This window comes from Prionailurus bengalensis, chromosome B3, assembly GCF_016509475.1.
Source record: "Prionailurus bengalensis isolate Pbe53 chromosome B3, Fcat_Pben_1.1_paternal_pri, whole genome shotgun sequence".
Taxonomy (NCBI): Eukaryota; Metazoa; Chordata; class Mammalia; order Carnivora; family Felidae; genus Prionailurus; species Prionailurus bengalensis.
Window position 1 is genome coordinate 147,039,794 of NC_057355.1, and position 67,874 is coordinate 147,107,667.

The 67,874-nt window shown below is 62.9% G+C and overlaps 3 protein-coding genes and 1 long non-coding RNA gene across 4 annotated transcripts; 2 read left to right on the forward strand and 2 right to left on the reverse strand.

The window, feature by feature from the left end:
• The first annotated feature begins 10,098 nt into the window (after nt 1–10,098).
• PLD4 (phospholipase D family member 4) lies at nt 10,099–18,389 on the forward strand. Its single transcript, XM_043557110.1, is given in 11 exon segments — nt 10,099–11,059; nt 12,630–12,823; nt 13,181–13,364; nt 13,505–13,625; nt 14,010–14,137; nt 14,702–14,786; nt 14,789–14,901; nt 15,426–15,565; nt 15,706–15,871; nt 15,960–16,056; nt 16,552–18,389. Coding segments are annotated over 11 exon segments (1,458 nt in total). The 5' UTR covers nt 10,099–11,032; the 3' UTR covers nt 16,755–18,389.
• Nucleotides 18,390–20,182: 1,793 nt separating this feature from the next.
• On the reverse strand, nt 20,183–51,995 carry AHNAK2 (AHNAK nucleoprotein 2). Its single transcript, XM_043557111.1, has 11 exons — nt 51,886–51,995; nt 39,329–39,387; nt 39,136–39,234; nt 38,392–38,502; nt 37,437–37,587; nt 36,979–37,163; nt 33,554–36,835; nt 29,900–33,511; nt 28,325–29,857; nt 25,175–28,282; nt 20,183–25,132 (listed from the first exon to the last, which is right to left on the reverse strand). The coding sequence occupies exons 1-11, from the start codon at nt 51,938–51,940 to the stop codon at nt 20,183–20,185; spliced, it is 17,145 nt and encodes a 5,714-aa protein (XP_043413046.1). The 5' UTR covers nt 51,941–51,995.
• Nucleotides 51,996–56,256: 4,261 nt separating this feature from the next.
• Nucleotides 56,257–57,695, reverse strand: LOC122469600. Its single transcript, XR_006293546.1, has 2 exons — nt 56,838–57,695; nt 56,257–56,613 (listed from the first exon to the last, which is right to left on the reverse strand). It is a non-coding gene; the product is annotated as an uncharacterized LOC122469600 (long non-coding RNA).
• A 118-nt stretch (nt 57,696–57,813) lies between these two features.
• Nucleotides 57,814–64,972, forward strand: CLBA1 (clathrin binding box of aftiphilin containing 1). Its single transcript, XM_043557113.1, has 5 exons — nt 57,814–58,599; nt 60,164–60,309; nt 61,872–62,001; nt 63,081–63,194; nt 64,170–64,972. The coding sequence occupies exons 1-5, from the start codon at nt 58,150–58,152 to the stop codon at nt 64,332–64,334; spliced, it is 1,005 nt and encodes a 334-aa protein (XP_043413048.1). The 5' UTR covers nt 57,814–58,149; the 3' UTR covers nt 64,335–64,972.
• The last annotated feature ends 2,902 nt before the right edge of the window (nt 64,973–67,874 follow it).

A 67,874-nucleotide genomic window follows, 5' to 3' on the forward strand; every position in this document is an offset into this window, starting at 1 on the left:
GCAGAGGGGCAGAGAGGGAGACGGAGAGAGAGAGAGTCCTAAGCAGGTTCCGCTCTGCCAGCGCAAAGCCTAACGTAGGGCTCGATCCCATGAACCGTGAGACCATGACCTGAGCAGAAATCAAGAGTCAGACACTTACCTGACTAAGCCCCCCAGGCGCCAGCCCCCAAGGGAAGTTTTTATTTTTTTTTTAATTTTTTTTTTCAACGTTTTTATTTATTTTTGGGACAGAGAGAGACAGAGCATGAACGGGGGAGGGGGAGAGAGAGAGGGAGACACAGAATCGGAAACAGGCTCCAGGCTCTGAGCCATCAGCCCAGAACCTGACGCGAGGCTCGAACTCACGGACTGCGAGATCGTGACCTGGCTGAAGTCGGACGCTTAACCGACTGCACCACCCAGGCGCCCTGGGAAGTTTTTCTTAAACTGGGCTAGCTCAGCTAAGAACACTTATTCATCCAAAGATCCCTCTAAGAGTGTGAAAAGGAAAGATATTACCTATAACTAGATTCAGCAAGTAATCCGTATCCAAAATACATGGGTCCTATAAGCAGAGAGAACAAGACAGACAACGCAATAAAAAATGGTCAAAAGAGCTGAGCGGGTGCTGTACGTGAGGAGCCCAGGGGGTCGGAGAACTGTGTGAAAAGAGGTGCCACCTCGTCTGTCATCAGAGAAGCGCAAGGTAAAGCCATGATGAGACAGCACAGCACGACCAGCAGAGCTGAAGCGAGGGTCCCTGTCAAGGCTGGGGAGAGTGGAACAGCTTGACAATCTTGGAAAAAACTCAGCACTAGTTACTAAAGCTACCCAATGCCTACCCATGACCCAGCAACTCTCCTGGGTCTACACCCAAGGGAAACAGTGCGGTGATCCCCAAAAGACATCATGAGAACGCCCACAGCAGCCTCACTCATAAGCAGCTAAAAGCGACCTCCATGGCCATCAGGAATGGAATGGATCAGTAACTTCTGGTATGTTCACGCACTGAATAGTACACTGCGGCGAAACGGAACCTCACACGTTGTGATGAATCTGCACACACAACCAAGACAAAGGAAGCCAGGTGCCAAATCTATGCGCTGTGTCGTTTTGAAAATAAGGAAAACTAAGCCATGGCCGTGGAAGGCAACACCAGTACTCTTGGAGGGAGGTATTGACCAAGGAGGGCTTGAGGTAACGTCCTCCGTCCTGATTTCTGTGGTGGTTACACAGGTGCATGTATACAAAAAAATGCATTGAGTCGCACACCTGAATATGCCCTCCACACGGGTACCGTATACTGCAATAAGGATTCAAAAAACTGATGATGGAAAGTGAATGTATTGACACAAAATTGCTCATAATATTTGCTTGTCATCTTTTTAGGGTCTGAGGGTCTGTTTCTGTGCTTTTTCATTTTCACCCCAAATAGTGGTGATTCACACCTTCTCTCTCTCTTGCTCAGTCTTGCTGGGGTCTACCCACTTTATTTTTCTTTCTGTAGAGCCAACTGCTTGGGTGGGTTCGTCAATTTTCTCTATGATACATTTGTTTTTTGTTGCATCAATTTTGCTCTTATTCTGTATTTTATGCTTATTGTTAGTTTTCCCCTCTCTTCCCTATTTTAAGCTTTCTTTCCTCCCCTTTTCCTTTCTTTCTTTATTTTTTTTCAACGTTTATTTATTTTGGGGACAGAGAGAGACAGAGCATGAACGGGGGATGGGCAGAGAGAGAGGGAGACACAGAATCGGAAACAGGCTCCAGGCTCTGAGCCATCAGCCCAGAGCCCGACGCGGGGCTCGAACTCACGGACCGCAAGATCGTGACCTGACTGAAGTCGGACGCTTAACCGACTGTGCCACCCAGGCGCCCCATCTTTCTCTATTTTGTGAGATGGATCATCATTGATTTTCAGCTTTCCTTCTTTTCCGATATATGGATTTCAGGCTACAAATTTCCTTCAAAAGACAACTTTAGCTGATTCCATGAAGTTGGATATATTGTATTTTCATTGTCATTTGGGTGAAACAATTTTTAGTGTTCATTAAGATTTCTTCCTTGGCCCGTGAGTTATTCAGATATGTGTTGCTAAATTATCAAACACTTGAGGATTTTCCATTATTCTTTTGTAATTGATTTCTAGCCTATTTCCACTGTGGTCTGAATATATATTTTGAATTATTTTGATAATTGGAAAGGTATAGAGTATGCTTTTTCATCCAGAATATGGACAGTTGTGATAAATGTTTCATGCGCCTTTGAAAAGAATATATATACTTCCATATATTTTCCGTCTTTTATCAGTTTGATCAGCTTTATTTTCAAATATATCCATTAATGTTTTGTCTGCTTATTTCACCAGTTGCTCCAAGGGCTGTGTTATAGTCTGCTGTTGTGATTGTGGATTTATCTATTTCTCCTTTCAGTGCCATCAGTATTTCTTTATGTGTTTTGAAGCTATGTTATTAGTTGCGTACAATTTAGTTGCTATATTCCTGGTTGATGAGCCCTTTTATCATCATGAAGTCTTCTTTATCCCGAGTTATTTTTCTTGCCTTAAAGTCTACTTGGTATGATATCCGTATATCTAGCTTTTCTCTGGTTGGTGTTATCATAACATCCTTTTTCATCCTTTTATTTAAACTTTTGTAGATTTTGTTTTACAAAACTCAGTCTGACAATATCTATTTTTTAGTTGGGGTGTTTTTAGTAGATTCCTGGCAATTACCAACATATTTAACTTTAAATCTGCTATATTATATCTATTATTCCATTTTTCTTCCCTTTTTGTGTTAGGATTAATCAAGTATTCTTTTCCTTGTCCTTCTCCTCCTCCTCCCTCTCCCTCCCTTCCTCCTCCTCCTCCTCTTCTTCTTCCCCATTTGCTTGTTTCCCCATTTGCTTGTTAGTAATACTTTCATTATACTCTTAGTAGGTACCCAAACAATTATAAAACCCATCTTTCACTTATTATGGTCTAATGTGGATTGTTCTTTTTACTGCTTCCTGGCAATTGCAAAATAATTCACAACTCTAAAATTCAATTATAAAGTTTCTCTTTCACTTAATAGGACCCAGTGTGAGTTTGCAGTTTTGCTACTTCCTAGACCACATACAGACCTTCCAGCTCTTTAAATCCGTCTGCCTCTCCCACCTACGTGCTGTTACGAGCAGGCATTTTAACTCCGCAAATATTATAAACCCTACAATGAATTGTCTTATTGATTTCTGCAGTCAACATGCCCTGAAGGTACTGACATATTTGCAGTCTTCTTTTCAGCCGGCATTTCCATGTTTCCACCTGGGGCCATTTTCCAATAGACCGTCACTGAGATTTTTGGTTTTGGTATACAGGTTTGCTGTGATGAAATCTCTCTACTTCTCGAGTGGGGAGTGTTTGGAAATGTTTTTATTTTGCCTTTTCCTTTCACTTGGCACATTGATATAATATTCCAAGTTGGCAGTTACCTTTTTCTGGCACTTAAAATACACCGTTCCGTCGTCTTCTGGATTTCCTTACTTGCGTGGAGAGGTCAAACGCATTACTGCTGCCTTTCTAGATGGTGTCTTCTTTTCTGGCTGTTTTAGGTTTTCTCTTCCGTTTTAGTTTTTCGGTGGTTTTCCTATAATCAGGAGCATCTCTGCGCTCCTCTGTGTTGAGGTGTGTGGCACTTCTTGAACTGGCCTTTCACCAGTTTGGGGAAAGCCTCAGCCGTCCCTCTTCAGATATAATTCTGCCCCAATTTCCCAATTCCCCTTGCTCGGACTCAGTTTATACATGCGTTAAACCAGTGTGCATGTCCTGTGTGTCTGTCATGCTCTTTCCCGCATTTTCTATGCATTTTTCCTCCTTGTGTTCATCTTTTATTGTGTCTACGTCACAGCTCGCTAGGCCTCCTGCACTTCTGTCCTGGCCGTGAACCCATACGTTGCACTTTTTACTGTGGTTATTTCATTTTTAATTCTAGAGTTTCTTTGATTTAAAAAGAACATCTCCTTTCTCCAAGTGAAAATTTCCATCTTGCCATTTGTTGTTCTGAACATATTAATCACAACTGTTGCCAAACTTGTTTGATAGCTCCAATACTTGACCCCTGCTTCTCCTCTTGGCTCGATGTGCTGCTGTCTGGGTGACTCTTTTTTTTAAGTTTATTTATTTAAACAAATTTTTTTTTAATGTTTTTAAATTTATTTCTGAAGGAGAGAGAGAGCATGAGAGGGGAAGGGGCAGACAGAGAGGGAGACACAGAACCCGAAGCAGGCTCCAGGCTCCGAGCTGTCAGCACAGAGCCCGACACGGGGCTTGAACCCACGAGCTGTGAGATCATGACCTGAGCCAAAGTCGGATGCCCAACAGACTGAACCACCCAGGCGCCCTTTAAGTTTCTTTATTTTAAGTAATCTCCACACCCAATGTGGGGCTCATACTCATGACCCTGAGGTTAAGAGTCACACATTCCTCTGACTGAGCCAGCCCGGTGTCCCTTGATGTCTGGTGACCCTTTTTTGTTTGTTTCTGAGAGAGAGAGAGAGAGAGAGAGAGAGAGAGAATGAGAATCCCAAGAAGGCTTCAAGCTCGACACCGAGCCAGATAGAGAATGAGAATCCCAAGAAGGCTTCAAGCTCGACACCGAGCCAGATATGGGGCTTGATCTCACGACCATGAGATTATGACCTGAGCTGAAATCAAGTCAGATACCTAACTGACTGAGCCAGAAACCCCCAGGGACTCTGAATTTAAAGTGACAGACATTGTGAACGGGGACAAAAAGAGATCCTGTGGATGAGGTTACACTTATCAGAGAGGATCACCCCAGAGAGGGACGGATCCCTTCAATCCACTCAGGGACTGAGCTGCTACCTCCTGTCTGCCCGTCCTTCCGGGGCTCTGCTCTCCTGGAGTCCCCGGGAGTCCCACCTGTGAGGCGCATGACGTCACCAGCGCCCTCCTCCTCTGAAGGTCGCCCTGAGCTCAACTCCGCGTCCCCGGAGCGGTAATGTTCCGGAGCCCCCCTGTGCTCGTGTCCCGTGCAGCACACGAGTCAGCAGGTGCCTCAGGAGGAAAACCGTCCCCGAGGGTCTGCTCCTCTTTCTCTGGAGGATCTGGACCCTCAGTCCTGGAGGCCCCAGCATTGCTGGACCGCGGTGTTTCCCCCCTGGCTTGGCGAGTCTGCCCGACGCATTCTGCCTTCCTACCCGGCTTCTCAGCCCCTCACGCTTTCTGCTTCCCCTCTGACGACCAGAACATCTAGAACCGTGAGCTGAACGTAAAATCGGAACCAGACGCAAAGCTGAGATTTTAAGAAAGAAAGGGAAACCCCGCGTACCAGGAGTCCAGGGGGAACTGGAAGCTGGACGGCCAGGGAGCGCCGCAGGGCCTCTGGGGGCAGCCGCGGGCCCAGAACCGCCCGTCGGGGCCGGGCACGCAGGCTCGGCAGACCAGGGCTTGTGCCCAGGAAGAGCAGCGGTGACATCAAGACCCCTGCTCCGAGCTGAGGGCCCCCAAGTCTGCACGCGCAGGGGAAGGGCCAGGAAATCTCTCCTGGGGCCTAGCGAGAGGCCAGGGAGGCGCATCGGCTCCGGGCTGTGGGCGGGAGGAAGAAAAGGCTGCGGCAAGAAACGGAAGCCCGAGAGAACGCGGAGCGGCCGGTCACAGAGCTGGAGACGCGACTCGGCTGGCGGGCGGGGTGGCGGCTGGAAACCGGCCCGATGCCACCGAGGAGGTGGAGGCGCGCGGCGCGGGCAGGGGGCTCGGCGCTCACAACGCGAGGGCGCAGACAGTGGGCGACGGCGGAGAACCTTCCAGAAATGACCACGGCACGCATCCTCCGGTTTCAGAGGCCCGAGCCCCACGGCGGACGGATGCGAAGCAACCTAACCGGGCCGCGCCGGGCCGCAGGACGGGAGGCCAAAGATGCAGGGACGGCCTTGGAAGCGACGCGGAGGGGAGGGGAGCCGACGCGCCGTGGGGGGCAGCAAAACGGAACCGCGTCTCCCTCCCGGGAGCCGGCCCTGCCCGCCCCCGACGCGGGTCTCCGGGCCTCCAGAACAGAGGCGATCGGTGCTGCCGTGGCAGCCGCCCGGCGCCCAGCAAACCGGTAAACGCGTTCCTTCTGCACACGCGGTGTCTGCGGACGGGGTGAGGAGAGAAGCCTGCCCTAGCGGCACCCTCGGACCATTCCGGAAGACCACAGACAAGGAGGGCTTTTGCCATGTTTGTTCGTTTTTGAGAGACAGAGCACGGGCAGGGGAGAGGCAGAGAGGGAGGGGGAGCCACGGAATCCGAAGCAGGCTCCAGGCTCCGAGCCGCCAGCACCGAGCCCGACGCGGGGCCCGAACCCACGAACCGTGAGATCGTGACCTGAGCCGAAGTCGGAGGCTCAATCGACTGAGCCCCCCAGGCGCCCCCGCTCTGTTACTCGTAGGACGCAGGTCTGAAATACAAGAACACGCACCAGCCTAAGGTAGAAGGGTATTTTTAAAAAGCCAGGCCAATACTAATCAGGACAGAGCTGGCATAGCTAAGTTAAAATCGGACAACATAGATTTTCAGACGGAATCCGTTATTCGGGAAAGTGCGAGCAGTGCGTGGTGACAGGTGGCCCAGTCGGGGACGTAGTCACCTGAAGTACAGCCTTCGCCGCGGGAAGCAACAGTCCACGTGGGAATCTCCGTGGCCCACGCCACAGACTGTTAAGAAATGATGTGTGATATTTGAACAGTGCGTCCACGAGCCCCACAAAGACGGATGTAGACCCCAGGCCCTCCCCAGCAGAGGCCGCGTTCTCAGCAGAGACAGCCACAGCACACGCGTGAGCACGAGGTTAAGGACCCAGTGCTGCCCGGGCCTTGTTTTCTGGCCCCAGCGCTAGGAGGCTGTGAATCAGCGACAGAAGGAGCTTCACATGACACTTGGGAATCTGAAACCAAATTTCCTTTTTTTTTTTTTTTTTTTAAGATTTTATTAAAAAATTTTTTTTAACGTTTATTTATTTTTGAGACAGAGAGAGACAGAGCATGAACAGGGGGAGGGTCAGAGAGAGGGAGACACAGAATCTGAAACAGGCTCCAGGCTCTGAGCTGTCAGCACAGAGCCCGACACGGGGCTCGAACTCACGGACTGCAAGATCGTGACCTGAGCCGAAGTCGGACGCTTAACCGACTGAGCCACCCAGGCGCCCCTAAGATTTTATTTTTAAATAATCTCTACACCCAGTGTGGGGCTTGAACTCACTACCCAGGGATCAAGGGTCGCACGCCGTGCCGACTGACCCAGCCAGGTGCCCCTAAACCAGATTTCCAGATCATTCATGAGTGACAGAAAAATAAAACACTCAGAGGTAAATATTGGTGGTGCCACATAGAGGATGGTGGGACGCAGCGAAAGCAGAATTCTGCAGAAAACGGATCCCTTAGGGGCGCCTGGGTGGCTCAGTCGGTTGAGCGTCTGACTTCGGCTCAGGTCGTGATCTCACGGGTCGTGTGTTCGAGCCCCACATCGGGCTCTGTGCCGACGGCTCAGAGCCTGGAACCTGCTTTGGATTCTGTGTCTCCCTGTCTCTCGGCCCCTCCCCTGCTCATGCTCTGTCTCTCTCTGTCTCTCAATAATAAATAAACGTTTCGGGGCGCCTGGGTGGCGCAGTCGGTTAAGCGTCCGACTTCAGCCAGGTCACGATCTCGCGGTCCGTGAGTTCGAGCCCCGCGTCAGGCTCTGGGGCGACGGCTCAGAGCCTGGAGCCTGTTTCCGATTCTGTGTCTCCCTCTCTCTCACCTTCCCCCGTTCATGCTCTGTCTCTCTGTGTCCCAAAAATAAATAAACGTTGAAAAAAAAAATTAAAAAATAAATAAATAAATAAATAAATAAACGTTAAAAAAATAAAAAAAAAAAAAGAAAACAGATCCCTTAAACAGTTGTAGCAGCAAAGAGAGCTGGGGGTTAAGGAGTCAAACATCCAGCTTAAGGCAGAAAAATAACCACAGAAATATGTACTATATGACAGGAGGCAGAAGGATGCATACAATGAAAGGTGAAATCATAATAGAAACAAAAAATATACAAGTGGATTTCTTGAAAAAATATTAATGAAATAGCCAGAATTCTGACACGATCTCCCAAGGGGGAGAAAAGGTAGGAGGCATAAAGGCCAGTGTGTGGAAGGAAAAGGGGGCGTCCCCGTGGGCGTGGGGGGCGGACGCGGCGAGGAGGGTGGTGTTACCCATACCCTTTGTCCCCACGACTCCTAAGAGCGAACAAAGAGACACGTTCCTAGAAAAATATCATTTGCCAAATGTGACTCTCAGAGAAACAGAAAGCCTGAACGGTCCTGTAACCACTAAAGAAACTGAACTAATGGTTGAGCACCTTCCCACAAAGAGGTGAAAAATCACGACAGGTTCCCAGGCTCCCCGCAAATGAAAAGGGGTATTTTAGCCTGTTTTTACAAACTTCGAAATGTAGGGAGAAGGGGAGAAGGGGGTGCGTACCGAATCCATTCCAGGACGCTGATATAATTTAAATACGAAAACCAGGCGACGCGGGACCAGAAAGAAGTGTGACGAGTGACGGTCGTGAGCGCGGATGGACGAGCTGAAGTCCGTTACCACCGCGGCCAGTCCGACCGCGCGCGATCGCCGTTCGTATGGGGCCCTCCCGAGAGACGGAGGGAAATTACACCCGAGAAACTCCCTGACCCGCTCCACTAACAGGTTCAGGGAGAGAAACCCGGGCGGTGTCAGCAGGTGCCTGCGGAGCGCGAGGCAGTCCCGGCGAAGGGGCGGGACTCGCCCACCAGCCCGGCCGCACGGAGCGGTGACGTGAGGATCGCTCCTTGGACATCGTGGTAAAGATGTGACAAGCCAAAGCTAATAAATAATCATAGTGACGCTGGTGGGAACCAGCATTTTCCACGTAAGGGGAGAGAGATACAAGGACACACACGGCTGGGGGAGAGAACCTGGCGGTGGACGGGGAGCCTCCGTCCTGGGGGAGCCGCGCGCCCCCACGTCCCCTGCAGCGCTCTTCACGACAGCACACGGCGGCAACACCCTGCGCGTCCACCGGCAGACAAATGCATAAAGGAGTCGTGGTGGGGGGGGCGCCTGAGGGGCTCTGTCGGCCGAGTGCCCGGCTCTTGGTTTCGGCTCAGGTCATGATCCCGCGGTTCGTGAGACCGAGCCCCGCGTCGGGCTCTGTGCTGACAGCACGGAGCCTGCCTGGGATTCTCTCTTTCTCTGCCCCTTCCCTGCTGGTTCTCTCCCTCTCTCTCTCTCTCTCTCTCTCTCTCTCAAAATAAATAAATAAACTTTAAAAAAAGATATGGTGTGCATTCACAGAGGCAACAGAATACCACTCAGCCATGAAAAAGAAGGAAATCCCACCCCCGGTGACCTTGGCTGGGCCTTGCGGGCATCCCGTGACCCGAGGGGAGTCAGGGAAAGACAAACACCGGAGGGTCGATCCCTTGGGTGGAGTCTGAGAACACCGGGCTCACAAAAACAGAGAACAGCCCCGGTTGCTGGGGGGTGGGGGTGGGGGGCCATGGGCCACGCTTACAGTCGCCAGGCAGATGGGTCCTGGGATGTGGCGGGCAGCACGGCGAGCACGGCCGCTAAGAGAGTGGGTGTCAGCTCTCGTCACAGCAAAGCACTGACCGCGTGCGGTGGGGGGTGACCCGACCCGCTGGTCACTTTGCAGCGTCTGGAAATATCAATCATGTTCACCCCGGAAGCTAATACAACGTCATGTGTCAGTTATAGTCTCAATAAGACGGGGGAGGGGACATGACAAAACTCAGAAACGAGAGAAGAAAGAAAGAGCCTTGTGATGTCACGGCCGAGCCGGAAAGCTCCTCCCAGAAGGGTCTGCGAAGCCGCCGCAGAGGGAGGGGCACCGAGGTCTGCTTGGGCCAAGCCACTGAGGAGCTGGACGTGTGGCCCCAGAGTGTCAGCCCCGGGCTGCTTGCTGGGAGCAGGGCCGAGCGTTTTCCTAGCACAGATTTCGCGTCCCTAGCGGGGGACCCGCGGCTGCAGCCCCCGCGGCCATCCCTGCCCCCTCCGGCTCGCAGGGGGGAGAAAAGGGGAGGGGAAGGGGCGCGGGAGGGTGGGTTTGGGATGGCGTCGGGAGGTGGGCTGGCAGGAGGCCGGGAGGGCAGGAGGGCGGAGCCCCCGAGAGGCTATCGGTGCCCTCAGGACGGAGCCTGCAGAGAGCCCCCGCCCCTCCCCCCTCGAGGACACAGCAGCCGAGCCAGGACACCCTCGCAAGGACACCCTACCTGCTGGCGCCTCGACCTTGTGCTCCCAGCCCCCAGAGCTGTGAGGAGCAGGTGTGTGCTGTTTACCAGCCCCCCCCCCCGCCCCCGGTCCTCACTGTCTTGTTATGGCAGCCTGAACAGACTAAGAGAAACCAGAACTATGACCCGTTAACATCAAGGAGTCGCTGCTCTTGTGAGGGGCGGCACTCGTGTGGCGATCCTGTGGGGAATCTATTCGTTTCAGTCTTGATACATAAGTGGAAGTGCCCTGTGGGACTTCTGGGATGTCCCTCATGCCCCTAGGACGCGGAGGTGATGGCTGAACTCCAGCAGCCTTTGTGGAGCCACGAGGCTGTGGTCACCGCTAGGGAGTGGGAGCTGAGAGCTAGAGGGACCTGGCTCCCAGTGGCCGTGGAGCCCACCCCGTCTCCCCGCCACCAGCCCCTAAACCTGGTTAGTGGGAGAGAGAAGGGGACAATCAGGCCTCCTCGGGTCTCTGTGGCCGGCAGCAAGCCTGACCGATACCCAAGCCTGTGACTAGAGAGTGCCTCCCCCGGGAGGGGCAGATTTTCTCTGGAGGTGAAAGTTTGCAGGCCCTCACCCCACCCCCCCCACCCCCGGCTGGCTCACCCAGCTCCAGATGTCTGCGGGGGGTGCAGAGGGAGGTACTCAGGACAAAGAGGAAGTGGCCAGAAGGGGAAGCAGCAGCTACAGAGAGGAGGCAGGTGGGCCGGGTGGAGGCCGCCGGAACCCGCCCGCCCTCACAGAGCTGGGGGCCCGCAGTCTGCCGCTGGAGCAGGATGAACGCCAAGGCAGGAGCCCCAGGGGTAAGTGCCAGCCGCGCCACGGCCAGGCGGGAGAGCCAGGCGGAGGGCCCTGGAAGCAGGCTGCCAGCAGCCCTGGGCCCGGGGGTCTCCAGGCCTCCCCACCTCCCCCTCCGGCCTGTGCAGCCGGGAGAAGCAGGGCCTCGGGGCGTCCCGGCCAGCGGACGGCAGGCCCTCTCCCCTGCCCGGGCCAGGCAGCCTCGTCCCACGCTCTGCGCCCTGCAGGGCAGGAAGTCCACGCCTCCAGCCATGACCTCTGACACCTGCAGGGTCCCAGGGCTGCCTGTCGCGGAGCCGGGGGTGCTTGGAGCGGCCCCGCAGGGTCTCCCCGCCCACTGTGGTAGCGGGTCACCCTCTGCCCAGTCCTGGACGTGAGGTCGCCAGCGCTGTAGTGGCCCAGGGCCGCCCTGCGTGGCCGGCCTCCCAGTGTTGTTCCCAGTGGCCGAGAGGAGATGATGTGCTCCGGGCATCAGTGGCCGGGGCGGGGGGTGGGGCGGTGCCTGCGACAGCTCCAAGTCCCGGATGGGGGCCTAGGGCTCTGAGCTGCCCTCTGCCTGGGACACCTGGGGGACAGGCCCTTTTCCGTGTGGTGCATCTGGGGAGGGTGTGCAGGGATGTCCCTGGTGCCACCTTGGCCCCGTCCCCAGCCCGGACTTCACACCGACTGCCTCTCCTGAGAGTGAAGGCCTGGTCGCGGACCCGGATCCCCCAGGTTGGGGGGGGGGTGGTAGGGGCAGCCCCTGAGCTCAGCTCGGCCAGGTGGAGGGGGCACCTCGACGCCCCGAGCTCCCCTCCGGGGGACTCTGGCAGGCCATGGTGTCAGACCTCCGTGGCTCTGCCTGAGGCCCTGTTCTGGCTTCTGGGGGTCCCCACCGCCCCCTCACGTTCCGGGCCCGGCTGAAAGCAGAAGTGACTCCGGGACTCGGCACACATGTGGCTGAAAGAAGGAACCGAGATTCAGACACCGACACCCCCTGAGAGGGAAACAGAGGGGAAAACAGCCCGAGGGCCGGGTCCCAGGCGCAGACGGACACGCGCACGCGCACGCGCGCGCGCACGCGCCTGCTCTTCAGCCTCCGCACAGAGACCACCACCTGAAGGCCAGGCCCCCCAGGGGGAGGGCAGCGGGGCGCCGCCTTGGGCAGGAAGGGGGAGGCCTCTGTGGGGGCCCCAGCTGCCCGGGCACCGCGGGGCCATTCCAGGCGGGGCTGGAGCTCCCGGTGACGCCACAGCCCATGGGACAGAGGCCAGTGCGGTGGAACTGGGGGCCCAGGGGAGGGGGCCCTGAAGCCCGGCCGAGCCCCGGGCCAGACCAGCAGGGGGCTCTGCACCTGCGCGCCTCCCTGTCTCCGGGTGGGGGGGGCCTGGGGGACAGCATGGGGTCACAGAGCACGCCCCAGGCCCCCTGATCCCCGGCACAGTGGGCTTGGGCCCTGCTCACTGCCACCCTCGCCAACCCCTTGCCTGTTGGTCCCCACCCCGCCGCAGGCCTGGTCCTCTCGGGGGGCCCCGGAGGGGCCACGTCAGCCCAGGCCATCTTGGGACCCCACAGTGATGCCCTTCTCCCCTTCAGGTTCCAGGAGCGCTGGCTGTGCTGTGGCTCGGTGCCATGACCCTGGTCTACCTCCTGTGGCAAGGGCACCTGTCCCCCACCTGGGGCCAGCTGCACCCCGAGGAAGGGCCCACCAGGCCCCGGGGCCACGGCTCCAGCCCGGCCCAGGAGCCCCTGCCAGGGGGGCCTCAGCAGCAGCAGCAGGACTCCTGCCGGTGAGTGGGCTTCTCGGCTCCCCACCCCGTCCCCCTGCCCCCGCCCCCTGCCCCGGGGTGGTGCCCCTGCTCCCACCTGCCCGCGCTTCCTGCGCAGCCCAGCCCGCACACTCACCACCTCCGGTCCAGCCCTTCCCCGGGGCCATCTTGGGCCGCCACCGGTAGGCGGCCCAGACCCAAAGCCCTGCTCAGGCCCACAGCCCTCCAGCGGCTCAGGTGTGCCCCGCCCAGTCTGGTGGCACCCCTGCACGCACCCTCGGCCTGGGCGGGGCCCCACGTTGGCAGCGGCCCCTCCGGCTCGGCCGGCGGGGACGGAGGTAGACGGAGGGGACGCTGGCCCCTGTGCCCCTCCTGCAGGCTTGTCCTTGTGGAAAGCATCCCGCAGGACCTGCCCTCCGCGGCCGGCAGCCCGTCTGCCCAGCCCCTCGCCCAGGCCTGGTCGCAGCTGCTGGACGCCGCCCAGGAGAGCATCCACGTGGCCTCCTTCTACTGGTCCCTCACGGGGCCTGACATCGGGGTCAACGACTCGTCTTCCCGGCCGGTACGACCCGGGCCCGGCCCGCCCCCTCCGGGCACGTGTCTCTGCTCTGAGCCGTGGGTGTGCAGGGCGGGCTCCTGGGGAAAGGTCTGGGTCCCTCCAGCTCGGCGGGGGTCACCCTCACAGCCGGCCTGGCCCCGCAGGGAGAGGCCCTTCTGAGCAAGCTGCAGCAGCGGCTGGCCAGGAACGTCTCCCTGGCCGTGGCCACCAGCAGCCCGTCGCTGGCCAGGAAGTCCACTGACCTGCGGGTGCTGGCAGCCCAAGGTAGGCGGCCGCCCGGCCTGGGCCTCTGCGCCCAGGGACAAGGGGAGAGGCCGGGAAAGGCCGGCCCTGCTCCCCTCGGTCGCCAGGAGGGCGGGTGGCCAGGGCGGGGGGGTCATTTTCCACGGGGCGGAGCACGGGGTGAGGGTGGGCTCAGGCGGGCAGCTCAGCCAGGGAGCAAGCGGCCGTGGGCGCAATCCGTGCAAACCTGGGCTCCGGACCTGGGCTGCCCGGAGGGATCCCGGGCCGGTCAACACCTCCATTTCCCCACCTGTAAAGTGGAGGCGCTGATGGCATCGGCTGAGGACCGATGTGAGGGTCCACACGTCGACCCGACGTACAGGGCTGAGAGCCAGCCTCGCCACAGCGCCCCGAACTCTCGGCCAGGTGCCCAGGTGCGGTACGTGCCCCTGCGGAAGCTCACCGGCGGCGTCTTGCATTCCAAATTCTGGGTCGTGGACGCACGGCACGTCTACTTGGGCAGTGCCAACATGGACTGGCGCTCCCTGACACAGGTGGGTCCGGAGCCCAGCGCGGGGAGACCACCCGGAGCTTGTCTGCCGCCCACACTCCCGGGGGCTCGGCCTGACGTCCCCTGCAGCTCATCATCAAGCGGGGCCCCGCGGGGAGTCGCCAGAGCCGGGTCAGTAGGCAGGGGCCTCGGCGGCCGCTGACTCACACTGGGCGACACCACGGCGCCCCGGGGAAGGCCGTGCCAGTCACTTACACGGACACCTGCGGACCACGTCGAAACCCAGTGCAAGGACGGGGGCGGCAAGGACAGCTGCGTCTGTGGCCGGACCGTGACACGAAGAACGATTTTACGCATTTCCTGGTTTTTTTGCGAGACGCGTGTGTCGCTCTGATTACTAGAACCCAGTGCGCGAGAAGAGCCGGGAGCCCTGGGCCCCCCCACCTCATCGCCTCCCCCGAGCACGCTGTCCGTCGTGGCTCCTGTGGGTGACGCTGCCTGGACCCGCTGCCAGTGGGGGGGGTGGCTGCGCTCTGCCTGGGGGGCCACACGCGCGCACACGCGCACCTCGGGGCCGCCTCCCGCAGCCGCTGCCCTGTCCCTGCAGGTGAAGGAGCTCGGCGTCATCATCTACAACTGCAGCCGCCTGGCCCGGGACCTGGAGAAGACCTTCCAGACCTACTGGGTGCTGGGGCGCCGAAGGCCGTCCTCCCCAGAGCCTGGCCTCGGAACCTCTCGTCCCACATCAACCGCTTCCAGCCCCTCCGGGACCGCTTTGAGGGGGTGCCCACCACTGCCTACTTCTCGGTGAGAGGGGCTGAGGAGCCGGCCAGACCCCCAGGGAGGTCTGGGGCAGGTCCTTGGGGCACCGGTCTGGGGGGCCGGGGAGGGGAGGGACCCAGCTGCAGGGGAGGATGCCAGTCATCACCGTCCATGGGAGACAGGCAGCCTGGGAGGTGGCAGGGCGCTCTGGGGTCCTGGGGGGGGGGCTCCAAGCACACTGCTGGGTGGGCTCGAGGGGCCTCGGCTTGGGACCAGGGAGGGTGGGGGAGGAGGAGACCCAGCATGGGGCCCCGGAAGGCCTGCACCAGGAAGTCGGGCCGACCTGGCCCCGGGTGGGCGGGGAGGCCTGCCGGCTTCCAGGCTCTCCCGCCAAGACTGGGGGCCGCCCCGAGTCTCCCCCCCTCTCCAGGCAGCACCTCTCGGTTTCCTCCAGGTTCCCAAACGCTGGGGCGGGGCGGGGGGTGGGGCGCACGCTAGGGTCACAGGTCCAGAAAGCGCGCGGCTCGGAGCCCGCCGGCCGTGCCCTCAGGGACCCCCTCCCCAAACAGGCATCGCCTCCTCCGCTCTGCCCGCACGGCCGCACCGGGGACCTGGAGGCGCTGCTGGCGGTGATGGGGGGCGCCCAGGAGTTCATCTACGCCTCCGTGATGGAGTACTTCCCCACCACGCGCTTCAGCCGCCCCGCCAGGTGGGTCCGGGTGGGAGCCCGCGGCCCTGCAGGGTGGAGGCCCCTCCTCTGCCGTTCCCCGTCCCGCGGGGGCCCCTGCCCGCCCACGGCTGGCAGGCAGGGACCCCGCCGGCCCGAGACCCCGACCCTGCCTCCCCCAGGTACTGGCCGGTGCTGGACACCGCGCTGCGGACAGCGGCCTTCAACAGGGGCGTGCGCGTGCGTCTGCTGGTCAGCTGCTGGCTGCACACAGACCCCAGGATGTTCCCCGGCCTGCGGTCCCTGCAGGCTCTCAGCGACCCCGAGGCCGGCGTCTCCGTGGACGTGGTGGGCACCCACTCCCTGCGCGGGACGGGACGCGGGGGGCGGGGCGGCCCCGCCCCTTCCTGACCCGCCCCCTCTCCGTTCCTCAAAGAAAGTCTTCATTGTGCCTGTGAGGAACCACTCCAACATCCCGTTCAGCAGGGTGAACCACAGCAAGTTCATGGTCACAGAGAAGGCGGCCTACATAGGTGAGCAGCGAGGGTGGTGGGCTCGGGCCCCGGCGTCCCCGGGCCCTCGAGCCTTTCAGGGGCCAACTGTACGGGACGCGGGGGCCACATAAACCCACAGAAGGGGGCCATGGCCCTCAAGCGTGGCCAGGCCGGGGTGCCGAAGGCGACCCTGCCCTTCTGTCCAGCGGGGGCCCCTCAGGGCCGAGGGCTAGGGTGCCCGGCGGGGCTCCGAGGACCAGGCGGCCAGCCCCGCTGCCACCCGGCCCCACGGGCAGGTGGTGAGTCCTGAGTACAGGGTTGTCAGAGCCCTGAGTCCCACCCGTCCCAGGAGGCTGTGGGTGGAGCCTCACACACGAGGGGCCCTTGCCCCGCCCCAAGCCGCACCTGAGGGGACGCCAGCGGCCATGCACACCTGTCCCCGAAGCTGTGGCTGAGCCACACGCCTGGGCCAGGCGGCAGAGTCCCTGTGCGAGCCCGGTCGTCAGGGACTCTTCCCCACCCCACCCCCCACAGGCACCTCCAACTGGTCGGAAGATTACTTCAGCAGCACCTCCGGGGTAGGCCTGGTGGTCAGCCAGAGGGCCTCCCGCGCTCGGCCGGGGGTGCCCCCCGTGCAGGAGCAGTTACGGCACCTATTCGAACGGGACTGGGATTCCCCCTATGCCGTGGGCCTGGACGGACAAGCCCAGGGTCAGGACTGCGCCTGGCAGGGTTGAGGTCCAGCCACACCTGATTCCCTGGCCCCATGGCTCCCGGTGGCCTGTCCCCACCCTCACAAGCCCCGCTCAGGGCCAGGACTTCCCAACTCCTGGCAGGTGCAAACTGTTTGCCAGCCCTCAGCTCTCTGAACCATCCCCTCGTAAACCTCACCTCCTGCAGAGAGCCCTCCGGGATGCGCCCCCCTGATCTGAGAGCCACAGTCCCCACCCACAAGGGGGGTTGCTTCAGAGGCCCCCTGCACCTCCCTGCCTCTCTGTGTGAGTCCCACATGGGCTGCACCCCCTCCTGCTGCTCCCAGGTCGGAGTTCAGCACCCCCGACCCTGTGAGGGTCCACACGGCTGCCGGGTGAAGCTGCTGTCTGCCCGTGTGCCATGAGAGCCGCTGACTCTCGCTGCCGTCCGGTCCCTGCCCACAGGAACCAGGGGACGGGGCAGAGGCAGGTGCCTGGACAGGGGGACCCAGGACTGTGAGGGCGGGTCTCGGAGAGGCGAGGTGGGCGCCTGGGCCCGTGGGGTGGTCCTGGTGCGTAGGGGGTCCAGGACTCCGGGCAGCGTCCAGAGAACCTGGTTTTGAGCAGGGGGCGGGGGCAGGGTGGGGACCTGGATACACGCGGGCTGGAGCCCCCTGTCCTGGGAGCTGCCCTGCAGAGCGGAGGCCGACACTGCAGAGGCAGGGTCTGAATCCCGCCGGACACCTCCCTCGGCTCCCAGCCTCCTGCTGGACCAGAGGCCTGTCTCCGGGCACCCCGGCCTCCGTCACCTCCTGGCTTCTGGCCAAGGCTTTGGAGCCCACCTGGCCCATGGAGACCCTGTGGCTGCCCTAGGCTGGCGCTTGGGGCTGGCTCAGTGGTCCAAGGGACCTAAGGGAGTGGATAGCAGATCCTCCTCTCCCCACATCTTGGGGCTCCTCCTCCCTGCCTCGCCCGGTCCCCTCTGCCCCGGAGAGAGCCAGATGGGCTGGGGTGGGGCACCTTACGCATCCGTGTCCTCGTTGGTGAAGAGGGTCCCCCAACCCAGCCCGCCTCCCCGCCCAGCCCTGCACAGGTCCGGAGGGGGTGCCTGGGGGCCACGTGGCCCTGCAAGGCGTTCAGGGCCTCTGGGAGCTGGTCTGCGTGTGGGCCGCACTTGACCCAGCCAAGCCCCAGTGGCTGCCCAGCCTCCCACCCCGGGCTCACGTGCCGCACGGCAGCTCCCCTCGGGAGCAGACACCATCCGAGACCCGCTCTGCTCTCCACGGCTGCCGGTGTGGGTTTGCCCTCTGCTTCCTGTGTGTCTCAGAGCGCGTGGCCTGTCCCCAGGCTCTGTGCCCCAGGCCACGCTGGGATGACGGGTCCAGTGGCCCGGTGGCCATCAGCCAGCGGAAGTGGTGGTCACACCTCGGTGGCAGGCTTGAAGGCCTGCTCCAAAGCAGACCCCACGGGAGACCCAGCTTGACGAGCCTCAAGAGACGCCCCGGGGGGCCTTGATGCGGCTGCTTCTGGGGGGGGGGGCGGTGGACACACTCTAAAATGGCCCCCACGTCCCCACCTCCCGGAACCCACACTCCCGTGTGATCCCCTCCGCTTGGGGGTGAGGAACCCTTGCCTTCGCCTGTAGCCAATAGAATGTGCGGCGGTGACCGTGCGACGCAAGCTTGTGCCGGCGTCTTGCTGGGAGTCTGTTCATTGCGGGCGTGAAGAAGCAAACCGCGAGGCCGGGGTGGCATGGCGCTGACGGTGCCCCGGGCACACGGAGCTGCCCCACTGAACGGTGCCAGCCACGAGAGCCCAGCCCCGGCTCGCAGCCTGTGGGGCCCTGAGCAGAGGACCCAGCTGAGCTGTGCTCGGACCCCCGACCCACAGGGAGGGACCGGGAGGTCTTAAATGCACATTGTCTTCGGGGGCCGGTCTGTGGGAGCACGGGGACGCGGCCCGGGTGGGTCCACGCAGCATCGAGGCCCCGTCGGGAGACTCTGCGGCCCCTCCCGCCTCCGGCGCCAGGGCCCCGGGGCCTCGGGTCTTGACCCCAGCTTCAAGGGAGGCGAGAACCCCGTGGAGTCAGGCAGACCCCCACGGCGGGGTCCCCAGGAGGGCCGCACTCACCGTGTCTGCAGGACGGATGGGAGAGGGAGGCTGCCGGCACCTGGACGGTGGGATGGCCTCACTGGACCTTTGGGACAAAGACCCCGCCGACCTCCTTCTCCGTCCTCATTCACGAACTGCCCAGAGGCCTCGTGCCCACTTGCCATAATTTCACATCCCCTGGCTTGGGTGGCTCCCCCGGCCCGCCACAGGGAAAGGCCCGCGTGCGCGGGGGCGAGGGGGAGCGCTCCAGCCCTGCTCCTCCCTGCCAGGGCGGCCCCGCGTGGGGGGCTCCCAGCCCACCTCTTCGCTGCTGCACCCTCCCCTCAGCCCGAGAGCAGCCCTTCCCCTCAGGAGGCGAGGTGGCAGGTCTCGGGTCTCCGGGAGCCAGCAGGGGCCAGGAGGGAGGGGAGGGCGGGCGGGTGCCCTGGGCCCAGGACGAGCGCCGCGGGCAGCGGAGGGGGGTGGAGAGCTGACACGGGGGTGGGGGACCCTGGAGCCTCACTCTGCTGCCCCCCCCCTTGTGTTCCCCGTGGCTGCTGGGAAGGAGGTGAAGGAAGGCCTCCCAGACGGCCTGTCACAGCCAACTGCCCTGCTCTGTCCCTGTCCTGCCCGCCGAGCAGTGGCAGCGTGGCCACACTGAGCTCCCGGCCTGCGCCTCCTTCCTTTCGGTCTCTCACAGCCGCTGACTCGAGAAGGATCTGACGGACACGCGGGTAAGCGAAGGTCTGCTCTAAGATCCCCCCGAACTCTCTCCCACGGCAACTCGGCCCAGACTGGTTCTGGGCGTGCGTGGGGAGCGCGAGCGGAACACAAGACCTCGCGGCCAGTGCTGTGGGTGCATCCTGTCCTTTATTGCCCATCTGGGGACAGCCAGGGAGCTTCCGCGGGAGGCCTGGTGGCAGCGTGTGCGCGAAGGGGCTCGGGGACCGCGCGGGGCCGTGCAGGCACGGACGGGTGCCCCCTCGGCTGGCTCACCCGCCCGCAGCCACCTCCCTCTGCCCCGCGTGCGTGTGTCGCGTGTCGTCCCCAAGCTCGCCTGGGTGAGGCCGGGAGTGAGCTCGTGACAGGCAAGCAGGTGGGGGGGGGGGGCTTCCTGGAAGGCGCCAGACTCCACCTGAGACGGGGCGGGACCAGACAGGGGCCACAGGACAGCGAAACTGCTTCTACACCCTCCGCGGCCCCGCTACCCCGGGGGTCCCCACAGGGCTCCCGCCCCGGAGGGCCACGTCCGTCCGGGCACCGCCGCCCTGCGCCTCAGTCCCGTGGGCCGCGGGACGGGAGCCCCGTGCGCGGCGGGGCCTCTGCCTCGGGATTTCGTTTGGGCGCCCGTCCTCCGGGGAAGGGTCTCCCCTGCCCGGCCCTCATTCGCTGCCGGGCCTGGGCTCCGGGGCCCGGCTGGCGGCTCCGTCCCCCTCCAGCAGGATCAGCTCGGTTCTCGCCGCGGAGGCCACCATCGCCCCGGAGCCCGCGGCCTCCGCCGACCCCCCCTCTTCCTGCTCCTCGGGGGAGAAGCCTTCTCGGGCGTCAAAGAAGGTGCCTGCCTCTTCCTGGAGGCGCTGCTCGGCCGGACCCGCCTCCGCCTCCGCGCTCTTGCATTTCTTGCTGGGAGACGAGGAGAAGCCCAACCTGGGCAATCGGAACCAGCCCGCTCTCTCCTGCGGGTCCGGCGGCCGCGCCTCGGGCTGCGTCTGGACCGGAGCGGGTCTCGGGGCTTCGGCCCGGGGGTCAGTGCTGGCCTCGGCGACAGAGGAAGAAAACCCGATGCTGGGGAGCCAAAACCGGAACAGGCCGGAGGACCTTTTACCTTCTGCTTTCGCTCTGGGGGCCCCGTCCTCCTCTGCCGGGGCAGCCGCCGCCTCCCGGCCCTCTTCTGGCGGGAACTCGAGAATTTCCGCAGGCTCCTCGTCAGAACAGCTGTCTGCAGGCCCATGGCCAGAGTGGAGGTCAGAAGAGCAGGCTGGCATTCCCGGCACGTCTCCATCGGGAGAGAGAATTTCAAAGGGCTCTCCGGTGTCAGGCTGCGGGTCTCCAGAAACAGGTCCTGCTCCTGGGTCTGGCTCGTGAAGGCGCCCTCTTGGCCCAGGGTCCGCAGTCACCGCGTGTGCCTGCGACCGAGCGGTGGGCTCAGGGACCCTCCCCTTGAGTAAGGAGAACCCGTAGGAAGGCGTTTGGGCCTCTGACGCAGGGACCTCTGACTCCCGCACGATCCGGGCAGGAAGAGCCTGGGGCTCCGAGAGCTCCGTGTACATGGCTGTCACCGTGCTTTGTACGGTGACCTGCCTGCTCTCGGCCTCCGCGCTCTGAATGTGCACCCTGACCTTACAGATGGAGGCGGCTTCTGAGGAGACGGCCTCGGGCGCCTTCAGGACGCCGGCGTCCCGGGCGCCGGGGCTTTGCCCGAGCAGGGCAGTGTCAGGATGGCTCTGTGGGGACGGCAGCTCTCTGACACGGGGCACGAAAACGTCAGCCTCCGCGCTGGGGGCTGGGAAGCTGAACCTCGGAACCTTTAACTTGGGGAACTGGACAGTGAGCACAGAGTCCTCCCAGACTTGACCCACGTTGACCACGGAAACCTGGGACGGCACATCGGTACTGGAGGCCCTCAGTCTGAGAGGGCCTTCGGGCTGGGGAGGCGGCTCCTCAGGGCCCCCGGCCAGGTCCTGCGCTGCTGCTGTCCCAGCAAGGGGGCGCTGGACTGCTTCTCCTGGAGGCCCGTGGGGCTCTGCGAGTGTCCCGCACACCCGGAGGGGCAGGGAGCCTGCGCCTGGCCGGACCCTGACCTCGGGAGTGGACATGCCGGCAGCAGGGGCCTGAAGGTCTAGATTCCTCTGCGGAACGTCTGTGTCAGAAGCCTCGATGCCAGTGGCTCCCACGTCGCCACCGGCCTCCAGGGGCCGCGGGCACTTAGTCATCTCCTCCTCGGACTCAGGAACAGGGACACCCTGACTCCGGACTGTGGTCGGTGCCTGTCCCTCCCCTGGCGCACTGGTGGCAGGCGCGGGCCCCTGAGCCCCCAGCGCTGCAGACGCAGGCCTCTCCTTGGAGGGGCGCCTGAAGCTGGGCAGACGCAGCGCGGGCATTCTAAACCAGCTCTCCCTGGGGCCGGCCGGGGTGACTCCCGCTGGCGCCTCCCACGCTGGGCTCCCCTCCGTGGGGGAGGCGGCATCTGGGGTTGTCCGGGACGGCTGCAGGGGGACCTCTGTTGAGGGGGCCATCACCTCCCCACAAAGCTGGCTTTGCGAGCCGTCCCCGAGACCGTGCTCTCTGCTGCTGTCTCCAAGGGACGGGCCACGGGTGGACAGGCTCGCCTCCGGCGGGGCCTCGGCGGGTCTGAGCGCCTCTTCGACGAAGCCGGCACCGGGAGCGTGGGCCTGTGTGGGGTGGAGGGTCACGTCCGCTCCTTCTGGGGGCCCAGCTGCTGCACCTGCACCCCCGCCCCTGCCACTTCCGCCGGTCCCTCCTGTGGAAGCCGTTGTTGTGGGAGGTGAGACCTTCAGTAGGGTGAGAGCGGGTGCTCTGACCACCCCCTTCTCTCCCTCCTGCCCAAGACTCACATCCTCACCGGCTGCTGCTGGTGGCAGGGAAACCCCCGGTGGCAGGGCGGCTCCAGGGGCTGCTTTGGACTCCTCCCCCTTTTGGGGGGACCGGCGGAAAGAGGGAAGCTTGACTCTTGGTGCTCTCACAGGACCGCCCCTCCCCTCAGGCTCCGCGTCTCCGGCCGGGGCTTCCCCTCCAGCCACTGCTGATGTCCCCGCGGTGCCCACATGTCCCTCTGCCACCGTGGACACAGAGACACCTGCAGACGGCAACTGACTGCCTGGCAAGGGGAACCCCGTGGCTTCCCTGGCCGAGGAGTGTGGTCCCCACTCAGGGAGGGGAGGGGACAGGGCGGGGACACCCTCTGCAGCTCCGGGCTCCGCCATGCCACCTGCTGATTGGGGGGATGACAGTTGGAACTTTGGTCGATGAAATTTAGGAAAAGTCACGCGGCCATAAGATTCAGGAAATACGGTGTGCACTGGGCCACTGTGGCCGTCAGGCCGGGACAGGAGAATATTCTCGCTGGATGGGGAGTCCACGGCACCGGCCACGCTGGGCAACTGAGACTCCGCCTGGGACCCAGACAGGCCTACACAGGGCAGCTCGGGGGAGGCGGGGTCACGGGGGATGGTCACCTGGTACTTTGTAAGTGTGACGTCCTCACCCGGAATGAGGCTAGAGGAATCCCCACGGGGACCACTGAGCCAGCCGGGCCGGGACTCCGGCAGGGAAGTTTCAGAAGTAATGGACAGCCCCGGGGACCCGCCATGCGCAGACTCACTCGGAGGCGAACGCATGGCAACTTCTCCGCCAAAAGCTAAGAACACTTTAGGGGTTTTCCCAGGTGGAGAAAAGACTTTGGGGAGTTTAAAATGGGATTTTTTGCTTTTGCTTCGACCTCCATCTTTCCCAATTGAGAGACCTACGTCACCTTTGACTGTGACGGCATCCTCATCACGAGCGTGTACGACGGGATGCATGGGGCCAGAAGAAGGACTGAGGTCAACATCTTTGGCAATTCCCTCAACAGGTGGAGAGACCAGAGAGGACTTACTACTGGGGTGACCAGAAGAAGAAATGTTGATTTTAGGAAACTTCAACTTGCTTCCTTTAGAAAACAGTTCCAGGTTCCGAGAGGACATATCCACATCTGACTTAGTCCTTGGAGACCGGGCGTCCACGTCCACGCTGGGAAGGGTCACATCCATGTCGGGGGCGCTCAACTCCCCTCCGGCGGACTTCACATCCAACTTAGGGCCCTTGATGTCCAACTGGGGCGCCTTAAAGTCCACCTTGGGCATCTTCACGCTGGGCATGTGCACCTTGGGCACGAGCCCTTTGAGTCCGGCTCCTGACCAGGGTTCCTGGGGCTCCCCCTCGGGCATTTCGATCCCCGGGAGCTTGTCGGCTACGATGGCAGTCTTGAGTTCTAGGTCAGCAGATGGCAGCTCAACGGTCACATCACTGGACTTGATCTGAGCTTCCATGGAGGGCAGGGACACTTCCGCCTGGATCTTGGGCAGGGACACGTCCACCGCAGCCTCCAAAGACTTGCTTGGCACTGAGACACCGAAGGAAGGCATCTTGAACTTGGGCATTTTGAACTTGCTGTCTCTAGCGGCCACCTCCTTGTCTCCCAGGGTAACGTCACCCTCCAGCTTGGCAGTGGGTCCCTGGACGTCCATCTGCACACTGGGCAGGGTCACTTCCACGTCAGGGGCGCTCACCTCCCCTGTGGGGCCCTTCAGGTCCACCTTGGGTCCTTTCACGTCCAACTTGGGCGCGTTGATGTCCACCTGGGGCGTCATAAAGTCCACTTTCGGCATCTTCATGCTGGACATGTGCACCTTGGGCAGGTGCCCTTTGACTCCGGCTCCTGCCGAAGGTTCCTGGAGCTCCCCTTCAGGGATTTGGCCTTCTGGAAGCTTCATGCCCCCCATGGCAGTCTTGACCTCTAGGTCGGCAGATGGCAGCTCAACGGTCACATCACTGGACTTGACCTCAGCTTCCATGGAGGGCAAGGACACTTCCGCCTGGATCTTGGGCAGGGACACGTCCACCGCGGCCTCCAAGGACTTGCTTGGTGCCGAGGCACCGAAGGATGGCATCTTGAACTTGGGCATTTTGAACTTGCTGTCTCTAGCGGTCACCTCCTTGTCTCCCAGGGTAACGTCACCCTCCAACTTGGCGGTGGGTGCCTGGATATCCATCTCCACACTGGGCATGGTCACATCCACGTCAGGGGCGCTCACCGCCCCTTTGGGTCCTTTGATATCCACCTTGGTCCCCGTGATGTCCACCTGGGGGGCTTTGATGTCCACTTTGGGCATCTTGATGCTGGGCATGTGCACCTTGGGCAGGTGCCCTTTGAACCCGGCTCCTGCTGAGGGCTCCTGGAGCTCTCCCTCAGGCACCTGAACATCAGGGAGCTTCTGGCCCACCATGGAAGTCTTGAGTTCTAGGTCAGCAGATGGCAGCTCAACGGTCACATCACTGGTCTTGACCTCAGCTTCCATGGAAGGCAGGGACACTTCCGCCTGGATCTTGGGCACAGAAACGTCCACCGCGGCCTCCAAGGACTTGCTTGGTGCTGAGGCACCGAAGGAAGGCATCTTGAACTTGGGCATTTTGAACTTGCTGTCTCTAGCGGCCACCTCCTTGTCTCCCAGGGTAACGTCACCCTCCAACTTGGCCGTGGGTGCCTGAACGTCCACCTGTGCACTGGGCAGGGTCACATCCACGTCGGGCGCACTCATCTCCCCTTTTGGGCCCTTCTGGTCCACCTTGAGCCCCTTGATGTCCACATGGGGGGCCTTCATGTCGAACTTGGGCCCCTTGATGTCCACTTGGGGTGCCTTAAAGTCCACTTTGGGCATCTTAATGCTGGGCATGTGCACCTTGGGAAGGTGCCCTTTGACTCCGGCTCCTGCCGAGGGTTCCTGGAGCTCCCCTTCAGGGATTTGGCCTTCTGGAAGCTTCATGCCCCCCATGGCAGTCTTGACCTCCAGGTCGGCAGATGGCAGCTCAACGGTCACATCACTGGACTTGACCTCAGCTTCCATGGAGGGCAGGGACACTTCCGCCTGGATCTTGGGCAGGGACACGTCCACCGCGGCCTCCAAGGACTTGCTTGGCGCCGAGGCACCGAAGGATGGCATCTTGAACTTGGGCATTTTGAACTTGCTGTCGCTAGCGGTCACCTCCTTGTCTCCCAGGGTAACGTCACCCTCCAACTTGGTGGTGGGTGCCTGGACATCCATCTCCACACTGGGCAGGGTCACCTCCACATCAGGGGCGCTCACCTGCCCTTTGAGTCCTTTGATATCCACTTTGGGCCCTGTGATGTCCACCTGGGGGGCTTTGATGTCCACTTTGGGCATCTTGATGCTGGGCATGTGCACCTTGGGCAGGTGCCCTTTGAACCCGGCTCCTGCTGAGGGCTCCTGGAGCTCTCCCTCGGGCACCTGAACATCAGGGAGCTTCTGGCCCACCGTGGAAGTCTTGAGTTCTAGGTCAGCAGATGGCAGCTCAACAGTCACATCACTGGTCTTGACCTCAGCTTCCATGGAAGGCAGGGACACGTCCGCCTGGATCTTGGGCACGGAAACGTCCACCGCGGCCTCCAAGGACTTGCTTGGCGCTGAGGCACCGAAGGATGGCATCTTGAACTTGGGCATTTTGAACTTGCTGTCTCTAGCAGTCACCTCCTTGTCTCCCAGGGTAACGTCACCCTCCAGCTTGGCAGTGGGTCCCTGAACGTCCATCTGCACACTGGGCAGGGTCACTTCCACGTCAGGGGTGCTCACCTCCCCTTTGGGGCCCTTCAGGTCCACCTTGGGTCCTTTGATGTCCAACTTGGGCGCCTTGATGTCCACCTGGGGTGACTTAAAGTCCACTTTGGGCATCTTCATGCTGGGCATGTGCACCTTGGGCAGGTGCCCTTTGACTCCGGCTCCTGCCGAGGGTTCCTGGAGCTCCCCTTCAGGGATTTGGCCTTCTGGAAGGTTCATGCCCCCCATGGCAGTCTTGACCTCTAGGTCGGCAGATTGCAGCTCAACGGTCACATCACTGGACTTGACCTCAGCTTCCATGGAAGGCAGGGACACTTCCGCCTGGATCTTGGGCAGGGACACGTCCACCGCGGCCTCCAAGGACTTGCTTGGCGCCGAGGCACCAAAGGATGGCATCTTGAACTTGGGCATTTTGAACTTGCTGTCTCTAGCGGTCACCTCCTTGTCTCCCAGGGTAACGTCACCCTCCAACTTGGCCGTGGGTGCCTGAACGTCCACCTGTGCACTGGGCAGGGTCACATCCACATCGGGCGCACTCATCTCCCCTTTTGGGCCCTTCTGGTCCACCTTGAGCCCCTTGATGTCCACCTGGGGGGCCTTCATGTCGAACTTGGGCCCCTTGATGTCCACTTGGGGTGCCTTAAAGTCCACTTTGGGCATCTTAATGCTGGGCATGTGCACCTTGGGAAGGTGCCCTTTGACTCCGGCTCCTGCCGAGGGTTCCTGGAGCTCCCCTTCAGGGATTTGGCCTTCTGGAAGCTTCATGCCCCCCATGGCAGTCTTGACCTCCAGGTCGGCAGATGGCAGCTCAACGGTCACATCACTGGACTTGACCTCAGCTTCCATGGAGGGCAGGGACACTTCCGCCTGGATCTTGGGCAGGGACACGTCCACCGCGGCCTCCAAGGACTTGCTTGGCGCCGAGGCACCGAAGGATGGCATCTTGAACTTGGGCATTTTGAACTTGCTGTCTCCAGCGGCCACCTCCTTGTCTCCCAGGGTAACGTCACCCTCCAACTTGGCGGTGGGTGCCTGGACATCCATCTCCACACTGGGCAGGGTCACCTCCACATCAGGGGCGCTCACCTCCCCTTTGAGTCCTTTGATATCCACTTTGGGCCCTGTGATGTCCACCTGGGGGGCTTTGATGTCCACTTTGGGCATCTTGATGCTGGGCATGTGCACCTTGGGCAGGTGCCCTTTGAACCCGGCTCCTGCTGAGGGCTCCTGGAGCTCTCCCTCGGGCACCTGAACATCAGGGAGCTTCTGGCCCACCGTGGAAGTCTTGAGTTCTAGGTCAGCAGATGGCAGCTCAACGGTCATATCACTGGTCTTGACCTCAGCTTCCATGGAAGGCAGGGACACGTCTGCCTGGATCTTGGGCACGGAAACGTCCACCGCGGCCTCCAAGGACTTGCTTGGCGCTGAGGCACCGAAGGAAGGCATCTTGAACTTGGGCATTTTGAACTTGCTGTCTCTAGCAGTCACCTCCTTGTCTCCCAGGGTAACGTCACCCTCCAGCTTGGCAGTGGGTCCCTGAACGTCCATCTGCACACTGGGCAGGGTCACTTCCACGTCAAGGGTGCTCACCTCCCCTTTGGGGCCCTTCAGGTCCACCTTGGGTCCTTTGATGTCCAACTTGGGCGCCTTGATGTCCACCTGGGGTGCCTTAAAGTCCACTTTGGGCATCTTCATGCTGGGCATGTGCACCTTGGGCAGGTGCCCTTTGAACCCGGCTCCTGCCGAGGATTCCTGGAGCTCCCCTTCAGGTATTTGGCCTTCTGGAAGCTTCATGCCCCCCATGGCAGTCTTGACCTCTAGGTCGGCAGATGGCAGCTCAACGGTCACATCACTGGTCTTGACCTCAGCTTCCATGGAAGGCAGGGACACGTCCGCCTGGATCTTGGGCATAGAAATGTCCACCGCGGCCTCCAAGGACTTGCTTGGTGCTGAGGCACCGAAGGAAGGCATCTTGAACTTGGGCATTTTGAACTTGCTGTCTCTAGCGGCCACCTCCTTGTCTCCCAGGGTAACGTCACCCTCCAACTTGGCTGTGGGTGCCTGAACGTCCACCTGTGCACTGGGCAGGGTCACATCCACGTCGGGCACACTCACATCCCCTTTTGGGCCCTTCTGGTCCACCTTGAGCCCCTTGATGTCCACATGGGGGGCCTTCATGTCGAACTTGGGCCCCTTGATGTCCACTTGGGGTGCCTTAAAGTCCACTTTGGGCATCTTAATGCTGGGCATGTGCACCTTGGGCAGGTGCCCTTTGACTCCGGCTCCTGCCGAGGGTTCCTGGAGCTCCCCTTCAGGGATTTGGCCTTCTGGAAGGTTCATGCCCCCCATGGCAGTCTTGACCTCTAGGTCGGCAGATGGCAGCTCAACGGTCACATCACTGGACTTGACCTCAGCTTCCATGGAGGGCAGGGACACTTCCGCCTGGATCTTGGGCAGGGACACGTCCACCGCGGCCTCCAAGGACTTGCTTGGCGCCGAGGCACCGAAGGATGGCATCTTGAACTTGGGCATTTTGAACTTGCTGTCTCTAGCGGTCACCTCCTTGTCTCCCAGGGTAACGTCACCCTCCAACTTGGTGGTGGGTGCCTGGACATCCATCTCCACACTGGGCAGGGTCACCTCCACATCAGGGGCGCTCACCTGCCCTTTGAGTCCTTTGATATCCACTTTGGGCCCTGTGATGTCCACCTGGGGGGCTTTGATGTCCACTTTGGGCATCTTGATGCTGGGCATGTGCACCTTGGGCAGGTGCCCTTTGAACCCGGCTCCTGCTGAGGGCTCCTGGAGCTCTCCCTCGGGCACCTGAACATCAGGGAGCTTCTGGCCCACCGTGGAAGTCTTGAGTTCTAGGTCAGCAGATGGCAGCTCAACGGTCATATCACTGGTCTTGACCTCAGCTTCCATGGAAGGCAGGGACACGTCCGCCTGGATCTTGGGCACGGAAACGTCCACCGCGGCCTCCAAGGACTTGCTTGGCGCTGAGGCACCGAAGGAAGGCATCTTGAACTTGGGCATTTTGAACTTGCTGTCTCTAGCAGTCACCTCCTTGTCTCCCAGGGTAACGTCACCCTCCAGCTTGTCAGTGGGTCCCTGAACGTCCATCTGCACACTGGGCAGGGTCACTTCCACGTCAGGGGTGCTCACCTCCCCTTTGGGGCCCTTCAGGTCCACCTTGGGTCCTTTGATGTCCAACTTGGGCGCCTTGATGTCCACCTGGGGTGCCTTAAAGTCCACTTTGGGCATCTTCATGCTGGGCATGTGCACCTTGGGCAGGTGCCCTTTGAACCCGGCTCCTGCCGAGGGTTCCTGGAGCTCCCCTTCAGGTATTTGGCCTTCTGGAAGCTTCATGCCCCCCATGGCAGTCTTAACCTCTAGGTCGGCAGATGGCAGCTCAACGGTCACATCACTGGTCTTGACCTCAGCTTCCATGGAAGGCAGGGACACTTCCGCCTGGATCTTGGGCACAGAAACGTCCACCGCGGCCTCCAAGGACTTGCTTGGTGCTGAGGCACCGTAGGAAGGCATCTTGAACTTGGGCATTTTGAACTTGCTGTCTCTAGCGGCCACCTCCTTGTCTCCCAGGGTAACGTCACCCTCCAACTTGGCCGTGGGTGCCTGGACGTCCACCTCTGCGCTGGGCAGGGTCACATCCACGTCGGGCACACTCATCTCCCCTTTTGGGCCCTTCTGGTCCACCTTGAGCCCCTTGATGTCCACCTGGGGGGCCTTCATGTCGAACTTGGGCCCCTTGATGTCCACTTGGGGTGCCTTAAAGTCCACTTTGGGCATCTTAATGCTGGGCATGTGCCCCTTGGGAAGGTGCCCTTTGACTCCGGCTCCTGCCGAGGGTTCCTGGAGCTCCCCTTCAGGGATTTGGCCTTCTGGAAGCTTCATGCCCCCCATGGCAGTCTTGACCTCCAGGTCGGCAGATGGCAGCTCAACGGTCACATCACTGGACTTGACCTCAGCTTCCATGGAGGGCAGGGACACTTCCGCCTGGATCTTGGGCAGGGACACGTCCACCGCGGCCTCCAAGGACTTGCTTGGCGCCGAGGCACCGAAGGATGGCATCTTGAACTTGGGCATTTTGAACTTGCTGTCTCTAGCGGTCACCTCCTTGTCTCCCAGGGTAACGTCACCCTCCAACTTGGCGGTGGGTGCCTGGATATCCATCTCCACACTGGGCAGGGTCACCTCCACATCAGGGGCGCTCACCTCCCCTTTGAGTCCTTTGATATCCACTTTGGGCCCTGTGATGTCCACCTGGGGGGCTTTGATGTCCACTTTGGGCATCTTGATGCTGGGCATGTGCACCTTGGGCAGGTGCCCTTTGAACCCGGCTCCTGCTGAGGGCTCCTGGAGCTCTCCCTCGGGCACCTGAACATCAGGGAGCTTCTGGCCCACCGTGGAAGTCTTGAGTTCTAGGTCAGCAGATGGCAGCTCAACGGTCACATCACTGGTCTTGACCTCAGCTTCCATGGAAGGCAGGGACACGTCCGCCTGGATCTTGGGCACGGAAACGTCCACCGCGGCCTCCAAGGACTTGCTTGGCGCTGAGGCACCGAAGGAAGGCATCTTGAACTTGGGCATTTTGAACTTGCTGTCTCTAGCGGCCACCTCCTTGTCTCCCAGGGTAACGTCACCCTCCAGCTTGGCAGTGGGTCCCTGAACGTCCATCTGCACACTGGGCAGGGTCACTTCCACGTCAGGGGTGCTCACCTCCCCTTTGGGGCCCTTCAGGTCCACCTTGGGTCCTTTGATGTCCAACTTGGGCGCCTTGATGTCCACCTGGGGTGCCTTAAAGTCCACTTTGGGCATCTTCATGCTGGGCATGTGCACCTTGGGCAGGTGCCCTTTGAACCCGGCTCCTGCCGAGGATTCCTGGAGCTCCCCTTCAGGTATTTGGCCTTCTGGAAGCTTCATGCCCCCCATGGCAGTCTTGACCTCTAGGTCGGCAGATGGCAGCTCAACGGTCACATCACTGGTCTTGACCTCAGCTTCCATGGAAGGCAGGGACACGTCCGCCTGGATCTTGGGCATAGAAATGTCCACCGCGGCCTCCAAGGACTTGCTTGGTGCTGAGGCACCGAAGGAAGGCATCTTGAACTTGGGCATTTTGAACTTGCTGTCTCTAGCGGCCACCTCCTTGTCTCCCAGGGTAACGTCACCCTCCAACTTGGCTGTGGGTGCCTGAACGTCCACCTGTGCACTGGGCAGGGTCACATCCACGTCGGGCACACTCACATCCCCTTTTGGGCCCTTCTGGTCCACCTTGAGCCCCTTGATGTCCACCTGGGGGGCCTTCATGTCGAACTTGGGCCCCTTGATGTCCACTTGGGGTGCCTTAAAGTCCACTTTGGGCATCTTAATGCTGGGCATGTGCACCTTGGGCAGGTGCCCTTTGACTCCGGCTCCTGCCGAGGGTTCCTGGAGCTCCCCTTCAGGGATTTGGCCTTCTGGAAGGTTCATGCCCCCCATGGCAGTCTTGACCTCTAGGTCGGCAGATGGCAGCTCAACGGTCACATCACTGGACTTGACCTCAGCTTCCATGGAGGGCAGGGACACTTCCGCCTGGATCTTGGGCAGGGACACGTCCACCGCGGCCTCCAAGGACTTGCTTGGCGCCGAGGCACCGAAGGATGGCATCTTGAACTTGGGCATTTTGAACTTGCTGTCTCTAGCGGTCACCTCCTTGTCTCCCAGGGTAACGTCACCCTCCAACTTGGCGGTGGGTGCCTGGATATCCATCTCCACACTGGGCAGGGTCACCTCCACATCAGGGGCGCTCACCTCCCCTTTGAGTCCTTTGATATCCACTTTGGGCCCTGTGATGTCCACCTGGGGGGCTTTGATGTCCACTTTGGGCATCTTGATGCTGGGCATGTGCACCTTGGGCAGGTGCCCTTTGAACCCGGCTCCTGCTGAGGGCTCCTGGAGCTCTCCCTCGGGCACCTGAACATCAGGGAGCTTCTGGCCCACCGTGGAAGTCTTGAGTTCTAGGTCAGCAGATGGCAGCTCAACGGTCACATCACTGGTCTTGACCTCAGCTTCCATGGAAGGCAGGGACACGTCCGCCTGGATCTTGGGCACGGAAACATCCACCGCGGCCTCCAAGGACTTGCTTGGCGCTGAGGCACCGAAGGAAGGCATCTTGAACTTGGGCATTTTGAACTTGCTGTCTCTAGCGGCCACCTCCTTGTCTCCCAGGGTAACGTCACCCTCCAGCTTGGCAGTGGGTCCCTGAACGTCCATCTGCACACTGGGCAGGGTCACTTCCACGTCAGGGGTGCTCACCTCCCCTTTGGGGCCCTTCAGGTCCACCTTGGGTCCTTTGATGTCCAACTTGGGTGCCTTGATGTCCACCTGGGGTGCCTTAAAGTCCACTTTGGGCATCTTCATCCTGGGCATGTGCACCTTGGGCAGGTGCCCTTTGACTCCGGCTCCTGCCGAAGGTTCCTGGAGCTCCCCTTCAGGTATTTGGCCTTCTGGAAGCTTCATGCCCCCCATGGCAGTCTTGACCTCTAGGTCGGCAGATGGCAGCTCAACGGTCACATCACTGGACTTGACCTCAGCTTCCATGGAGGGCAGGGACACTTCCGCCTGGATCTTGGGCAGGGACACGTCCACCGCGGCCTCCAAGGACTTGCTTGGCACCGAGGCACCGAAGGATGGCATCTTGAACTTGGGCATTTTGAACTTGCTGTCTCTAGTGGTCACCTCCTTGTCTCCCACGGTAACGTCACCCTCCAACTTGGTGGTGGGTGCCTGGATATCCATCTCCACACTGGGCAGGGTCACATCCACGTCAGGGGCGCTCACCTCCCCTTTGGGTCCTTTGATATCCACCTTGGTCCCCGTGATGTCCACCTGGGGGGCTTTGATGTCCACTTTGGGCATCTTGATGCTGGGCATGTGCACCTTGGGCAGGTGCCCTTTGAACCCGGCTCCTGCTGAGGGCTCCTGGAGCTCTCCCTCAGGCACCTGAACATCAGGGAGCTTCTGGCCCACCGTGGAAGTCTTGAGTTCTAGGTCAGCAGATGGCAGCTCAACGGTCACATCACTGGTCTTGACCTCAGCTTCCATGGAAGGCAGGGACACTTCCGCCTGGATCTTGGGCACAGAAACGTCCACCGCGGCCTCCAAGGACTTGCTTGGCGCTGAGGCACCGAAGGAAGGCATCTTGAACTTGGGCATTTTGAACTTGCTGTCTCTAGCGGCCACCTCCTTGTCTCCCAGGGTAACGTCACCCTCCAACTTGGCCGTGGGTGCCTGGACGTCCAACTCTGCGCTGGGCAGGGTCACATCCACGTCGGGCGCACTCATCTCCCCTTTTGGGCCCTTCTGGTCCACCTTGAGCTCCTTGATGTCCACCTGGGGGGCCTTCATGTCGAACTTGGGCCCCTTGATGTCCACCTGGGGTGCCTTAAAGTCCACTTTGGGCATCTTAATGCTGGGCATGTGCACCTTGGGAAGGTGCCCTTTGACTCCGGCTCCTGCCGAAGGTTCCTGGAGCTCCCCTTCAGGGATTTGGCCTTCTGGAAGCTTCATGCCCCCCATGGCAGTCTTGACCTCTAGGTCGGCAGATGGCAGCTCAACGGTCACATCACTGGACTTGACCTCAGCTTCCATGGAGGGCAGGGACACTTCCGCCTGGATCTTGGGCAGGGACACGTCCACCGCGGCCTCCAAGGACTTGCTTGGCGCCGAGGCACCGAAGGATGGCATCTTGAACTTGGGCATTTTGAACTTGCTGTCTCTAGCGGTTACCTCCTTGTCTCCCACGGTAACGTCACCCTCCAACTTGGCGGTGGGTGCCTGGACATCCATCTCCACACTGGGCAGGGTCACATCCACATCAGGGGCGCTCACCTCCCCTTTGAGTCCTTTGATATCCACCTTGGTCCCCGTGATGTCCACCTGGGGGGCTTTGATGTCCACTTTGGGCATCTTGATGCTGGGCATGTGCACCTTGGGCAGGTGCCCTTTGAACCCGGCTCCTGCTGAGGGCTCCTGGAGCTCTCCCTCGGGCACCTGAACATCAGGGAGCTTCTGGCCCACCGTGGAAGTCTTGAGTTCTAGGTCAGCAGATGGCAGCTCAACGGTCACATCACTGGTCTTGACCTCAGCTTCCATGGAAGGCAGGGACACTTCCGCCTGGATCTTGGGCACGGAAACGTCCACCGCGGCCTCCAAGGACTTGCTTGGCGCTGAGGCACCGAAGGAAGGCATCTTGAACTTGGGCATTTTGAACTTGCTGTCTCTAGCGGTCACCTCCTTGTCTCCCAGGATAATGTCACCCTCCAACTTGGCCGTGGGTGCCTTGACGTCCACCTCTGCGCTGGGCAGGGTCACATCCACGTCGGGCACACTCACCTCCCCTTTTGGGCCCTTCAGGTCCACTTTGGACCCTTTGATGTCCACCTGGGGGGCCTTCATGTCGAACTTGGGCCCCTTGATGTCCACTTGGGGTGCCTTAAAGTCCACTTTGGGCATCTTCATGCTGGGCATGTGCGCCTTGGGCAGGTGCCCTTTGAACCTGGCTCCTGCTGAGGGCTCCTGGAGCTCTCCCTCGGGCACCTGAACATCAGGGAGCTTCTGGCCCACCGTGGAAGTCTTGAGTTCTAGGTCAGCAGATGGCAGCTCAACGGTCACATCACTGGTCTTGACCTCAGCTTCCATGGAAGGCAGGGACACGTCCGCCTGGATCTTGGGCACGGAAACGTCCACCGCGGCCTCCAAGGACTTGCTTGGCGCTGAGGCACCGAAGGAAGGCATCTTGAACTTGGGCATTTTGAACTTGCTGTCTCTAGCAGTCACCTCCTTGTCTCCCAGGGTAATGTCACCCTCCAACTTGGCCGTGGGTGCCTGGACGTCCACCTCTGCGCTGGGCAGGGTATCATCCACGTCAGGCACACTCACCTCCCCTTTTGGGCCCTTCAGGTCCACCTTGGACCCTTTGATGTCCACCTGGGGGGCCTTCATGTCGAATTTTGGCCCCTTGATGTCCACTTGGGGTGCCTTAAAGTCCACTTTGGGCATCTTCATGCTGGGCATGTGCGCCTTGGGCAGGTGCCCTTTGAACCTGGCTCCTGCTGAGGGCTCCTGGAGCTCTCCCTCGGGCACCTGAACATCAGGGAGCTTCTGGCCCACCGTGGAAGTCTTGAGTTCTAGGTCAGCAGATGGCAGCTCAACGGTCACATCACTGGTCTTGACCTCAGCTTCCATGGAAGGCAGGGACACTTCCGCCTGGGTCTTGGGCAGGGACACGTCCACCGTGGCCTCCAAGGACTTGCTTGGCGCCGAGGCACCGAAAGATGGCATCTTGAACCTGGGCATTTTGAACCTGCTGTCTCTGGCGGCCACCTCCCTTTCTCCCAGAGTAAAATCGGCTTGAGTTGTCTGAACACCCTCTCTTTCTCCCTCTGTGGCTCCTGAGTCTATCTCAGGTGTGTCTAATTTTGTTTTTTCGCGTTCTGACTGTTTGACTCTGGCACCTGTCTGTGCGGTCAGAGTGGTGAGCGTGCCCTCCATTTCTCTGTCCTGTTCCTGACCTGATTTTATGTCCTTTCCTGGAGACCACCCGAATGAGGGTGTTTTGAATTTGAACCTAGTTTTCCTTTCCTGTCTGCCCTGTGCGTGTGTGTCCCCGTCTTCGGCGTGTGCCTCTCCGTGCCCTGCCTCAGCTCCCTCTGCTCCTCCTTCCTCCTGTTCTGTCAGGGGCCCTGCAGGCTTTCCGGCCACCTGTGGCCTCGGTCTGTGGTCAGGCTGCTCTTTCATGCCCGTGGCCTCTGCTGTAGGACCTCCGTGTCTGGGTCCCTGCAGTCGTGCTGCTGTGCCCGCTTCTCTGTCTGGCATTGTTTCTTTGCAGAATTCAAAGCTGGGCGTTTTGACATCGGGTATTTGGATTTGGAACTCCAGCTGGCGGCCCTGTGTGTCCACTTTGCCTCGCAGAGCCGATGTGGCAATCCCAGTTTCTGTGCCCTGGACTGCTTCTCTGTGGCCGTCTCCATCTGGCTTTGGACCTGAGTCCATCCCGGGTTTCCCGTCTGACACAGAGTCGACCTGGTCCTTCACTTCCTTTGTCTTTCTTCGGCGCCTGGGTGCCACGCTGGCCCCGTCCCCCAAGGCTCCCTCGCTGGGGCGGCCTGGCTCCACGGGTTGCTGGGCAGTGAGAGCTGATGTCCCCTCTGGTCCCTCCACCGTCCTGTCTGTGCTGGCCTTGGCGCCCTCTTGGCTGTCATCCCAGGATGCTGCCTCCTCTAGGACCCCGGACTGGACCTCTGTGCTCGGCCTCGCCCCCGGTGTTGGACCCTTCCCTGAGCCCACTCTGAATCGCAGGTTCAGGAACCTTCTCCTCCGCTGGCCGTCCGGTCCTGCCTTCTGCTCCTGCTCCTCTGTTGGGAGCTGGGCCTCTGTGTCTGTGCTCGTGGGGGACATGTCAGGTGGGTGTCCTCGCTCACAGGCCTCTGAAGAGCTGTGTGACCTCCGCGGCCCTGACCTGGGCTTGGTCTTTATTGACTGGAATTTGGGCCAGGAGAGCCTCTCGTTTTGGGACGGCCTGCCCCTGCCCTCCCTGGGCTTGGAGATCAGTCTCTCCTTGTCTCCACTTCCTTCCACAGTCTTCGTGGGTGTCTCTGTGCACCCATCGGCGACATCTTTGTCCTGAAATACAAGGACAGGGAGCGTGGCAGCAGTAGCATGGGAATTCTAGGGCCCTGGGCTCACAGGACAGATGCGGGAGGGGAGGGCGCCCCCCACTCAGCCTCGGCCCCGGGAGCAGGGCGGTCGGCGGGGCCCAGCCTCACCTGCGTCTCACTGTCCTTGCGGCCGGGCTGAGCGCCACCGGAGACCCCTTCCTCATCCCCTGCGGCAGGACGTTTCCGTCTGACTTGGAATTGAACCTTGTAAGGCTCTGAGTACTGAAGAATTTTGAGAGCGTCTTCATATTTAATGTTGTCAAAGAATATGGTTGCACTGAGCAGCTGATCACCTAGACAAACACAGAGTGGGCCCTTGGCCTCAGTTTCCCCGCTCTCGCCGTTCCTTCCAGAGATACAGGGGTGTGTGAGAGGGGCCCCTGACGGGGAGCCCGGCCCACCCTGCACGGAGCCCTGCGTGGGAAGGAGGCCACCCAGCCGCACAGAGAGCAAGCCGGGCTCAGCCCGAAAGGGCCTGGCGGGGTCCTCGGGGGCGTCCTGAGCCCCGGGGCCCTCCCGTCCTGGTGGGACCCGTGGGGACCGCAGGGGTGGGGCGGCCAGTGCACCTTCTCTTAGGCTGAAGAGCTTGGCGGCGGAGGAGTCCTTCAGCACTTGCTTGACGAAAATCCCTCGGTCCCCGCCCCCTGTGACGCTGTAGCCGCTGGCTCCGGCCTCCACGTCTGTCCTCAGCGTCACCTCTGTCGCCTCCTGCACGGACTGGATCAGAAGCACACAGGGGCCGTGGCGACCATCGGCCTGTGCCGCTGTGGCCATCGGTGCTGGGAGCCCCCCTGCCCTGCACACGGGGACCCCAGAGTCCCGCCCCTCATCCAGGTGACGCGGGGAAGAGGAGGAGCCCCCAGCCAGAGCCCACGCTGTGTGTCCGAGCTCTGGAGGAAGCCAGCTGCAAGCCACCTCCGGTGGGAGCGGCCTCCTCGTACCCCCACCCCCACCCGCCAGGACTCGGGGGCAGCCCCGTAGGCCCAACGGGGCCGAGGAGGCTGGCCTTCCGGCTGGGCGGCCAAAGTCTCGTTCCTTCTTCACACACTCCAGCAGCGATGACGTGCAGCGTGGCCGATACTCTCTGAGGAGCCCCCGGGGCGCACGGCACACGGTGCGGCCAGCCTGACCTCAGACCCAGCGGACGCTTCCGGTCCCAGCCGGCTTCAGAGGTGCTGACCCACCGACGGCACGGCAGGCCGCCTCGGGAGGCAGCACGCCCTCCTCACAGGGAGTCCCCGGAACCCAGCCTCGCCCCTGGCTTGTGAAGCAGCTGCACCCATTACACAGCCGGGGACACCGAGGCCCACGTGCCTGGCTCTACCGGCCTGGTGTCCCTGCCCTCCCCCCCCCCCCCCACCGTAGGTTTCAGGGGAAGCCCGGACCAGCCTCTGGAGCCCCTGCCCGCAGACCAGGCCTGACAAAAGCAACAGGCAAGTCCCTCTCCTTGCTCCGACCCGCCCCCCCACCCCCCCAGAGCGGGGCCCCCCCACCCCGACCCTCGGGCGTGGCCACACCCACCTGCCGACGACTCATCCTGGAAAACGTTCGAGAGTCTCCCGAGTCTCGCTTCCACCAGGACCTCCGACCCCCCGAGCCCGAGGAAGCCCGCCTTCTCCTTGTGTCCTCCCCCTGCAGGCACAGATGCCAGGGGTCACCCACCCGCCTCAGCCCGGAGCACGCGGGGGGCCCGGAGCGGTGCCGCGTGCCAGGGAGCCGAGCGCGTGGGGCGGCGGGGAGGCGGCCCTTGGCCCTGGTGCTTCCCGACCGGGCCCAGCCCCCAGGCCCCAGCGCCCGCACCCAGGGCGAACCCCACGGCAACTGGGGTTCTGTGTGGAGGGGGAGGAGGAAATAAAAGAAAACAAGGATTCAGCAAGAAGGCACCCCCCGGCCTCCCCCGGCCCCCCGGGCCCCCTCCCCGGCCCCCCGGGCCCCCTCCCCGGCCTCCCCCCAGGCCCCCTCCCCGAGATGGTGTGTGTGCACGTCCAAAGTGCGGGCTCTCTTCCCCCGCACGCACACACGCACGCATGCGCCCTCTCAACTGCGTCCCGGCCACCTGAAGGGAGGGGTCCCGAGGGACAGAAGGTCAGGATGTGGGAACGGCTGGAACTGTGGCCCAGGGGGCGGCAGGGCAGGGCAGGGCAGGGCCGTGTGGCTGCACAAATGGTGCCAGTTGCCCACACGGGGCGACGAAGGAGACGCGGCCCCTGTGGCCCCACACCCGCACCTTCCCTCAGCCTGTGGGTCTCCGTCCGGCAGGCTTACCGGGAGTCCAAAGCCGGCACCCTCAGCAGTGCATTCGTAGACCGGCGAGGACCCCTGTGGCCTCGGCCGGACGATCTCGTCCACCGGCCCTTCGGTCACCTGGCAGGAGAGGACAATCAGGGGGGCTCTGCCCAGGCCCGCCAAAGGACGGGGGCTGTGTCGGGGGGGCATGCATCCTCCGGGCCTTGCTTACAGAGGGGTCCTCTTCCGTTTCTGCATCTGGGTCCTCAGACTGCAGCTGCCGGCCAGACACTGCGGAGAGAGGGGCTGAGTCAGTGTGGCCTCGGGGGTGCGGAGACCAGATGGCGGACCCTGGGGGAGGGGCCCCGGAGAGTCTACGCACCGTGTTCGTGCACATGTGGCCCCGTCCCGGACGCCGGGCCTGAGGGCACGCGCAGGCCGGATGGCAGAGAGCCTACACGAGGGAAGCTCAGACAAGGCACACTTCACGGATTTAGCCCAAGAAAGTCAGTAAGCAAACACGCAGGAAAGAACGCGCCCAGCCCCGAGGGAGGCCGCGGTGCAGGGCTGCCGCGGTACGGAACCCACGGTGTCCAGCAGTCAGCCGAGGGTTACGCGACACGCAAAGAAACAGCAAAGTATCCATACGGAGGAACAAGCAAGTGCTGGAAATTCTCTGAATGTCCACAGGTGTTGGATTGAGCACAGACTTCCAAGCAGCCACGAGAAATGGAAAGTACGATGGCTTATCGTCGCAAAGACGTACAAGTGACAACAAAGCTACACAGAGATTCTGGAGTTGCAAAATGTACTACTGGGACTCAGTATCAGAACGGAGATGCCAGAAGAAAGAATCGAAAAACTCGAAAGCGAAGAGAAATTGGCCACTTTGGTCTTCTCAGCCCCCTGGCTGCGGGAGGCTCGGCCGCAATCGTGAACCACACAGCAATGACCCGCACCAGGAAGTTCATGACCGCCCGACGACTTCAGCGCAAGCAGCTGGTCACTGATGCTTCTCACCCCGGAAAGGCGACCGTACCTAAGACAGAAATTCGGGAAGAAGGAGCCAAATGGACAAGACCACCCCAGAGTCATCTTCGTATTGGATTCAGAGCCCATTTTGATGGTGGCGCGGTTTAGGATCCCTTGGATCGTGCAGGAACAGCGAACCCAAACGTGGACTCGTAAGACACGGCCTGTACACGAAGGAAAACGGGGAAAGGGACGCAAGAACAGAGCTAAGGACGTCAGGAGGTCTGCAAACGCCATGTGGGCGCCAGCAACGAGGAGGAGGAAAGAGTCTGCAGGGACCATTGGTGATTCCTGAAAATCGCGGAGAAGTTTCCCGAGAGGATGAGTAAACTAAGAACTTGAAGAAGAAGAAGAAGAAATTGTCCAATTTGGAGAACAGAGGAAGAAAGGTTCAAGAGAACGAAAGCGCATGTGAGGTCGCGGGGCCACGTTCAGCCCAGCGGCACACAAGCAGTCGAAGGAAAGGAGAGAGAGAAAGAGGCGGAGGAAACGTGGTTTCCAACGGTACGCGGCGGTGGCAGCATGCCAGACACAGAGAGGCCCGGCCCCGAACGCATCCGGGCCGCACAGTTCACGCCCAACGCCCGGGGAGCCGGGAGGACGCGGCCCGAGGCACCCAAGCTGCTCAGGGGAAAACCTTGTGAAGCAAGAATCCCGCGTCCAGCAAACCACCCTTCAAAAATCAAGGCAGGCGCGCCCCAGGCGGCTCAGTCCGCGGGGCGTCCGACTTCGGCTCAGGGCGTGATCTCGCGGTTCGTGGGTTCGAGCCCCGCGTCGGGCTCGGTGCTGACAGCTCGGAGCCTGGAGCCGCCTCGGATTCTGTGTCCCCCTCTCTCTCTGCCCCTCCCCCATGCGCGCTCTCTCTCAAAATAAGCAAATAAACATTTAAAATGAGTGAACAAATTAAACCAATTAAAATTAAAACCAACAGAACAGAACAAAGATCCCAGAACCAGACTCCTAGACACGAAGCTGTGGGAAACGGATAGGTGTTTTCAGTCCCTCGTGCTGGGTCGGTTGGCGATCCGTGCAGAAAAATGTCAACCCTTACGTCAGCCACAGGAAGTATTAACGTCACGGGGATTGTCGTTCCAAAGTGGAAGGCTTAACAGTGAAGCTTCCAGGAGATAAACAGAAATGACTTTGCGGTAGGAAAGCGACTCTTAACCAGCATACAGAAAGCGCGCTCCCTGAAGGAAATGGCCAAGTGGTCTACGCGAAAGTGAAGAGCTTCTGTTCGTCAGAAGACACCACTGAGGGAGTGAGCAGCCAGGCCACGGGCTGGGCAGAGATTTGCAACACGCTTACCAAACCGCAGCCTCCTACCCAAAATGTACAAAGAATTCGTGCAACACAAAAGGCAAAGACAGACAACCCAGTGGAAGAAGGGGCGAGAAGAACTTGGAAAGGCAAGTTCTCACAACAGACGACGCCGAGCCGTGAATTAACTTACGGAAAGGCGCACGGCGTGCTGGGTCCTCAGGACAGCGGCCAGTGGGAGCTCCGAGATACCGCTCCACTGCCACAGTGGAACGGCGGGAACGGGCAAGGGGGACCTCCCAGAGAGCTGTCCCGCACGTGGGCGACGGGAACGCCGCCCTGATGTGGGCGTTCGGTGCCCCGGCACAGTCACTTTGGAAAACCGGCAGCAGTAGCTACGGAAGTCTGACCACCCTGCTCTACGGCCCAGCAGCTCCGTACCCAAGGGCATGCCCCCCAAAATGCACTCCCCAAAGGACAGGTACAGAAATGCCCATCCTGGCACCACGGTAGTACCAGAAACCAGAAAGTCTCAAATGTCCACCGGCAGTGGGACGAGGCGAAACCGTGGCTATTTGTCCGACGGAATGCTCTCTGGGGACGACGTGACGGATAAAGGAGTGCAGATGGAAGTCCAGTCTACGCGGTTCACCGTCAGGCACGAGCCCACTCACGTGACAAGCTTTCTGGGGAGGGCAGAGCCTGGGGGGAAGGGCCTCTGGCGGCCGGACAGCTGCTTCTCCACAGGGGCACTGGGGACACGCGTGTGGCCACTTGGGGAAAATGCATCAAGCCACACGCTTAGGATTTGTACTCTTCCCCGATAAAGAATCTTTAAGGGGCGCCTGGGCGGCTCAGTTGGTCGAGTGTCCAACTTCGGCCCAGGTTCGTGGGTTCGGGCCCCACGTCCGGCTCTGTGCCGACAGCTCAGAACCCGCTTCTGATCTTGCGTCCCCTCCTCTCTCTGCCCCTTCCCCACGTGCCCCCTTCCCCACTCTCTCTCAAAAATAACCATTAACAATTTTTTTTAAAAAGAGAGAATCTCTAAAATTCTACATAAAGTTGAAATGAGGAAATCATCAACTTTATGCCCGTGAATGTGCACATTCAGACGTACTGGATTATCTGCAGACAAGCCCCCTGCGGACACTGCAGAGCGGACCAGACGGTTCTGTGATGAGTTAGCGATCAGCTCAGAACCCTCCCACACACACAGCTGAGCCCGGTGCCCCCGAATCGTACTAAACATCCCGAGAGGAAACGCACTGATCTCACACCAGCTCTGGTGACACGGCTGGGGCCGAGGGGACGCACAGGTGCCCACCCACCCCAGCCAGCAGCGCGTGGGGAGAGGAAGGGTCTGGTCGGGGGTGCGGCCCGGGCCATCAGGCGAGGGGGGGGGGGGTGGGAGGCCGCTCAGGGGGAGCTCCGCCAGGTGTCACCGGCCCGCCCAGAAACCCGCGGCCGCCCGTCCTCGCCCAGAGCCTCCGCAGCCCAGCCGTTTCCCTGAGTCACACAACAAAACAGGAGCCGGCGACCGCCCTCTCCCCGGGCGTGTCCCTGGAGAGGCAGCGGGGCGGAGTCCCACAGGCCTGGGAAGGGCCACCCCCACCTGCCAGCTGGACGCCCTGTGCCTGGGGGTGGGGTGGGTGGGATGGGGGCGCGCGGCGGTGGGAGCCTCCCGCGGTGCAGCAGGGATCCCCGGCCCTGAGAAGCTGCACCCCCAAATCTACTCCAGGAGTGTCCCGTGGGCGTCCAGGGCCCGGGTGAGGAAAGGTGTTGACAGCACGGAAGCCGGGGCACACCCCTCGCTGGGAACCAGCCTCACCACAGCCCCTCGGGCTCCACACCCCTGCAGGGTGAAGAGCGGGCTCTACCAGGTGGCTCGCTCGGCCCCAGCCCGCACCCCACGGAGGTGCCAGGAGGTGCCGGGCTCGGGCTCTAGGCCCTCCTGCACCCCCCTAGGCACAGCCGCTGGCTGGCCCGCTCGGGCCCAGGGACGCACAAACAGGAAGGAGGAAATCCCGCCTGTCTGATGCCAGCAGACTGCCAGCCTTGGGCCCGCACCCCGGGGAGGGAGGAGGCCCCAGTGCCCCCCAGAGCCTCATCCCACCGGCCCCCCATGCCCGTGGGCCCCCCTCAGCGGTGACTGCAGGGGAAGGTGTCCTGTCCTTCTGCCTGACCCGCCCCCTGCCCCCTGCGGCCCCACAGACAGGCTCTGTGGACAGTCCAGCCCCGACGGTCGTCTGGAACAATGGCTACTAAAAATACAGTCACCCCCACTTTCCAGGGGCGACAGGCTGAGCCAGCCCAGCGGTTCTGGCTGCTGGCACCTGGTGTCCCCCCAAAGGCCCTCCCCCGGCCTCCTCCTGGCTTGGGGCCCTGCCGCATCCATCCAGCCCCAAACCCTGACCCTTCCATGGCCTCAAATGTGACTGTAACATCCAACTGGGGCCGGTGCTTGTACCCAGGGTCGGGGAGGAGGGGCTCAGGACTTGGGGTGAGGGGTGAGGGGAGTACGCACCTGGGTCAGCAGAAAAGTTTCACTCCCTAGAATGTTGGAATATTCTAGGGCGGGGCTCAAGGAAGTGGGTCTGGGGAGAGGGCAGAGCCAAGGTGAGGTGAGCTGACAGGGGGAGCAGGTGCAGGGGGATGCAGACAGTGGGGTGTCTGCCCAGGATGACTCCCCCGCGCCCACCTTGCCCGTAGGGCTCCCCTGTCAGCCCCTGGCCGTGGGGGTGATCGGAGGGTCCAGAGTAGGGCCAGCCATGGGTGGGGCAACTTTGCTTAAACAAAACCCAAGTCTGCACGGAGACTGGCTGCCCTCCAGGCGGGCCAGGGATGGTGGGGGTGTTTGCGTGCCGCCAGGGCAGCGGTGGGACTGGGGGTCTGGGACAGGCAGGGAGGAGAGCTGCAAACGAGGACCTGGACCGTGGCCCGAGAAGCCATCACGGGTGCGTGCGTGCGTGCATGCGCCTATGAGACCGTGGGTGTTGACGTGTGTGCCTGGCTCGGGAACCCTCCCTCGAGCACGGGTACACAGTCCCGGGCAAGGCCCCCCAGCCACGCAGGGAGCCATGGGGGCGCCTGAGTCAGCTCTCCCCTCAGGGGACACTGCCCTTGGGCTTGGAGCCCAGGGCCGACACGGGCACACGGCACGCTGGGGCCTCACCCCATCCTGGAACTTCACGAGGAAAGTGCTGGGCTCTGCTGACTGGTCATGAGACCTTCAGACTTCCCGAAGCAACACCCACAGGCAGCCAGGGCCTGCCCCCCTTCCCGACTGGCTCAGGGTAACCGTGCTGCCTGGGGAGGCCAGCTCGGCTCCCGCCTCTGCCCCCGCGGCTCTTGCCTGGCTGCCCTGGCCTGGGGGCGAGGGTCCCGGCCCACCGGCTCCGCTGCTGCTACAGCTGCAAGCTGGACACTTCCACACCACCCTGTCCCGCCCCCAGATGCCCAGCCCCGTCTGCCGAGCCCCAGGACGCCCTCAGTCCTGCCTGCAGAAGCCTGGGCCCCAGACCTTTGGAGCCGCACCCCAGACCGGCTCTCTCCCCGGCCCGGGCACTTCTCACGTTTGCTTCCTCTGCCGACTCACGGGCCCAGTGTGGCCACCCCGCCTCATCTCTGGCCCCAAGCGCTCAGAGCCCGGCACACAGTAGGTGCATAATAAAGGAAGGAGACGGGGAGCAGGGCAGATCTCTTGGGAAGGGGCACGTCCCACCCAGTCTGAGGACGCCCCTGAGCTGTGGGACTAGGCGGGCAATGGTGGGCCCAGCGTCTCTCCTTCTGCACCTGGAGAAACTGAGGCATGGGGGGGGGGGCACACCAGCCCACCAGCTCCAAAGGGCCCGGCAGCCAAAAGAAAAGGCCCCCACAGTCCCGCCCGTCCCAGATGGGACTGGTGGGCCCGAGCCTATTTCTGTCTCTGAGCTGACAGGCCAGGACCCCCCAGACATCCCGCCCACACCTGCAGGCCCCCAGGGGAGCTGGCCTTGCCTGAGGAGCCCTCCCCGGCCTCCCGGTCCAGCCTGGGGACCTGCCTGTCCTGGGATGGCAGTGGCTATGCTTGGCCACAGCCTTGGCTGCCGTGAACTGACATGCCTGTCCTAAGGAGGGCTGGGGCTGAGGCAGGGCAGAGGGCCAGGGACATAACAGCCGTGCTCCCCCAGCCCGAGCCCCCCACCCAGCCCCCTCAGGCCGACCGACTGGGCAGTGAAGAGGGCAGGGGCCCAAGGGTTGGACCTGGGCAGGGGGCAGGGGCAGGGGGCAGGGGGCAGGGGCAGGTACAGAGCACGGCCGCTGTGGCTTACCCAGCTCAGAAGTCCTCCCAGCTTGCCCAGGAGTGAAGGTCCCAGCTGGTGCTCCCTGCAGCTGCCCTCCCGGGTCCCTCCCCTCCACAGCCCTCCTCCGCTGCCAGGCCCTGGCCTCCTCCTCCTCAGGCCTGCCTGGAGCCCCACCAGAGGGATGGGCGGCCCCCTCACAGGCCCGGAGCTGGGCCAGGTCCCTCCCCCTGGGCTTCAAGGAGCTGGGGAGCCCGCCCCTCCCCCAGAGCCCCCCCCCCCCGCCCCCGCCCCCGCCCCCGCCCAAGCAGCTGACTGGGAGAGGAAACGCCCGCCCGCCCAGGGATGTCTGAGTCACTACCACCCGCCCGTGCAGTCCAGTCCAGTCCTGCTGTGTAGACAGGTACGCAGATGCAGATGTCAGATAGGACGCTCCGGGCAAGCTTTTCTTGGGCCCCGCGCCTCAGTTTCCCTGCAGGAAGCTGGCCAGGCTAGGGGGTGCAGGGCAGGGGAGGCACAGCCCAAGGCGTACATAGGCCCTTCCAACAAAGTCCTGCCCCATCTGGGCCGAGGCCCCGGCCCAGGGCACAGCCAGCTCCTTCCACAGCAGACACCGGCAAGGCCAGAGCAGGGAAGGACCCAGCCCACCCAGGGCCCCGGGCGAGGGAGTGACCTTGTGGGGGGGGGGAGGGCACTGCTCACCCGCCGAGTCCCCCTGGGGCAGCCTGACCCTGGCCACCCTTCCAGTCCTGCTGCCACGTCTCCAGGTGGGTGCCTTGGGGCCCAGGAACCTGCATCTGTCCCCCGCTCCCCAGTCACTTGGCTAGAAGCGGAGCTGAAGACCCCAGTCATCTGCTCCCCAAAGCTCCGGCTGCCTGGTCTGCCACATCTGGTCACCTCACCCTGCCGGCCCCAGGACTCAGCTCCCACGCTGGGCACCGAGGGGCGGGTGGGAAGACGCGGACCCCAGGCCCGACCGGGCTGCAGGAGCCCCGGCAGGCCCGGGCAGGACCGCACCCGCCGTGCCATCGGCAGATCTCTTGCTGGGTCCCAGAGCCGCCCCGCCCCGCGCCCCACGGCCCCGCGGGGTGGGGCCCGGCTGGCTGCTGGCATCTGCACCCCACGAGCAGGTCGGAGCAGGCCTGCACAGCTGAGGGACCCACACAGGGTTCCAGGGCAGTGTGGGGTCAGGCCCGGCCCGGGGGAGGAGGCAGTGGGGCGGCCGAGCACACACCCCTGCCTGACACCACAGGCCAGGATCAGCAAGGTTGGGGGCTCTGGGGACGGCCGAGGGCAGCAGGCCCCACAGCAGAACAGGAGAAGCCAGGGGTGGCCTGGGGTGTGGTGCCGGGAAGGGGGATCCCAGGGAGGAAGGAGACTCCTGGGCCCGGGGCGTCGGGCACTCTTGAGCCCAGGGGTGGGCCACCAGTCCGGGAAGGAACGATGGCACCCAGGCCTCTCCCAGCCTCCCCTGTCCCTAAAACTTTAACGGTCACAGATGACTCTATGTCCAGTGAGACAGGAAAGCTGGTGGCCCAGACGGTCCTCACCTGGGAGCTCTTTGTTTCCTGCCTGACACGCAGCAGATGTCACCTCCCCCAGGGCAGGGCTGAGCCTCCCCGGAGGAGAAGCAGGGTCACCCCCGCCCCTCCTCTCCTGAGCCCGGGTGCCCCAAACCCACAGAGCCACGTCCCCAGCCTCCCGATCCGCCGGCTGCAGGCCCTGGGCCCTGCCGTAGCCCTGGTTCCCCGGCAGCCCGCAGGCTGCAGCCCTGCCCTCCCCTCCCCGACACACCCCCCCCAGGCCCCCAGGGGTGCACGTGCTGCTTACTCTGCCTGGAGTGCTTTCCCAGCTCGGACCCTGGCCTCTCTCCCACGTGTGGCCCGTGGCCAGCGCTGTGTGCGGGCGGCTCCCCTGCCCGTGGTTCCACACAGGTGCCAGCCAGATGGGACAACTGGACATACAGAGCTCTGGGTCCAGACCACCGTGGCCTTGCAGGGGCAAGACCTTTCATTCCTCGTCCCCGGGATAGTGTCCAGTCCCACGGGGGTCCCACCCGGCTCTCCGGCCAGTAAGGGCCACGGTGCAAGGCCCTGCCCGCCTGCCGGCCCCCCGCTGCCGGCCCCCCGTGGCCAGGCAGGTGCTAGGGCAGCTGAAGGGGGTCTGATGAGCTGCGGCAGCACGGGTCCTGAGGGTTAAAGCCACCTGCACCCTGGGCTCCCACTCGGAGCCACCGTGGGAGCTCAGCTGCTGTCCAGGGCCGGGCAGGGCGATGGGGGAGGAGGCCAGGCCCAGGCACGGCGTTCCTAGCGGGGCGTGTCACAGAAGACCCCCGAGGTGCTGGTGCCAGCCAGGAGTAAGGCCTGCCAGGGAGGGAGCCCGGGGGGGAGGCCATCCTCTTCCCCACCCAGGAGGGGCCCACGCCGCTCCGGGGAACGAGGGCGTCAACAGGACGTGGGACGTAGGACGCAGGAGGGGGCAGAGCACCAGAGCCTGGTGCAGGTCGCCCAAGGCTGACCCCACTCAGAGCGGCAGCCGGCAGGGGGCTTGAGCCCCAAACACAGGGGGCATGACTTACCCAAATGGGGTCTCCTGCCCACTAGCCTCCTGGCTCGGGAGGCCCCTCAAGCAGCAGGGGGTGGTGACAAGGAGGTGAGGCCCAGACGAGGACCCCACGAAGTCCCATCCCCGGCTGCCCCTTTCTGACACCCACACCCGGCGATGTGTCCAGGCTGGGGGGGGGGGGGGGAGGGGGGAGGGGGAGGGAGCGGGCGGCGGTGCAGCTCGCAGACCCCCGTCAGGATTCCCACCCCAGACCCAGCAGGGCCCGGGAGCCTGCCAGCCAGCCTCTACCCGTGGCTCTCTGCCCACAGGTCCATCAGTCCCCTGGCGGTGATGTGGGTGCCGCGTCCCTCCAGAAAGCTATCTGGAGACGGAGCCCGATGCCACCCCAGGGCAGGGGTGTCCCCCCTCCTGCCTGGCCCCATCTCGTCCCACGGGGAAGGCCCTCCTGCCTGCTTGCTTTCCTCTCCCAGACACCTCGGCTCCCCACCCCCAGGCAGCCCGCCCCAGGCTGAACCTGAAACCCAGAAGCCTTCAGCAAAGGGCAGTCAAGGGGGAAAGGATACAGAGAGGGTTGGAATCTGCAGGGGAGTGGGGGGTGGGCCCGGCAAGCCAGGGGGCTACCTGGAAGAGGCAGCTCCTAGCCCAGCCAGGGATGGAAGAGCCCAGCCGGAGGGAGGGAAGGCCATGAGAGCGTTCCTGCCACGGGCTCACTGCCCGACCACAGTGAGCCCCAGTGGAGTGGGGACGCAGGGGAGGCAGGGGGCCTGGGGGCATGGGACCCTCCTAGCACAGCTGGGCCCTCCCCCACCCACTTCCCTGAGACCTTGGGGCAGGAGCAGGCTGTGTGGCCTCAGTTTTCCGCAGGGAGAAGAGCTAGGGTGCCGTCAGGAACACATCTGCCACCACCAGTGGTGGCTTAGAAAATCCGCCCGTTAAAGCTCAGGGAGGGTCGGTACCCCAGCCTAGGACGACCTCTGCTGCCTCCTCCTTGGTGCCCGCCCCTGCCAGGGACACTTTAGGCTGGAGGGGGGCACTGGAGAGCACTGCCTGGGGGGTAGGGCAGAGCCAGCACCTTCCAGACATCACTGCACTGAGAGTGTGGTGTGGCCTCTCTGGCCCCCCGTAGAGGCAGAGAGGCTCGGGGGGGGGGGGGAGTGTGGGGCTCGGCCTCGTCGCTCCCAGACTCAGTGTCCCTGTCTGCAAAATGGGAGCGCAGCCCTGTGCCAGTGCGGACAACCAAAGGCAAAGCCATGAGTGCGGACAGCATAGACACACTAGCCACCGGCGCTGGCACTCAGCCTCCCTGGCCACACAGCCCTCTGCCCAGCCTCTGCTGCGGACAGCTGTGGTCACTCCCGTTCACAGATACAAGGCACTGCCCGCGGTTCCTGGGAGCCCCAAGCCCAGGGCCGTGCAGAGGCCACCACAGGGATGCCCCACATTGCAACGCTCTTGAGAAGGACCCCTGCATTACCACGGCCCCCCACCAAGAAGAGACCACCCAGACCATCCCCCTCATGGTGTGTCACTATAAGCCAGGCCTCCCTGGACCTGGTGGAGGCTTCTCAGGGTGGGCATGGTGGGGGGGGGGGGCGGGCCCAGGCCAGGAGTAGGGCGCTCCCTGTCAGTCTAGTTGCCCGGGACCCAGCTCTACCTTGGGAAGAAACTGGCCGTCCCCGGGATAGGAAGGGATGTGACAGCTGGTGCCCTTCACAGGGCGAAGCAGTTGATGCCCTGTGTGGGGGCAGTGCAGCAGGGTGGAGCCCCCTCCCCACACGGGAATAGGGGAAGGGGCCTGGAAGGAGCTGGGGGCCAGCTGCCTCGGACTGGCCGAGGCGCCCCCGAGCGTGGGCGGATCCCTGAGCGGCGTGTTCCTGGCACAGCCACGAGGGGGCAGCCTCCGGTTGCAGGCTGGATGTGGTTGGCTTCCTTCCCCAGGCTGAGGGTTAGACGTGCACGCAGGCTCTGGGAGGGGTCTTCAGAGGACCTAGCGTGACTGGCCAGAGAGGGCAGGTTTGGACTGGGCAGAAAGACGAGGGCAGAGCAAGACCTGTCCACCTCTGGCCAGCTGGGAAGGAATTGCAGCTGGAAAGACGTGGACCAGCCCCCAGGGGGCCTTATCAGGGATGCGCGTTCCCTAGCTTCTGTGAAGGGTGGGGGAGGGCCTGGCCATTTGCACAGCAGACAGAACCCCCAGGGGCTCCGACCCAGTAGGTCTCCCACTAATGCCCCACGAGAACCACTGACCTCATTCCCTAAGAGCAGAGGGGTTTGTAGGCAGGATGTGAAGGGTGGCCAGGGAACCACCAGGTCAAAGCAGAGAATGGAGGTCTCGGCTGGGGAGGGGTGCCCGAACAGGCCTTTTCAAGGCAGGAGGGCGGATGAGATGGCCTTAGACCCTGCATCTTGGGAGCCTCTGGGTAGCCTGTGAGCGGGGGGGGGTGGTGGGGGTCGGGGGGTGGCAGAGGCCAGTGTGGAATGCTGGAGGCAGGGCAATGGCCCCTCCTTCCCTGTGATGCAGCAGATCCCCCAGGATGTGGGCTGGGGCCACAGTCAGGACGAGGGGGCCGGGGGCCATCATTGTCCCCCAGACAAGGGGGGCCCAAACAGGAGGTCAGCCGTGTTCACCAGAAGGGCCCATGGGGGCTCCTGCTGCAGCTGGAGGGGTGTGCCTAGGCCAAGGGGCCCCCAGAGCCCCTCTGTCTCAGCACACCACTGTCATCATCGACCTCTGTGACCCTGAGCGGTGGGGACCGGGCTGCACCATTGCAGCATGGCCCCAGCACCCCCTAGATGGCAACTGGCCAGATGTCCTGGGTGTGGCTGCCGCACCACTGACCCAGAGCTGCAGGAACTGCCCCTGCCTCACCCCCCCCTGCCCTGCAAGATGCTGAGACGGGCAACCTCTGGAACCAGACCCAGTGCGGGGACAGACAGGTAACAAAGAGCTCCTAGTTCCCATTCTGTGGCCAGAGGCGTGGGGAGTGGGAACTGCCCCATGGGCAACACCTGCCTTCCCTTGCCCAGCACTGGGCTACTCTGTGGCCTGATCTCTGACCGCACTCAGGCCCCTCACCAAGCCTCAGACCTCGGGTCTAGCCCCCTCATTGCCACCACCTAGCCGGTGACCAAGCCACACAGAGGCCACACACTGTGGACCCAGCCCAGCATGGGACTCTGGACCAAGGCCAACAGCCGTGACTCGGGGTCCGGCCAGGCTGCTCTTCCCAGAGCAGGTCAGAGGGCAAGCCTGACAGTAGCTCCCCACGCCTGGTCACCCACGGCCCCCACTCACGCGTGCGGCCCTCCCCAGGCGGCCGCCTCTAGGGACAAGACGACGTCCCAGAGGGTTAGAGCAGGGGGACAGTGGCAGAACGGAAAAGACAGACAGGGATAGTGAGTGACCGAGGCGGGGAGCGACAGAGTGAGTGGTAGGGATGAGTCAGCGAGCGACCCGGAGAGACGGAGTGAGCGGCAGAGACGGAGAGAGGCAGGAGAGAGGCAGCAGGAGGGAAGCAGCCCGAGGCGCAGGACCGCGCGCGAGAGCCCGGACCGGTCCCCGAGGCGCCCCACCCCGACCCGCCCGGCGCGCGGCCCCGCGCGGAGCCCACCCTCCCGAGGGGAGCGGGCTGCAGGCGGAGAGGAGGCGCACCGCTGCCGGGGGCTCCGGGCCAGGTGGGCAGCACCATGTGGAAACAGTCGCACATCGCGGCGGCCGGGCGGTGCGGGCCGGCGGCGGCCCGTCGCGTCCAGTCGCTGGTCTCGGCACCGGCGCGCGGGCGGCCGGGTAGCCGGCGGGCGCCGCGCTCGGCCTCCGCTGGCTGGCGCTGCCGCGGGCCGCGAGCCTCTGACTGCGGACGGAGCCGGCGCCCCGGGACCCCGCTGCCGCCCGGACCCCGCCCCGCCCCGCCCCGCCCGCGCCTCATTCAGCCCATTGGCTGCAGCCCGCCAGGCCCCGCCCCCTGGGACCCCGCGGCCGCCCGGACCCTGCCCCGCCCCCGCCCCATCCAGTCCATTGGCTGCAGCCCGCAGGGCCACGCCCCCTCCCGACCCGGCCACGCCCCCCGGGACCCCGCCGCCGCCCCTCCCGCGTCCAGCCGCCAGTCCCGACCCCTGCGGCGGGCCGGCCCCGCGCCCTCAGCCGGCCTTTCTGGGTCCAGACAGTGGACTCTGGGCCCCTGCCAGGGAGGGGGCTCCACACGCCGCGCCTAGGCTCCCGGACTGGACCCGCGCCCCGCAGTCTTACCTCCCAGCCCAGAGAAGGACATTTCAGCTGGGGGGCGGGGCGCCCTGGGGGCCGTGGAGGCCGCGGGAGTCCAAGGAGACGAGGAGCGCGTGATGTGGCCTCACTGGCCCTGCCCTGGGGGCTCCCAGTCTAGAGGTGTGCTCTGCCAGCTAGCACGGTGTTGGGGGTGCATGGGGAGGGGTTCCTGGCAGGCTCCCAAGGGGTCAGTCTAAGCTAGGACGTCAGGAGTGCGAGAAGTTCAGTCCAGAGGCCGGAGTAGTGTGTGTGCGCAGGGCAGGGTAAGAGAGCCCAGGCTAGCTCACAGGGCTGAGAATCAGGTGCCGTGGGGTAGGGGGCAGCAAGACTGGTCAGAGAGCTTTGAAAAGACCACCAGGGGCTGGGACGAGGGGTGGGGGGGGGGTTGTCCCTGGGGACACTGCTGCAAGTCAGAAGCTCTGCAAGACAGTGGGGGCTGGGCCAGAGCAGCAAACATGAGGAAGGAGACAAGGACCCAGGATGTTCCAGAAGCCGGCAGGGGGCCTGCTGAAGACTGGGGTGGGGTCGGCTGCGGGCTGGCCTGGGCCCCAGCTTGGCGTTGTGCAGGAGGAGACTCTCCTCGGCGAATGAGCGGGGAGTGGAGAGGCCCAGGAGAATTCTGTTCCCACCAAGCGGGGAGGGAGCTGCAGTCCAGCCTGACGTAGACCTGGGGAAGGGCGCCTCAGAGGTGTGGGTCCTGCTGGGGCTGGGGCTGGGGGGGCTGGGCCAGCACAGACCCAGAGAAGCATAGCTGCCACCAAGGAGGACCATCCCTGCGGGCTTCCTAGGAATGGTGCTGGTGGTGCCGGGACAGACAGGTGGACGGGCACACGCCCACGCCCACACATACACCCATGTACCCGTTCGGGCCCATGTGCCTGGATGTGCACAACAGGACACAGACACGCGCACGTGCACTCTACTCCCGGACTCACCCAGCCAGTGGGGCCCAGGTGAGCCTGCCCGGCAGGATGACTCATGCACGCCAGTTCCCGCTAGCCAGGCCGCAGCCGGGCAGCCTTCCAGCAGCGGGTCACACAGGCACGCGCATCGCTTCTGGGAAGAGGCTCTGGCAGCCTCCCATCCATTGAGCCCATGCCACAGTGGGGCACAGCCCTGTCCTCCAGGTGCAGACCACGGGCTATGGGTCTCCCCTTTCTTGCCCCGGTGTTTTGTCCTGGGCTGGGCAGCATTGCCCTGGAGCCAGGGACCCTGTGCTCTCCTCTCTTCCTGAGGTCCTGCCCTGCCCTGTCGCTCATGGGTGCAGGGAGGGAGTGCTGTTTGTGTCCCTAGTGTGTCCAGCATCTGTCCAGATCTGTTGGGATCTCAGCCTGCCTGCCTGTCTGCGTATGTGAGTCTGGCTGTGGGGGCCTGGGAACAAGGGAGCGGTCTTGAATAATCAGGGACCTTGGGGTACAGACCCAGCTCTGTGTTCCCCTGCTCCATTGGGTGAGTGACCTTGGTAAAGTCGTGTGGACCCTGGGTCCCTGTCCAAATGAGGCAGTCTCGTTCCATGTGACATGTCCTGCTTATCCAGCACGATGCATGTGGGGCTATGGTGGCTCTTACCAGCTGTGTGGGGGAGGGGATGATGGGGCCCTGGGTGGGGAGGCCAGGAGGCTGTCCTGCCTAAGCAGAGGCCAGGAGGAGGGTCCCACTTGGGGTCCAGCTAGCCCCTCTGCAGGCGGGTGGTCCTTGGGACCCCTGACCGGCCAGGGCCTGGGGGAGACGGGGGCCACTTCTGCCCTTGGCCTTGGTGGAGGCTGGGTGGCTTACACGGTCACCCTCGGGCCTTGCTCACTCTGCAGCAAGGGAGTTGGCTCGGCATTGGCTCAGGGCCCCAGATTCAGGGTGGGGGTGGACAGGACACCCCTGCTCCAGAGGCTTCCCCCTCCCCTCTCCTGCCTGCTCTCAGCGGAGAGCTGACTTCACCTGTTATGCTCACCCCCGCACACTCCCCTGGGCCCCCTGTGGGCCCCACTTCACCTCTAGGAGGGCCTGGCCCCTCAGCTGTGTGCACCAGTGATGGCGAGCTGCCCCTGCAGACAGGGAGACGGCCCACACACTGGCCCTCACCCACCCAGGGCCAGCCCGACTGGGCCTCACTTCCCCAGGCCCAGTCCCTCCTCCCACCTGCCGACGCCTCAGAAGCCCCAGCCTGGCCCCAGGATCACAGGGGAGACAGGGGAGGACGCTGCCCAGGCAGAGCTTGGGAAGCCCAGACTTGCCGCCCCCCCCCATTCCCCGCCTGTCCCTGCCCCCCAGCCAAAGCCTGGCTGTGAGCCTGCCGCAGAGCCCTGAGCTGCCAGGAGCTGCTGTCGTCACGCCCAGCTACCGCCCCGTCCTGATGGCCCCGCTGGGGACCGATGCCCTGCTGGGGAAGGCCACGGCAGTTGGACACAGCTCAGAAATTGCTGTCCTCCCACCAGCACGGCGTCTCGGGCTCAACTCGTAGCCACCCCCGGCCCAGACGCGGCCCCCACGTGGCATCTGAGGGTCGGGGTGGCGGGGGACGTGGTGGTTCTGCAGTGCCCCACGCTCTCTCCTGCTGGCCACACGGGCTCCACCTCCTCCCTGGGACCACCGCACCGGGGACACTGGGGGCCACGCCTCGGCCCTGGCCCTAGCCTGCCAGTCAGGGTTCTCAGGCTTGCCCGCAGCCTCCCGAGGCTGGGTACCTGGGAACCAGAGCCTAGGATGCAGGGCACCGGTGGGGCCGGGATGAGGAGTCGTGGCTGCCGGCTCCACAGGCTTAGCCCCTCAGCAGAGTTTGCTCCTCCTGGTTGGCTGCTCTCCGAGCCTCTCTGGTGGGCAGGGAGGCCCAGAACATCAATGATTGATGTCTCCTTGCGGCTGCCGCAGTGCCATAAACAAAAATAGCTCTGCCGTTGTCCCTGCCCTGGCCCGGCCCAGCCCAAGAGGCACGACTGGGTGGTGGGACATCTAGGACCCTGTCGGCCACCATCTGCCCACCCCCCATCCGGTCCTGATACAGGTGGGAGCAGGGGAGCTTCGGGTCTGCTGACCCCTGGCCTCTAACTGCCTCAGTCTCCCACAAGCTGAGTGCCTGCTCCAGGCCTGGGGGCAGGTGGCCTCCTTGAGGTCCAAGAACCCCAGAGAAGCAGGACACCCAGGTGCTTCCGGGGGCAAGGGACGCCTCCCCATCTTCATCAGGCAGTGCTGCGAGGCACACGATACCGTGGGGCTCCGGGCCAAGTGGAGGCTGGCCCCTTCCTCCTGAGGCTTAGCTTGGTGGTGGAGAAGCTGTCCACCACTCCTGTTCAGCGGGGCTGGAGATCAGGGGCGGACGGAGGTGTCCGAGAGGAGGTGGGGGGGGGGCCACACAGGCTCTTCCTCCTGAACACACTGCACCCAACCCCTCCGCTACCCTCCAGGGAGTCCTGCTTGTGTCTCCTGCACGCCTACTTTAAAGGCACTACGCTCCCTCCGACCAGTCTCCCCAGCAGGTGAGCCTTTGAAACTTGAACGGAAGCCTGCCCCACCCACCCAGCTGGAGGCCTGGCCCTCAGCCTGTGCCCCCACGTCTCATGCCCGGCCTGCCTGGACGCTGGCCTGAGTAGCCAGGGGCCACCTGTCAGCACCTGGGTTGCACCCCCCTCCCCCACCGCCGAGCACCCAATGGCGAGTCCCCTCTGCCACCTCCTGAGTCTCGGCTCCCCCAAGGCAGCACTCTTTAGTAGCCAGGGGTCACCGGATATATTAGTCTCCCATGACTGCTGGAAAAAATAACCACACAGTGGCTTAAACCAACCTGCATTTATTTCCTAACGGTTCCAGGCCTCGGTGGGACTGCGGTCCTCCTGGCGGGGGGGGGGGGGGGGGGTTCAGGGGAGGTCCAACTTCCTTGTCCCATTCAGCTTCGAGAGGCTGCCCCCATCCCTGGGTTTATAGCCCTGCGTCATTCTGGCCTCTGCTTCTGTCTCTCCATTTTCTCAGACTCCGACCCTCCTGCTTCCTACTTGTAAGGACGTCGGCCTCAACAGCATGATCCGGGACTATCTCCCCATCTCAAAAGCCTGAATGTAATCGTGTCTGTAAAGTCCCTTGTGCCTCGTAAGGTCCCAGATTCACAGGCTCTGGGCATCAGGACGTGGACACCTGCGGGAGGCGTTATTCAGCTACCACGCCGGGGAATGCAGACCAGCCCGCCTGCACCCTGAAGCTCACTGTGCCTTCCTCAGTCTTCACTGCGGTCCACACAGGGTGCGGGAAACTGCTGAGCTTAGAAGAGCTGGTCCCAGCCCCAGCAACACTTCTCACTCAGGCCTTTGGGCCTGGGCCTCAGTTTCCCCACCTGTACATGGCGGCACCACGTCTCCTACCCCTTTCCAGTTGCCTGGACTACGAGCACGACAAGGACAATGGATGAGGGGGGTCCACGCAGTGGGTACACAGCAGGAGTGCCTGGGATCAACATCGTCCCCGGGGTGACGTCGAGGCAGAAGAGCTGGCATCTGGTCACGTTCCCGCAGGGTCATCAGGTAGGTGTCTGTCCAGAGCTGGGCAGTCTGACTGCATCGCATGCACACTGCATTGCTGGCTCAGGGGAAGGGAGGGGACAGGAGGCTGCAGCCCAGAGGTCAGGTATGATCTCATCTGGTAATTTTCAGAATTAAAACTTCAATAGCTAGGCTGACCAGGGAGAGCGGGCGACTCATGCAAACAGGACAGGGCCCAAGGAGGTCACAGGGTGGAGAAACGTGAGGGGGGGGGGGGGGTGAGACTGGGGAGCGCGGTGAGGCTCAGGCATCTGATGATGGCGCTGGGGAGGCTGGAGTCAAGCTGACTCACCAAGGTGGGTGTCATGAGCCTGGGGTGGGGTCAGATGGGGACCGGACTGGCCTGCCTGGGAGGGGCTGGCGGGAGGGCCAAGCTGGCCCCTCGGTGCTCCTGCCCCAGGGCGGGAGGCAGCAGGAGGGGCAGGCTGTCCAGGCCCCACACTGGGCCTGCTGTGCCCGGTGTTGGCGTCGCTCCTTCGGCCCGCAGGCGGCGGATCCCCACGCGCCCTCACGCTGGAGGAGCTAGGCTCTGGGATTCGGGGGTCGGCCGGGCGGTGGAGACGGCACCCCCGCGGGTCCGGAATCTGGGGCACCAGGGACGCCAAGCCGCTCCAACTGAACCGAGGACCCTCCTCGTGGGAGGCCAGGGGCCGGGCGGACACGGCGCAGGCGCAGCGGCGGCCGGGCGGGGCGGTGACGTCACGGCGGCGGGCGCCCGGCGCGGGGGCTGGCGCGTTCCGTTGCCAGGCAACGGGCGGGCGTGGGGACGACGGACGGCAGCCACGCGCGCAGGCAGAGGCGGCGGAGCGGCCGAGGTGGGCTGCAGGCCGGACCCTCGCGGGGACCCAGGGCCTCGCGCCGCCCCCGCTCTCGGGGACTCCTGTGCTCCGGGACACGCCGCTGCGCTGGACCGGCCGCCCGGGCGCGTGCAGGAGGAAGCCGGGCCGCGGCTCCGGCCCCTGCCCCCGGGCGGCTTGTGTCGGTCCCACAGCGACTCTGGCCACACAGCAGGCCTCCCGCGCTGCCGAGGAGGCCCCGGCGGCCCGCGGCCCCCGCCCGGTGCAGCGCTGGGCAGCCCCGGCACGGCGGTGTGGGTGTCTCCCCGCGGCGTCTATGCGGGCCCGGCGGCGCCGAGATGCAGGGCCAGCGGCGGCGGGGGGCAGGGCCCGGTCACGCGCCCCCTGTCTGCGGGTCTCCGCGCGCGGGCAACGAGGGAGCGGGCGAGGTGTCCCTCTACTGGGCCTCTAGAGACAGCGGGGCCAGCCCGGCGCCCGGGAGGCGGAGAGGAGCGGGGGCGCAGTGCGTGAGGAGCGCCCCCAGGACCTCCGGGGGCGGCGACGGCGTTTCCGCCTGCACGGTCAGCACTCCGGACCCTGGGGAGCACAGCAGCGCCTGGGGGGAGTTCGAAGGCTTTCAGGAATCTTCAGCCAAGTCTCCACACTTCTCCCAACCCTTTGAACTCCCGGACAGACACGCGGGACGCGGGCTGCAGAGCGCGGCCTCCACTCCAAAGGAGCGGGGTTCTGGCCAGCCTCAGCGGGGCGGGCCTGGGGCGGCCGGGACCCCCGGCACCTCCGCCTCCGAGGTATTTCTGCCAGTCCCCGTGTCCGCCGCCGCCGTGTGGCACAGCGAGCGCTCTACACGCCGCCGGCCTCCAGCTTCAGTGGGCTGGCCAGGCAGGAGGCCTGTTTCTCTCTTGGCCTTCGTCCTTGGCTGGCTGGCCTCCTGACACAGGGAAGGAACGAGGCTGCAGAAGGGGACCGCGCCTGGGGGGACTCGGGAACTGGGCCGCTTTCTGTGCCCACCCGTCCGGGGTCGGGCACATCGGCCTCGTCTTGCCTCCCCCCTCCTGAGGCCTCTACGATCCGTGTGCCCACCGTCCCCTCCTTAGGCCTCCAGCATCCGGCTGCCCTCAACCCGGCTGTGCTTTCCTGGCCTCAGGTCGGGCACTGGGGAGAGAGGTTTTTGTCTCAGCTGTCAGTCTGCCTGTTTAGACAGCATCACCAAGGGTCATTTGCAGTCTGTGTGACGATCGGGTGCTGGGGATGGCCCGGAGAGCCCAGGCCTCATCCCCTGGGCGCCCTGCTCTGCCCTTCCCGACCTGACCACCAGGTCTACCTTTTCTGTGACTGCATCTCATGCGGCTTTTTCTTGTTTTCCTCTTCCGCCCCTGGCTTCTCTTCCTCTACGGTCTCTTCCCAAGGGCTAACCCTGGATTCCACGAGAACAGAGGGAGTAAGATGAAGAAGGGACCAGAGGAAAGGTTCCACTGGTTCTAGGGATGAGCTGTGTGTTTCCCGAGCGGCTGGGCTCTCCCCAGCCTCTGACGGGCCCCTTTGTGCATGGGGCCCGCTCTGCTCACCACTTGTGTTGGAAACAGGACTTGTGTTCCAGCGTGATTAATAGGTCGGGGAACAATCTGAGGATAGTGTGAACTTTGCAGGAGACGCTAGGTGAATGCAGAAAACCACCCCACTGACCTCAATATATACCCCGTGCGCACGCACATCTCCAACAGCTCTCTGGGTTCCCGGCCCTGTCGGCTTGCACCCCCGCCCTCGCCCCCAGCCTCCCAGCGTGCACACCTGTCACTTCCTGCTGGATTTCAGACAGCCCTCATCTCAGGGCTTCACGCCCTGACCTTTCCAACCTCAGATCATCTCCCGGGAAATGCCACATTACTGTCGTGCGGGTAGATTTCCCAGCCAGTTAACATGCGGGAAACACATTTTTATGAGTGCCTCTTTCTCATGTGTCTGACGAAGCTTGAGTGTTGTGCCCTAATCTCGCTGTCCCACACCCCATGGGAACAAGCGTGTCCTGTTTCGGTAACGGTAATGGTACAATCATTACACGTTTCATTTACGCCAAAATTATGTATTTGGTATAAGGTGATGTAATGTATTTTTTCTAGTCTTTTTTTTTGTTGTTGTTGTTAATTTATTTTTTAGAGAGAGAACACGGAAGGGGCAGAGAGGGAGAATTCCAAGCAGACTCTGCACCATCAGTGTGGAGCCCGATGTGGGACTCGAACTCACGATCCGGGAGATCACGACCTGAGCTAAAGTCAGATACTTAACCGACTGAGCCACCCGGGCACCCTGTAATGTATCTCTTCTAACGTCCATGTGTTTCTCTCTTCTTTTCAGCTCATTCTCAGCTATGAGGATGTTTTCAGGTTTGCTTTTCAGGAAGTAGCAGTCCAGCAGGCAACTGAAGGTGTCTCCCCCTTAGACCGCATCTTAGAAACGAGCAGTGAGGAAAAACATGGCTGTGGACCTGGACACATACTGTGGTAATGAACTTAAATTGCAGCCAACATTTCTCATGGCAACTCTGAGTTTATGCTTCTGGTTGATAAAGTGGACCTTTATCGGGAGCCCGTCTCTCCTGAAGTCCCCACAACCTTGGGGCCATGGGGCCCTCACGGACAGAGGGGCATGTGGGTTGACGCTCTGGCCATGGTCCCTTCTCTCAGACCCACGTGTGGCCCCCTCCATCCCCATCAGCTCACCAGGGGCAAGGCGGGCCGGCGAGCGCCAGCTCCTGGTGCCTCCCTGCACATGCTGGGGGTGCGGAAAAGACGGGGGCCTGGGCCGTGAGCGCAGGGGCCTCCTGGGTGACCTGACCGAACGGTCCTGGGCCCCCAAGAAAACAGCCCAGCGCCCTGGAGGAACGTTCCCGACAGCCTGTGTGCATCTGGTGCGGAGCGGAAGGCTGGCCGCCCTGGGGACCGGCTTCCTAAAGGAGTCACCACGCGGTTGCTTGCAGAGGGCCGTTGCCTAAGGCGCGCTTCCACTGGGACCACCAGAGGGACGAGGGCCGCTCAGTGGGTGGTGCGTCCTGGTGGGAAAGTTTGAGGTCTGCTGGGCCAAGGCCACGGCAGGAGGTGAAGGTCGGCGGGAGCTGGCTCCCCTGGCCCCTCCATGCCTCTTTGTCAGAGAGGGAGCTCTGCAGACAGGCCACTCCTGGGGTCCAAGCCGGTGGCTGCCCCCCGCCCCGGGAAGCCCCCGCAGAGGCCTGGGGACAGAGGCCCAAAGCCCAGAGGGCTGTGACCACCATGGCCCAGAGGGCCGTACGCCCTGCGGACGTGGTGCTTCCCCGAGGTGTGGTCCGGGCCAGCAGGCAGGGAGAGGGGCCTCAGGTGGCAGCATGAGCCTCAGACACCCAGAGGGTGGGTGGTCCCGGGGGCCAGGTCTGGCGGGGCTGGGCCCGGTCGTGGGATGGAAGGCAGGGGGTACCTTGGGGTGTGCGAGCAAGAGGACTACTTGGGAATGATGTGGGCACTTGGTGTAACTGCCCCTGCTGTGGTTCTCCGTGGGCACACCTCCCCTTGCCTCGTGGGAGCTGGGCCAGCAACCGGGGACGGCCATGGTTGAAGGGGGGCCAGAAATCGTGGACGGCACGTGGTGGGGGGATGGCTCGTGACCGTGGACGGTGCGCGAGAGACACCCGGGGGTTCGTCCTCTGAGCGTCGCTCTGCCCCCGGTTTTCGAGTGTCTCTGTGGCACCCAGTGCCGCTCGCGGTCCCCCAGCTGCTGAGGAACAAAACCAGAGGAGCACCGGGCTCTAGGAGCTTCCACCGCTTGGAGGAGACACTGAGTCGTGACGAGAAGTCAGGCAGCGCCAGGGGTGTGCTCTCAGGGGAGAAATAAAGCAGGAGAGGAGGGAAGGCGTGCCGGGTGTCCCCGGGGTAGCAGGTGTTGGCTGAATAAATGCCCGGTGACACGGCCTGGTGTTTCTGCAGGGGACACTCTGCTCTCAGGATTTTCAAAGGTCCACTGCCCGTCTTTGCTTTTCCTCTGAAGGCTTTCTCGTTACCTTTCAATTAATTTAATTAATGCATTTCTTTTCCAGTTCTGAGTCCAGGAGGCTCTGGGGAGCTCTTCAGAACACAGATAGCACATCCACTTCCCGATGGCTCTGGAGCGAGTCCCGGTGCCAGGAAAACTTGTTGCTTGTTCTCGGAATGGATGCTGCCCGGAAGGTGATGCGGGTGTAGCTGTGACTCCGGGGGTGCAGCCGGGCTCCGCAGCGACCTGGCCGGCCGTCCTGAGGCCACGGCCGGGGGGTAGGGGACCTTGTTGCCGGGAAACAGCAGGTGGGAGAGAAGACTCACTGGTTTCCAGCACGGTGGGGGGAGCGTGGAACGCAGGCAGGGAAGGGGTGAGATGGGCCAGTTCTTCGGCATTAGGCACCGCCCTCCGCCAGGCTGACGGGTGTCCCCGCGCGGCCCAGCCCTCGCCGCGCAGTGAGGAGGGGCTGTGGCAGAAGGCGATGACACACACAGCATGGTGGGGGGGGGGGCGGCAGGCGGGTTGAGGGGGGGGCTCCCCTTGAGGAGGGGAGGGTGGAGGAGGGGGCTGGAGCTGCGGCCTGAGCGCAGCAGGCAGAGGTGTGAGGTTAGCCACCAGGTGGGGCCCTCGCCCCTGAGCTGGGAGCCAGCAAAGCCGGAGCGGAGGGGTGGCAGGGGAGAGGCTGGCGAGGCCTGAGGCCTGAGCTGCAGCGGGAGGGCCGGCTGCGAGTGAGCCGAGCCGCAAATCGCAGCAAGACCAGTCTTTTGGCAACGGACTGGGCAGAGACACTTTTCCGTGTTTACGTGTTATGAAAATGTTCAAACACGGGAAACCTAAAAGGGGCTCGCAGGCCTCAGCGAAGACAGGGCCTCGGGGACCCGAGGCTGTCCTGGCCGAGGGGCCTCGTGGGGCCGGCCAGGAGGGAAGCGAGGGGCCCCGAGGCCACCCTGGCGCTGTGTTCGTGCGAGGAAAGCGGCCAGGAAGCCGGGGAAGGTGGCGGCCTCCTGCACCGGAGGCTCCGAGGTGGGGCAGCTCCAGGGCCGGGGGCTCACCCTGGAGGTGGCAAAAGACTTGACTTGAGGAGGTGGAGGGGCCCTGCAGTCCTGGGGGGACAGGGTGGCCCTGGGCCGGGTGCCAGCAGGATGGGGACCAAGTCACATGTGGCAGTATTCCAGGGCACTGTGCCAGAGGGCTCTGGGTTGCCAAAGAGAAAGAGCAAAGTGGCCTTTTAGCTTCCTTCTCGCCGGCTGACACTGGTTTGTCTCACTAGGACCTTTCTGGAGACCTGGGTCACGTTCTGGAACGTCCCGACCTCCAAGAGCCTGAAGAACCAGGTGTGCGCACCGTCTGTGCGCGGCCCTGCAGGGCCCTGGTCCACACCCAGGTGAGCCGGCCCCTGGACAGGCCGTGGGCCGTGCTGGCCGCGTGGGTGTGTGTTGGCACTTCCCACCGAAGTGCCGCGGACTCGTGAGAAAGGCGCGTTCCCACAGTCTGGGCAGGTGCGGCCGGTGGGGGCAGGTCTCCCAGGGGAACTGGAGGGCAGCGGGTGGCTGCAGGGAAACCACAGGACGGCCAGGCTCCACTGGGCAGCGGGTTGGGGGGAGGGGGGAGGGGGGCGCGGCCAAGCGGGCGGCGGGGGCGGGGCTAAGCCTTTCCTGGGAGTGAGGGCGCCTCCGCTCTCCTCCCGGTACCAGGAGCTGGGGCACCGGTGGGATCAGCTCGGCAGGCCCCCGGCCCCAGGCGGGCAGCGGCACACGGGGGACAGTGCGTGCTGGGGAGGGCCGGGCTGCTGCGCGGACGCTGGGAGGGCAGGATGGAGCGCAGGAGAGGGCGCGGTCGCCTGGTCGCACGGGCCATCTGCAGCAACGCCCAAGCACGCTGGTCGACCTGCTCTTTGGAAAATGCCACAGGGCAGGAGGCAGGGACCATCTTACAGCAGCAAGACATAGAAGCTTCCGCAGCGGCACCACTCACAGTAGCCCACACGTCTGCAGCAGGTGCAGGGGGAGGTTCACAGACGCTGCGGGAAACGGGCGGGAAGGGCCCGACACACAGCACAAGGGCCTTGTGACCCCTCGTAGGAAACGGGCCCACGGCTGCTTGGGGGGGCCACGGGCTGGGGTCGTAGAATCACTCGGGTCGAGGAGGCCCCATGCGGCCCTGGCCCCGGCACACAGCCTGGCCGTCCTCCCGGGGTGGTGCCCCATTTGCTCTGCGGGAAGCCAGGGAGCTGTCGGCGGCGTCCCGTGCGCGTTCACGTTGACCGCATGAGGACAGGAGAGAAAGCCCCGCGGGGCGGGGCGCAGCAGGCCGGCCCGGGCCCTTCCACACCCTGACCGTGCCCCTCCTCCCACGCCAGCTCTCGGGGCCCTCCGGCGGCAGACCGGGGAGCCTGACTGCGTGGAGCCTCTTTCTGAAGACCCCCTTACGCAGCAGTGGCCAGTACATCCCAGTTCCACGGAAAAAGAAGATTTTCAGTCCACGTAACCTAAAAATGACCTTGTTTAATAGTAACGTTTGCTAAGACGGGAGTCCTTGGTATTTTTATGAGAAAGTTTACATTTTCTTACTGGCTCAGTTTGCTACTGGAAACCAGAACTATTTTGTGGGGGAGTTTCTCAAACCCCAAGTCGGATTCCTGGGATCCCTGTGCAAACCACTCCCGCGCCTAGTGGTGCACGCTGGGGTCTGACCGCTTTAGGAGTATGTCCTTCTGCAGAGCTGTCCCCAACAGGAAGGAGGCACCCCGCGCCCCCCAGGAGCTCCACCCCAGCCTCGCGTGAACCCGGGTGGCACTGGGGTCCTCTGCCTGGTGAGGGACCCCAGGTCTGGCTGCCGGCGTAGCACTTCGGGGGGCGCACCGGGGTGGCCTGGCTCTCGGTGGGGGGTGTCACCAGGAGACAGCTGTCCCGGCGCCCAGGAAGCCCTGAGTGTGTTTCGGGCGCACCTTGGGCAGGGCCCACGCGGCAGGAAAGCCAAGCCGTGGTCTCCCCAGAGCCCTGTGAGTGCTCACCTGGACCACTGCCATCCAGCGGCCTCTCTCTGCGTCGGCCCTCCTCTCCAGCCCCGAGCAAGCGAGCGTTCTCTGGTTCTGGCGGAGGCACTGAGTTTTGTAAAATTTTATTAAACCAAATGGCCCGGATAAGCCCATGTTCTCGCTGATTCATCTGCTGTGTGGGTCTCTTGCCAGAGTCCTGTCATCTCAGCCTGTGCCTGCCCGGAAGCCCCGGCCCCATCCCTCTGCAGAGGCCTGGGGACCCCAGGCTGGCAGAGAAGACCTTGCTGTCCCTCCAAGGCCACACTTGTGGCCGGGGGACCACAACAGGGGGCTGGCCTCAGATGCCAGCTCCGTCAACCCAGGTGTCAGACCCAAAGAGTGAGCAGTGGGGACACACTGACCGGCAGATGTCACCTGTCACGGGGAGGACCAGCACAGTGGGTCCTTGGCCACCCTCCGCCAGACTGCATGTGCTTTGGAGGTTCATGTTAAGGGGTAACAGTTTTGTTTTGTTTCTTTTTAGTGCCATATGTCCGGGAATCTGGCCTGATTTTTTATTTTCAGCCAGAAAAAGGCACAAGTGTTCTCACACTGCTTTCACCAAAGGGCAGAACCACCTTGGGGCCTCCCGGGGCCCTGCCGTCATCTCCAGCCTCTGGTTAAAGTCAGACCTGAAGCTAAAATAGGCCATTCTGTGTCCTGCCTCCTGCCACCCAGAGTCCCTCTCAGACGCGGGCACTGAACCCCCCATGGCTGCCCCCCGCCCCACTGCTGGTAAGCCAGCGCCTCACAGACCTCAGAAAAGTGACCGCCCCTGAGCCCCAGCCAGCCCAGCGTCCGGCTCCCCAAGCCAGAGGGAGGGCTGTCCCTGTCCCTCGGTCCACGTGCAAGTGGACAGCAAGTTTGGCTCTGGTTCCCTGTCCTGATGTCTGGCCAGTCTGCTCAAGCTGGGGGCCTAGTGAGCCAGGAGGGTCAGTGCAGACCGGTCCCCTGACTCAGGGACACCCATCCCAAGAGGCTGCCACTGTCACCCTGACCAGAACATGCCCCGTTAGCTCCACAGTCAGGGTTCAAAATAATCACAGAGCTGAGGACACACAGGAGCCTACGTTAATTCGGTGCCCCCAGGGGCGGGGCAGGACCCTGGGGTGGCTGCCTGGCCTGCTGGCGGAGTCTGGGGTCTCGAGGGCCAGCACCCAGTAGGTCTGCGGCTCTCGGCCCTCGCGGAGGGCTCGCGATGGTAAGAGTGGGTGTAAGGGGGGGACAGCCTGCAGAAAACCCTCAGGTAGAAGCCAGCCTCTCAGAAGTGGGGGCCGGAAACCGAGAGCCCGCTCTGGGAGGAGTGGCGGGGCCGGGCCCTTGCCCTGGGCGAGGGTGGTCCGCCAGGGCCAGGAAGAGCAGTGGGGTGGATGGACCTGGGACGGGGGCAGAGGGAGCGTCCGGTGATCTGAGGTCATGGCGGCCCGGCTCGGAAACAGGCTGACGGCCAGCGCCTCACCAGTGCTGCCCTGTTGCCACCTCGAGGCCCGGGCGACACTCACCGAGCTGCCACGGGGCCCAGACCCAGCCGAACGGCAGGTGAGGAGGACGCGCCCTGCTGGGAACCTGTCGGGCTGTGAGACATTCCAGTCTCTGCTCCCCTCATCCAAACGCCCGGCACTTGGGAAAACCTCGCAAGACGATCCAAATGCAACCAAACCCTGATCCCCAGTCAACGGGAGCAGAAGCAGAGAGGGCCCAGGCGGGCAACGCCAAAGACCAGAAAATTAAGAAGAGGTGGGGATCCAGCAGGAAAGCGGGCCACATGCGGAAGACGTGGAAATGATCAAACGGAAGAATGGAGGTGCCAGAAATGAAGGCCGTGACCTCGAGGGTGAGTCCTTCTGCAGGAGGGCCCAGCGAAGATGGCTCACCGGGAAACATCCGGGCAGGACGCAGACCAGAGTGGGGAGGAAGACAGAACCGGGTGTCCGGGGTCTGCGGGGCGGACCAGGAGCCGGAGCCAAAGGGGAGAGATATTCGAGGATTTAATGGGCAAGAACTTTCCCGCAGGGAGGACGCCGGCGGGCTCCTCAGGTTAAACTGAATGAGGACGGAGGTGCGGCACCCAAACGGGGCGGCGGGAGGGACAGCTTGGAGGGGACAGCCATCGTGTGTGCGCGCATCAGGGAACGAGGCCAGCGTAAGAGCCACCGGCCGGGCTGTCATGTCAAGGTGCCGGAGAGAGCTGTAGGCTCGAAGAACGGACATGAGAGCAGAAGCCACCCAAATGGGAAGCGGTGACGACTGGAGCCAAGGCCCGTGCTCGACACGGACACACAGGAGGTGACCAGAACCCCCCCCCCCCCCCCGCCAGCCAGCAGGACAGACCCTCTCCAACCCCGCGCTCCACTGCCGGACCCGAGCCGGGCAGAGCGGCGCCGGTCCCTTCCCGCGCGAACCGCCACCAATCGGTCCCCGCAGTTCAGGTGCACGCGGCACCCCGGTGACGGAGCTCTCGTTGCGGGGGCCGGTGTGAAGGAATTAGTGTCTGTCTCCTGACCGCCACACGGGGTTGCAGTTCTGAGGTCTAGGATGTAGTCACCGGCAAGATGTCTCAACATCTCACATCTGCTCTAAGAGTCTTGGAGGAAAAAGCAGAGAACGAAGGTGGCAACCGGTCGCCACTGGCAACAGGCACAGAGGCTGCCGGCCCCCCGACTCGAGGGTGCGTCCTGTCCTCCAGGAAGGCCTTCCTCCGCTTCGTCTGAGACTCCCGTGCCGCCCCCCCCCCCCCCCCCCCCCCGTCGCCGGGCTCCCCAGCACGTGCTGTCCGCACGAAGGAAGACAAGGGGCCGGGGCCCGGGCTCTGGGCCCCGAGCGCAGGATGCAGGCGGCTTCCGCGATGCGGGGACAGACAGGCGGGAGGTGTCCTACAGGACGGGCAGGCGCCAGGGGTGACACCGTGTCTCAGCTGCGTCTCAGCGGCTCGGGCGCTAGCACAGTTCCTTCCCACAGGGCTGGAGGCTGGAGACCCGCGGGGCTGCCCTGTTTCACGGCCAGCCGACTTCACCCCTTCACCGTGCG

Coding starts and splice junctions, on each gene's coding strand:
- AHNAK2 (XM_043557111.1), bottom strand. CDS start 51,940: ATGTGCGACTGTTTCCACATGGTGCTGCCCACCTGGCCCGGAGCCCCC. Junction 29,858..29,899: donor GGCCCAAGTTCGACATGAAG/GCCCCCCAGGTG, acceptor GTGGACCAGAAG/GGCCCAAAAGGGGAGATGAG. Junction 28,283..28,324: donor GGCCCAAGTTCGACATGAAG/GCCCCCCATGTG, acceptor GTGGACCAGAAG/GGCCCAAAAGGGGATGTGAG.
- CLBA1 (XM_043557113.1), top strand. CDS start 58,150: ATGCAGGGCCAGCGGCGGCGGGGGGCAGGGCCCGGTCACGCGCCCCCT. Junction 58,600..60,163: donor CCGGCACCTCCGCCTCCGAG/GTATTTCTGCCA, acceptor TCTTCTTTTCAG/CTCATTCTCAGCTATGAGGA. Junction 62,002..63,080: donor GAATGGATGCTGCCCGGAAG/GTGATGCGGGTG, acceptor TTGTCTCACTAG/GACCTTTCTGGAGACCTGGG.